The sequence below is a fragment of the Triticum urartu genome, chromosome 2A, assembly GCF_056163025.1.
Source record: "Triticum urartu cultivar PI428250 chromosome 2A, HENAU_Tu73, whole genome shotgun sequence".
Taxonomy (NCBI): Eukaryota; Viridiplantae; Streptophyta; class Magnoliopsida; order Poales; family Poaceae; genus Triticum; species Triticum urartu.
Genome location: NC_141874.1, coordinates 307583358 through 307655446, shown reverse-complemented (window position 1 = coordinate 307655446; position 72089 = coordinate 307583358). Strand labels below are relative to the sequence as shown.

The 72089-nt window shown below is 48.1% G+C and overlaps 1 protein-coding gene across 1 annotated transcript; it reads right to left on the bottom strand.

The window, feature by feature from the left end:
* Positions 1–29342: 29342 nt before the first annotated feature.
* LOC147984924 (uncharacterized) lies at positions 29343–60428 on the bottom strand. The gene is made up of 2 exons (XM_087541320.1): positions 59461–60428; positions 29343–29661 (listed from the first exon to the last, which is right to left on the bottom strand). Exons 1-2 carry the CDS (start codon positions 60426–60428, stop codon positions 29343–29345), a joined length of 1287 nt encoding a protein of 428 aa, XP_087397446.1.
* Positions 60429–72089: the final 11661 nt, after the last annotated feature.

Genomic DNA, 72089 nt, shown 5'->3' with positions numbered 1-72089 from the left:
GTAGGGGGTCCCGAACTATGCGTCTAGGCGGATGGTAACAGGAGACAAGGGACACAATGTTTTACCCAGGTTCGGGCCCTGTTGATGGAGGTAAAACCCTACGTCCTGCTCGATTAATATTGATGATATGGGTAGTACAAGAGTAGATCTACCACGAGATCAAGGAGGCTAAACCCTAGAAGCTAGCCTATGGTATGATTATATGTATATATGATATATCGACTAGCCTGGCCCTGGTTTATATAGTGCACCAGAGGCCTAGGTTAACAAGAGTCCTAGCTGAATACGCCGGTGAGGAGAAGTCCTTGTCTTGATCGCCAAGTCTTGTGGAATCTTCCTTGTATGCGGCAACTGTCCGAACGGGCCCATGATTATACGGTCACGGGGGTCCTCGGCCCAATCTATCAGATCGGGAGATGACGTGTTCAGTACCCCCTAGTCCAGGACACCGTCAATATGCTAGGGTGATGGTGGATGAAATAACGGAGGGATTTGAGGACCTCCAGCTTGACCACCCTACCGGTGAAGGGGACACTCGGTGGGTTCTGCTCTAAAGACTCCATGCCTATGGCGGAAGGAGCTCATCAACCTTCCGAACTGGACGCCTCCACCTCCTCCTCCTCCTCCTCCGGTGAGTCAGGGCACTCCGCCTCCCCCACCGCCTCCTCCTCCGGCGAGTGACGATTAGGGCACTCGGCCGGCTCCTTCTCCGGCGCGTGGCGGCACTCTGCCTCCTTCTCCGCTTGCGCCAGCGCGCCCGAGCAGCCAGGCTCCTCCTTCTCCGCCTCGTCAGCAAGGGCGGAAGAGACCTGTCGCTGCTTCGGCTGCTCCGGCGCGTCGTAGTCCTTCTCCTCCGCCTCGTAAGCAAGTAAAGAAGACAACCGCTCTGTATGCTCTGCCGGCGTCTAGCATTACAGCCAGAGGCGGGAGGACATACAGATTCGGTCCTTTTCTGAAGACTCCAGAGAAGTTACCATATGAGAGGACCCCGGAGGAGAACGCCGAGATCGTATGAGAAGAAGTGAGGAACTTCTTTGAAGGGGTGAATGCAAAGAAACATCCACCTCCGGAGGAGAAGGTAGATCCAGTGAAAGCGAAGCGCACTCTGGCTGCCCTGACAAAACCACCCAAATCTCCGCCAAAAGGAAACTATGAGCGCATTATTGGAAAGGAATTTCCCGAAGCAGAGCGGTCGGGAAGTACTGTCAGTGATAAAAGGCTGAAAGAACGACGAGCTGGGAAACAAATTGCCCAGCTCGGTGAACAAGCGAAGCAATCGTGCCCCCCGCTCAAGGTGCCTAGTAACATCGTCGCTAATGATCCGAGGATGGTGCCCGATTATAGCAATCTTGGAGATTACCTGCCCGACGATGTACATTATGATTTCATGGAGGTGCGGATACAAAGATACGAGTACAGGAAGCCTCTCGTCAAAGATGAAAGATCTCTATCAACGATGATGCGAAGATTGCATGATTGGTACTTGAAATTCTGCAGAGAGTCTGGGGGGAGGAGTACTTTGTATGTGAGAGTTAAAAAGGAGCATGACCTCGTTGGAATTGATCTGTTGCATGTTCCAGTTGAGGAGTTCTTTCAGTTTTTCAATCAATTGGCCCTCGATAAAGCAACGGTCACCTGCTACTATCTGTAAGTAGTACTACTTCTGTCATTAAGTCTCTCTATATAGCTCAGCTCTTTCATTGCATGTATTTATAATTATCCTCACTATATTATGTAGATTGAAGATCGTCGAATTGAAGAAACGACAAATCGGTGATATTGGGTTCATTAACACAAATAGCATAGATGCAACTCAGGTTAAATTTCATGCCGCAGATACCGAGGCCAACTTGCTACGATCATTGGTAATAAATGAAAACAAAGATATAATACTCTTTCCTTACAACTTCAAGTGAGTGTTATTGTCTTGTGCGTATTCGGTTTCCCTTATATATTAGTCAAGGTTATAGTAATGTAATTGATGAGTTATGCATGCGTGTGCAGTTTCCACTTTATTCTCCTAGAGATTAAGCTTGAGCAGGGACTAGTAACCGTCTTAGACTAAAGACGAAAAGATCCCCAGGACTATGCGGACATGACTCAAATGATTGAGAAGTAAGTTAAATCGATCATTATCCACCATATCAGCAACTTTGTTCATTTCCTGATATATCAAGTAATTGTTTTCTTTGTCTGGCAGGGTTTGGAAAAAATTCACCAAAATAGCTCCGGGACTCCCGAAGAAGCTGCAATTTAGACACCCGAAAGTAAGTACTATAGTAGCATGTTCCGCGCATATCCTATTGATTCAAGCGCTAGTTTCATCAATACCATTTGGCATTCTTGCTTATCAGTTTGACTGACCTCTATTCTTGTAAAGTGGTTTTGGCAGGAACAAGTGAATGACTTCTGTGGATACTACGTGTGCGAGTCCATCCGCCACATGAGCTGTGAGCGGGGCTACTCTGACGAACAATATGAAGTGCGTAAATAACAACATTCACAATTTTATTTTATTACCATCATTTGTGTTGAGTTTCATTCATTCACATATATATATATATGTATTGACCCCCTTCTTCAAATTAGATGTTTCGGAAGCGGGATGAACTCCTAGCACCAGCTCGCATGCGAGCAATTCAAGAGGAATTGGCGGCATTCTTTCTTGACCACGTGATCGCTGAAGACGGAGAATACTATGTGGACCATGAGTCCGTATGTTAGGAGATTATATTTTTAAGAGATAATTATTGTATATATGTAGCCGGTAGTGTCGGATAGATATACGAGAACTTGTTGTTCGACCAATCTCTCGGAGAAGGAGAGGTGGTCGATATCACTTCTCTCTGTATGCATATATGTTCATGACGATCTTCTATTTCCTTTGTTTGCTTACTAGCTAGCTAGCGTGTCTAGTCCTCTCTATACGTATGTATAGTATGTAGCGTCGACCAAGCACGGACATAGGAGAGGACACTTCTCTCTATTAATTATAGCTAGCTAACACAATATATGAAACACCTAAATTTACCCCCCAAACCCCCTCCTTTCAAAAAAAACAAAAACCCCAGCCACAAAAATGCTGACGCATGGATTCCTATTGGTCCCGGTTGGTGCCACCAACCGGGACCAAAGGCCCTCCTGCGTGGGCTCCGCGCACAGGCCACGTGGAGGCCCATCTGTCCCGGTTCTGGATTGAACCGGGACTAAAGGAACAGGGCACTAGTACCGACCCTTTAGTCCCAGTTCAGGAACCGGGACAAAAGGCCCTTACGAACCCGGACAACATGCCCTTTTTCTACTAGTGTCAGACCACCTAGTATGACTACTAGGACTAGAGCAAGCCAAAAAGCGCGCCGCCGTCACCCCCTCCTTGTCGGCGACGGGAAAATCTTCGTTTTACAGAGTCGAGAAGTCATTGTGCTAAGGCCCCACATGTCGATGCGTTGAATAGAATGTAGATGCTAGTTTACGGAAGCAAGTATCGATAATACGTTTGTATCTCCATACTTATATTTCTTATCTTATAAAAAACTGAGTTGGTGATGATGGTACGTGTGCCATCTTGCAATATAGACCGTCCGATCTATATCTGACGGATGGAAATTGAACTAAAAGATACCCGCACCCCTCTCCACATTTGCAGACAAGGCCTTCGCTCGTTCATCCTTATCTCCAACAAACCTCATTGTTGAGCAATTAATAAAGGAAGCCTCTGGAACAAACTGGCCTGGTGGCCGCTGCCGGCGTCATCAATCCCCATGCCTCCGCTTAGTCCGACCACCAACCACCACCACACCCCACTACTCTTCACCTTATCTCATATTTCTCGAGATATCATTAGTTTTTACACATGGGATTACTCCCGCAAGGGTCAATCACAACAAGTGTTTTATAAAAAAATTCATCTTGATGTTACGTACAATGCACGGATCTTGCTAGTACTCCTACACAAGACTAAGTTGGTGATGCTGGTGTGTCTGCCATCCGTCGTTTCTGACCATTAGATCTACATCTAACGATTGTGAGGTAAGTTGTTGCCTTTTCTCACCAACATCCCACTTGTCTACCAATTTGCAGAAAAACTGATAATTAGTATCTTAAAACCAACCACATCCCTCCCTGACCTCACCAAAACAGCCCAAGGAATATATTCTAATTAAAACATAATATATCTCTAGTGACATATCTATATCAAAATTAGAGTGTTTTGTACCAAGTTTGTGAATAAGTATTATTCTAATTGTGATTCGTTGCAACGGACATGAACACTGCTAGTATTTCCAACCATGCATTTCTTTTCCTAGTATTCCATAGTTTCGAGTTTTCCATCAAGATATTAGTCACTCATGGTTGATATTTACTTTCAATCATGTACACATATGCACTATGTAACTAGCTTTGCTTATTGGCTTCCACAGCTTAACTTTCACTCCTACTTACAATATGTAGAGTATTTAACAAAAAACTACCACTTTCAACCAACCCTAGGAGGAATCTATTGTACAAAAAATAGCAAAAACATACCCAAAATTTCTTAATCCACGCCAAAAACTACCTAGTACTCCTACCGATTAGGTTTGTTTTAACCCATTTATGACAGGGTTGGCCCACATGTCCGTGCTGACGAGGCAGCTTAAACCAACACATTTTGTTTGACCATTGACACGAGGGACCCACATCTGACCTTCTATCCTGTTATTCCCCCTCAAATCATTATTTTTCCTGAACATTACTTCAAACAGTACTGATGCATGTTCGTCGGTGGAGCCGGTGATGAGCGAGTTGGTCGCCGCTCCACCGGACGGGATGGACGCCGCGCTGGCCTCCGCACGGGTTGGCAGGATGGCCCGAGTGTGACTCATGAGCGAGCAAGCCACCGCGCTGGCCTTCGCTTGAGCCAGATGGCTGGCCTTAGCACAGCGCGCGCGAGCAAGCCACCGCGCTGCCGTGCCAATCTAGATAGCAAACCTTGTAGACAAGTAGCTGGACGGAGGTATCTTGGCTAGCTAGTGGCCGCGAGCGCCGGACGGAGCTGGCATCCGGGCTGCCGCAACATGGGCTCCGCACCGCCGGCGTTTTTGACCTCGCCTTCTGCCGGCGGCGGTAGCTGCGTCCCATGGCCGAGGATGACTAGGTGGACAGGCCGGAGGTAGGAGTTCACTCGAGGATTTTTGTTGGTAAGAGGAGTACAATGGTTGATAAGGTAGTCTTATCTTAAGTCTGCCACATATGCAAGTGGTAGTAGTTTCTTGGCATTTTAGTGGTTTCTTGCATTATTAGAGCAAGTACAATAGAGTTGAGTCAGCGGGCTATAAGAAATAAACTACTACTACATGTTGGCTATAAGATGGGCTGTAGATGACATGGCACTGGCTTATAGCCAGCAGCTGGCTATACTATTAACCATGCTCTTAGGGGTTTCTTGTAAGGAACAATGTACATACTACTAACGACAAAAGGCGGTTCTAGGTTGCATTGTACTCCAACAAGTACTACTAGTGGTCGCGGGAGTGTATACCTCGTTTTGTGGGTTCGATCCCGGCCGAACGCATGGCGGCCTTTTTTTTAAAATAGTATACTATCTAGATACATCGCAAAAATGGATGTATCTAGAACTAAAATACATCTAGATACATCCATACCTGCGACAACTAATTCGGAACGGAGGGAGTACTACACTTCGCTGCGAGCCAATATTTTACACGGGTAGTTTGAGTTTTGAAGTCAAACGGACGTGCGACCCCACAATCTGGGTGCACTGGAGTCTGGAGAGCCTAGCCACGTGAACGGGTTTTCCTTCCGAGCATCTCATGGCTCGCGTGCTCGCCCTAGCCGCACCTCACTTGCAGCTTCTAGCTAGTAGCATATTTAAACTAGCGCCTCCCAATTAAGCCCGAGGAGCCAGAAAAGCCTGGAGGGGCATTGGGAACTGTGCAATATGGCTCTGTACGTAAAAGTCTCTACTACTACTCTGTAGCTTGTGGCGTTGCATGCATGGACTTCACTCCATTATTGGCTCTACTATAAAAGAAATTCCTCTTGACATGTGTTTTTTTGAAACGGAGGCAAAAGCTTTGCTTCATCTCATTCATAAAGAAGGAACTACTAACAAAGTTCGACGAGATCCATTACACCTCCACAAATGGAAGAGAAAAGCCTAGTCTCGCTGTATCAAATAACTCAAATGTTCTACCCCCGCAGTAACTGTCGCTAATAAACAGGCTGCTAGTGTGTGCGTGAGAGGAGCGGCTGAGTAGGCCAGCTACGTGAGAGAAGCGACTGAATAGAGCACCGAGAGTACCCACTAGGCCACTACGCGGGTGTACTGGTGTAGGGTAGAGACCCTAATCGCCCGATCTTTCACGAAAGGAGCGGATCCCGGGGAAAACACGAAGAACACAAGGATGAACGGAAGGAAAACACAAGAGGAAATCACTAAACCCACACGAATAAGTCACACATGGGCTAGATCCTTGAGCACATAGAACGATACACGAATCCACGGACAACTAGGGATGATACACGGTAACCGGTTCTTCTCCGTGAGGAGGTCTTGAACCACAAGGGGATCTTCCCGTAGCGGGGTCTTGAATCCAAGGTGGATCTTCTCCGAAGAGGGGCCGCGGTCTCTCTCGTGGAGTAGATCCGATATGGATGAGCAATGCTCTATCTCTCAAATGAGCTAAACCAATGCTAACCCTAGCTAGGATGAATGGGGGGTCTATTTATAGCCTCCGGTCGTCCGCTGGTTCCGCTCTGTGATGGGGGTGCCAGACGTCCGGAGGCTCCGGACTTCCGCTGACTTCGGCTCGGGTGCGGTCGCGCCAGTCATCCGGTCGGGGCCGGACGTCCGCTCATTGGCCTCGGGTGCAGGGGCACCGGTCATCCGGTCTGGACCGTACGTCCGCTGGCTGGGGCTCGGCTGACGCTTCAGGTGCCGGACGTCCGGTCCCGGTCGGTCGTCCGGTGGCTGGGACTTTTCCTGTAGCTCTTCTTCTTCTTCGTCTTCTCGTCCATCTTCCTCTTCTTCTTGTCCTTGCTCCTTAGCTTCTCCATTGTACATGAGTATGCACAAGGTATCCATATGAGGTAGTAGCCATGCTTCATGTGCATCAAAGTGGAATTGTGAGAGGAGAGATGTCACCTCGGTTTCAAGGGCTCTTGCACATGATCGAGTCATAGGTCTAGTAGGCACTTGATGAGACGATTTTAGGTCCATGGGGATGACCTTGGGATGCTCCGCATCATCTCCCCTCCCTTGGGGAAGATCCGTCCTCGGATCAAAATCTTCATCACCATGGAAGGGAGAGAGATCTTTGACGTTGAAGATGTTGCTCTCGTTGTACTTGTCGCGCGGGAGGTCGATCTTGTAAGCGTTGTCGTTGTAGCGTGCAAGCACCTTGAAGGATCCATCCGCTCGTGGTCGAAGCTTGGATTTGCGTTCTTGTGGGAAGCGGTCCTTACGAAGGTGTAGCCACACTCGATCACCAATGTTGAAGACCATAGGTTGCTTGTTGAATTTGAGCTTGGTCGCAAGGCGTTGAACTTGGCGCTCGATGGTGTTTCTTGTATCTTCATGCATCTTCTTGAGATGTGTCACACGCGCACTTGCGTCCAAATTGATGCGCTCTTGGAGTGGTAGAGGAAGAATGTCCAATGGTGACAATGGTTGGAATCCGTAAACGACCTCTAAAGGTGACTTGCCGGTTGTTGAGTGTCTTGCTCGGTTGTAGGCGAACTCGGCGATAGGTAGGCACTCCTCCCACTCCTTGATGTTCTTCTTGATTAGTACTCGAAGTAGAGCGGAGAGTGTGCGGTTTGTCACCTCCGTTTGGCCGTCGGTTTGTGGATGGTACGTCGTGGAGAAGAGTAGCTTGATTCCGAGCTTGGCGCATAAGGTCTTCCAAAAGTAACTCAAGAACTTGACGTCACGGTCCGAGATGATAGTCTTTGGCACACCATGTAGACGCAATATTTCCCTACAAAAGAGATAAGCAACATGTGAAGCATTGTCTATCTTGTTACAAGGAATAAAATGTGCCATTTTTGAGAAACGGTCCACAACGACAAATATAGAATCTTTCCCATTGCGAGTCCTAGGAAAACCAAGTACGAAGTCCATGCTAATGTCTTCCCATGGTTGGTATGGAATCGGTAGAGGCATATGGAGACCATGAGATTGAGCTTTGGACTTAGCTTTGCGGCATGTCGAACATCGGTTGGTGAAGCGATTGACGTCCCGAAACATCTTTGGCCAAAAGTAGCTCTTCGAGAGCGTGGCGAACGTCTTGTGGCATCCGAAATGTCCCATTAAGCCTCCTCCATGTGATTCCTGCAAAAGCAACAAACAAAGTGACGACTTGGGGATGCAAAGTTTGTTAGCTCGCATAAGATAGCCATCTTTGATGTAATAGCGTTCCCATGATGTATTCGATAAACACTTGGCATAAAGAGTGGCAAAAGTGTCATCATGCTCATACAATTCTTTGATATGCTCGAAGCCAATGACATCTAACTCAACTTGCGTGACTAGCATGCATATGCGGGAAAGAGCATCCGCGACGATGTTTTCTTTACCCTTGATGTACTTGATGACATAGGGAAAAGACTCAATGAATTCACTAAATTTAGCATGACGCTTGTTCAACTTAGTTTGACCCTTGAGATACTTGAGAGTCTCATGATCGGTATGAATGATAAACTCATGGGGACGAAGGTAATGTTCCCATTCATGTAAAACACGGACTAATGCATATAGCTCTTTGTCATAGATGGGATAGTTGAGTTGCGCTCCGGAAAGTTTCTCACTAAAATAAGCTATGGGGCGCTTCTCTTGTGTTATGACACCTCCTATGCCATTACCTCTAGCATCGCAATGAATCTCAAAAGGTTGTCGAAGTTGGGTAAAGCAAGCACGGGAGCATGAGTAAGCAAATTCTTAAGCTCATTGAATGTGGTATCTTGGGATGGTCCCCAAATAAAGGGCGCATTCTTCTTGCTCAAAGCATGCAAAGGCGAAGCAATGGTGCTAAAATCCTTCACAAAGCGACGATAGAAACCCGCAAGACCAAGAAAACTACGCACTTGATGCAAGTTGGTTGGTTGCGGCCAAGTCTTAATAGCATTGATCTTGGACTCATCTACATGAACACCCTTAGAAGAGACCACAAAACCCAAGAAAACGAGCTTGTCAACACCAAAAAGGCATTTCTCCATATTAGCATAGAGACGCTCTTTCCTAAGAGTTTGCAAAACGGTACGGACATGGGTGACATGCTCTTGGATAGATTTGCTAAACACAAGAATGTCATCGAAGTAAACCACAACAAATATACCAATGTAAGGGCGAAAGACATGATTCATAAGGCGCATAAAAGTGCCCGGTGCTTCCGAGAGACCCATAGGCATGACTAACCACTCATACAAACCAAACTTGGTTTTGAAGGCGATTTTCCATTCATCGCCCTCTTAAATGCGGATTTGATAGTAACCACTCTTAAGATGAATTTTGGAAAAGATACTGGCACCACTAAGCTCATCTAGCATATCATCTAGGTGTGGAATGGGATACCTATAACGAACGGTGATAGCATTGATAGGTCTACAATCGGAGCACATGCGAAAGCTATCGTCATGTTTTGGCACAAGAATGACCGGTACGGCACAAGGGCTCAAACTTTCACGCACATGACCATGGTCTATGAGATGCTTTACTTGCCTTTGAATTTCTTTGGTTTCTTCAGGGTTGACGCGGTAGGGAGCTTTGTTCGGAAGCGGTGCTCCAGGGATGAGGTCGATGCAGTGCTCAATGCCTCGTAGTGGAGGTAGTCCTAGAGGTAGCTCATCGGGGAAAACATCTTGAAATTCCTGCAAAAGAGAAGACAACACTAGAGGAAGAGTGTGAGAAGTGTTAGTTTGTGGTGTATTGTCCTTGCACACGAGGACGTAGTGTAGGACACTAGATGGGTTCTCACACACTTCTCTCATCTCACGTTTGGTGGCAAATAGAACTAGGTTCTTGTTTTCGCTCATTGTGGAGGCACTCAATTTGGGCTTGTGGCGCTCACTCTCTTTTTGGTGGCTCACTCTATCACCATTCTCTCCACGATGGGTGGCTTGCTTATCGGCGATCACTTGGCTTGGAGACATAGGTCATAACACAAACTCCTTTCCTTGCATCTTGAAGCTATAGTGGTTGGTACGCCCATTGTGGACGAATCCTCTAACGAATTGCCATGGTTGTCCAAGGAGAAGATGGCAAACGGTCATTGGGATGACGTCGCACTCCAAGGTGTCTTCGTAGGCGCCGATTTTGAAGGAGACTTGTACTCGGTGCTCGACTTGGATGGTACCGGAGTCACTAAGCCATTGCATTTTGTATGGATGTGGATGCTTCGTCTTGGGCAATTGGAGCTTGGAGCAAAGTTCTTCACTTGCGAGATTGTGACAACTCCCTCCATCGATGATGACCTTGACGGATCATCCATTGATGCCGGCCTTGGTGTGGAATATGGTGCATCTTTGGTCTTCTTCTTGGTGATGTTGGAGAGTCAAGACTTTGGAGACAACAAGTGCGGGACTTGAGTCTTCATCACAAAAGACTTGTTCTTATTCATTGTTCACTTGGCGGTGCATGGCGACTTGCTCAAGGGCTTCCATTTCTCCTTCGCTCATGGAATCATAAGTGCCATCGTCGTTGAAGATCATGGTGCGCTTGTTGGTGCACTCATAGGACTTGTGGCCTCGGCCTCCGCAAGTGAAACACTTGAGGGAACTTGTCTTGACGGTCTCATCGGTAGGGGTTGATGATGATGAAGCTCTCGTCTTGAAGTTGCTTGCAGTAGGCGAAGCTTTCTTGGTAGTCGACTTGTCGAGGTTGGAAGTAGACGGTCTTGTAGTAGGTGTTGGAGTCGTGGAAGCTTGGTTATTGGAGAAGCCGTAGGACTTGGATGAGAACTTGGCATACTTGAAATCATCTTGCACTTGGCGTTCCGCTTTGGTAGCTTGGTGCATGAGCTCGATGAGATTTGAGTATGGTTGGAAGTCGGCGATCTTCATGATAGGATGCTTGAGTCCATTCAAGAAACGTGCCATAGTTTGCTCATCATCTTCCGTCACATTGGCTCTTATCATTGCAATCTCGATCTCCTTGTAGTATTCTTCAACGCTCTTGGTTCCTTGCTTGAGTTGTTGGAGTTTCCTGAAGAGGTCATGGTTGTAGTAGGTAGGCACGAAGCATGCTCTCATGACATCCTTCATTTGTGCCCAAGTAGTGATGGCTGGATCACCTCTTGCCTCGCGGCGCTCAATGACTTGTTCCCACCAAATGAGGACATAGTCTTGGAACTCAAGGGATGCCATCGCGATCTTCTTCTCTTCTTCATAATTATGCAAACGAAAGATCTTGTCAACTTTCAATGCCCATGAAAGGTATTCTTCGGGGTCGTTGCTCCCGTTGAACTTGGGCATGGTGAACTTGAGCTTGCCGTAGCGTTGCTCTTCATTGTGTTGGGGTCGGGGATGATGACGCCCATGTTGTAGATGATTGTCCAATTCATGGTGATCTTGACGCGGAGGGTTGTCAACCTCGTGTTGCTCTTGTCGCGGAGGATTCCCATTGTTTTCATGCTCTTGATGAACTTGATGGTCTTGGCGAGCTTGTGGAGGAGCGTGTCGAGCTCAAGGGGGAACTAGACGTTGCATGCGAGCTTGAAATCGTCGTTCATGAAGTTCTTCGCGAAGTGCTTCCTCTTGTTCACGTGCTTGTCGGCCTCGGTCGGCAACGGCTCGACTCGCATCACGTAGAGCTTGTTGCGCCTCAAGTGCTTGAGCGTCACGGAGTTGTTGTTCTTGACGTTGAGCCTTGGCATTTTCTGCATTTTGGTGTAGACACGCGCGTTCTTCCTCTTCATTTTGGCGTTGTTGTTGCCGTTCTCAAGCTAGCACAAAGGCTTCTTCGGCTTGACGTCGTCGGTGCTCTTGAGAGTCAGTGTCCTGAAGCGGATTGAGGTTTGCATGACGGTCGGTGCGCGCGGCTCGACGAAGAGTGTTTGATGTCGGTGTACTTGAGTCGGAATGGCGACTTGAATGGCTCCTTCTTGAAGTGGAAGAAGAGCGGTTGAGCAACAAAGCGTGAATCTCATCCATCCTTGCGTCATTCTCTTGCTTGTGATCGTCGAGCTTGTGGTCGAAGTAGTCCCTGGTACGTTGCTCGGAAAGTCGCAATTCGGCGGCAAGGTTGTCGATGCGTTCACTCATAGCTTGTAGCTCTTGATGCAAAGCACATTGTGCACCTAAGAGATGACTCTTGGTGACGAAGGAGTTCATGTCGTCGTCTTGCCCCATGAAGAGTGGGTTGGTAGAAGTACTCGGCCTATCCATCATTCCAAGACAAGTGTGAGTGGTAGAAAGAGAAGAACGAGTACCAAATGTACCTTGACCGAAGTTGAAAGTGAATCGATGATCACTCCAATGTAGGACAAGGAAATAGCCCAATTGGTACGAATTCTCATCGGTTTCTCACACCTACACAAGTAAAAGCTTATGGTGGAGCTTGGTTATGATGGTGGCACAATTTTTAATGTGAATGTAACCAAGATTCAATAATGTTGGAGAAGATTCACAAGATGCAATGTAACAAGTAGACCAAGAATATACAGTACACAGAAAAACACGCGCAAAAAGATAAGTGGGGTTGTGCAACCAAGGATGAGCCAAAATGTGGTATCCACAAAAATGCTCTTGTTGCACAACACTAGAGAGACGCTAGCACGATTGCACGATAGGCGGATACAAGAACTTGTGCACAACCTACTTAGCAAAAATGCAACGACTTCTATCCCAAATATGTTTTATGCAAGGTGTTGCTATGATATGATCCAAGATGATCGAGTATGACAATCTTAATGTTGTATGATGCTATGGTTCTTGCTTAAAAGCTCTTTGCTTATATTTCCTCTTTGCTTAAAAGCTTGGTTGGCTCTTTGATGTTTGAGCTCTTTTCTCATGCAATGCTTGACGAACCAAGATAGCAAGTGAGTATGCGATGACAACTTTGTGACACAAGAGATGATACCAATATGGGCAACAATGATGTATGTATGTATGCTATGGGAAGTATGATCACTAAAGTGCACAAGTCTCGTTGCCGGCAATACTCAATGGCCAGTCTCGATGGGTAAGCAACGCAAAGGAGTAAGGCGATGATGGCTATCAACGTAATGGCAAGAGTGATATGTCCAATACCAAGATGAGGTTACCGGTCTTGCTTCCGTTATGGTGTCAAAGTGGAGGCAAGAATACCAAGTCGTAGTCGAGGTGATCGTTGTTGATGATGCGTCCGTGGCGAAGATGAGCGGCGGTGATGTCGATGTCGAACCATACCTAGATTACCGAAACACAAAAGGATACGGTACCGCAACTCAAATTCTCAAAAGCAAAGGCGACCAAAATCATCGGAGTAGGTAGCGGTTAAGTGGTGGTGTGGGTTGGGATATTGGGAAGGTTTGCGGAAGTTGGACGTGGTGTAGCGGATGATGTGGTGGAAGTAGCGGTCGTCCAGAAGTGGATGGATGTCTGGTCGCCGGTCGTCCGGTAACGTCGGACGTCTGGTGCTTCCTGGGTCGCCGGACGTCCGGTGAAGTGACGGTCGTCCGGTGGTCGGGGTCAACGCGAAATTTCAGATCCGGGATGCGATTTTGGGCGGAAAATGGAGATTTTGGGGTCAAAATTGATGGGATTTCGAGGTGAAAATGGTGGGGGAAGGCGAGATCCACTTGCAACACAACAAATTCACGGATCAAAACCAACAAAAGATCATCAAAACTCACAAAACACAAGGAAAATTTTTGTGGCTATTTTTGTGGGGATTTTCGGATTAGGACGAAAAACAACAAAATCAAGCTAGTAAACGAAGAGGGGGGCTCCGAAATCGTGATCAACCTTGCTTTAGATACCAAGATGATGTAGGGTAGAGACCCTAATCGCCCGATCTTTCATGAAAGGAGCGGATCCTGGGGAAAACACAAAGAACACAAGGATGAACGGAAGGAAAACACAAGAGGAAATCACTAAACCGACACGAATAGGTCACACATGGGCAAGATCCTCGAGCACATAGAACGATACACGAATCCACGGACAACTAGGGACGATACATGGTAACCGGTTCTTCTCCGTGAGGAGGTCTTGAATCCACAAGGGATCTTCCCGTAGCGGGGTCTTGAATCCAAGGTGGATCTTCTCTGAAGAGGGTCCGCGGTCTCTCTCGTGGAGTAGATCTAATATGGATGAGCAATGCTCTATCTCTCAAATGAGCTAAAGCAATGCTAACCCTAGCTAGGATGAATGGGGGGGTCTATTTATAGTCAAAGTGCAAATGGGGGCGAAGTGAAGGGGTACATGGGCCTCGGGCCCGAACACTGTGCGCAGACAGGTACCGGACGTCCGCTGGGGACCGGTCGTCCGGTGTCTCAGGAGCTGCCAGACGTCCAGTGTCCTCTGGTCATCCGCTGGTTCCTCTCTGTGATGGGGGTGCCGGACGTCTGGAGGCTCCGGACTTCCCCTGACTTCGGCTCGGGTGCGGTCGCGCCGGTTGTCCGGTCGGGGCCGGACGTCCGCTCATTGGCCTCGGGTGCAGGGGCACCGGTCGTCCGGTCTGGACCGGACGTCCGCTGGCTAGGGCTCGGCTGACGCTTCAGGCGCCGGACGTCCGGTCCCGGCTGGTCGTCCGGTGGCTGGGACTTTTCCTGCAGCTCTTCTTCTTCTCCGTCTTCTCGTCCATCTTCCTCTTCTTCTTGTCCTTGCTCCTTAGCTTCTCCATTGTACCTGAGTATGCACAAGCTATCCATATGAAGTAGTAGCCATGCTTCATGTGCATCGAAGTGGAATTGTGAGAGGAGAGATGTCACCTCGGTTTCAAGGGCTCTTGCACGTGATCGAGTCATGGGTCCGGTAGGCACTTGATGAGACGATGGTAGGTCCATGGGGATGACCTTGGGATGCTCCGCATCATGTACTTCCCCTGCATTGATAGTACAGTGATGGTTGTAGAGAACAATAGTACCCTCCACTTCCAACTGTAGCTCCTTGGCCCTGAGATTCAAGAGTTCAAAACTGGTGCACTATACAAGACTAGACTAGAAGTACAGTACTCCCACCTTTCCGGTTTATACGGCTCATCTCAAAATTTTAGTTTTTCCATTTTATAAGGCTCAATTTGGTTGTTTCCCATCACATGTTCAGCTTCCAAGGTGCATTAAATCATTGCATGCAAGTATTAAGAGAAAATTGACCAACGAATGTAATTTATGCATGCATGCAGTGCAATTAATGCATTGGTAAACATACTTTTTTTAGGAAAACAAGAGCATTAATTGGATGCTTTTTTTGAGGAGTAGTTGAGAAAAGTAGTACTAGTACTGCTACAGTACGAGTACGTACTCCTCCGTCACATAATGTACGACGTTTTTTGACACTAGTTGGCGTGTACAAAAAATGGCAAAAACATACCCAAAATTTCTTAATCCACGCCAAAAACTACTACCTAGTGCCAAAAATTTCTTACTAGTGCTATTATTTACAGTATAATGCAACCCCATAACGTTCCATAATGCTAGTACTAGTACTCCATGGTACCAAAAACTACTACCTAGTGCCAAAAATTTCTTACTAGTGCTATTATTTACTAGTGCTATTATTTAGAGTAGTAAATAATAGCCTCACCCCTTCGCTGAGGAACGATCTACAGTTGGAAGGGACGAGGCCCTGCGGTTACTATGCTCTTATCTCCTCCTCGCCAGTTCCCCTCCCCTCGGAGAGAAGGCAGTTCGTCGCTGCTGCCATGGATTCGCCAGGCGGTTCTCCTCCTCGTCGGGGCTGGGAGACCTTGGACGATGATTCTCTGGGAGAAATCGCATGCCGCTCCGACGTCCTCACCGCCGCAAGACTCAGTGCTTCCTGCACCAACTTTTTCAAGATGCTTCTTAAACAGGCTTGGGAAAAGGCCATGCTTGTTGGTCTTCCATGCGTCCTCGAGGAGAAGGTTCTTCTATGGGACAATTCTTCGAACAGTCCACCGCTCCCTGGCCATGGTTGCACATTGACTCTGCTAGAGTTGACGACGTTGAGAGGTAGTCAGATTTTGTCCGATGAGCAGGTCAGTAATGGAGTTTGATCATGTAGTACTTAGTTATTCCATTTCCATCCCGTAATTTCTTCGCTGCCCACCGTCTTATATATAGGTATGGGTCGGTGCCAACGAAGATTGGCTTGCATACCTCCGGCTGGATACCACCATGATTTTGCACAACATCCACAGCAGTGCGGCCGTTCCGGTAGACCCCTTCTCCACCATTGGGATCGGCCTTCTAGACTGGCTGGGCAAGAATACGTATGATGATGCCTACATGAGATTGAAGAAGATAGCAATTGCGGACCCACCGACAAAGCGACGCGGCTACGACGATTACTATCTCATTGTAACACCCTCGATGTGACTATATCTCCCACGTGTCGAGGCACGACTTAGAGACATAATCGCATTGAAGGCATATGTCACAAGTTAGGCAATCTTCACAACATCCCATGTAATATAGGTAATAAAAGGGGAGATAACATAGTTGGCTTACACTCGCCACGTCAATCAAGTACATAAACAACATTACATCATCCAAACACTCATGGCCCGACTACGGCGCCAAAATAAAAGATAACCCAACATGCGACACGGTCCCGATCACTCCCAACTGGGCACCACTACTGATCATCAGGAAAGGAAACATAGTAACATTGAGAGTCCTCGTCGAACTCCCACTTGAGCTCGAGCGCGTCACCTGGAGCAGAATCATCAGGCCCTGCATCTGGTGTAATAGTAATCTATGAGCCACAGGGACTCAGTAATCTCGCACCCTCGTGATCAAGACTATTTAAGCTTATAGGTAAGGCAAGGTAAATATGTGGAGCTGCAGCAAGCGACTAGCATATATGGTGGCTATCCTGTTCGCAAAAGAGAGCGAGAAGAGGAGGCAAAGCGTGAGCGAGAAACTAGAGAGCAACCTGCGCAAACATTACTCCAACATCGTGTCCACTTCTCGGACTCCGCCGAGAAGAGGCCATCACGGTAACACACTCAGTTGATTCATTTTAGTTAAGTTAAGGTTCAAGTTATCTACAACCGGACATTAACAAATTCCCATCTGCCCATAACCGCGGGCACGGCTTTTGAAATTTCAAATCCCTGCAGGGGAGTCCCAACTTAGCCCATGACAAGCTCTCACGGTCAACGAAGGAATAGACCTCCTCCCAAGACGTTCTGATCAGACTCGGTATCTCGGTTCTTCAAGACACTTCGACAGGTTAAAACAAATCCAACAACACCGCCCGAATGTGCCGACAAATCCCGATAGGAGCTGCACATATCTCGTTCTCAGGGCACACTCAGATGAACACTACGTACAACTAAAACTAACCCTCGAGTTGCCCCGAGGTGGCGCTGCAAGTGGCTCTATTTGGACCAACACTCAGGGGAGCACTGGCCCGGGGGGGTTTAAATAAGATGACCCTCGGGCTCCAGAAACCCAAGGGAAAAAAGAGGCTAGGTGGAAAATGGTAAAAACCAAGGTTGGGCATTGCTGGAAAAGCTTTAATCAAGGCGAACTATCAAGGGGTTCCATTATAACCCAACCGCGTAAGGAACGCAAAATCCGGGAGCATAACACCGATATAACGGAAACTAGGGCGACAAGAGTGGAACAAAACACTAGGCGAGAGTCCGAGCCTTCCACCCTTTACCAAGTATATATATGCATTAAGATAACATGGCAACATAATGATATCCCAACAAGTAAATAAATGTTCCAACAAGGAACGGTCTACAATCTTCACCTGCAACTAGTAACGCTATAAGAGGGGCTGAGCAAAGCGGTAACATAGCCAATCAACGGTTTTCTAGGACATGGTGGGTTAGAGGTTTGACATGGCAATTTGGGAGGCTTGAAAGCAAGTGGTAGGCATCGTAGCATTGGCATAGCAAAAGAGCGAGCATCTAGCAAAGCAAAGATAGTAGTGATTTCGAGGGTATGATCATCTTGCCTGCAAAGTGGTCAGAGTTGACTAGATCCTCGAAAGCACACTCAACGGGCTCCTCGTTAGCGAACTCGTCTCCTGGCTCTACCCAAACAAGACAAACAAGCAACAAGGACACGATCAACCACGTGCAAGGATCAAACAATATGATGCAAAGATGATATGCTATGCGGGATGCGATGCGGGATGCATATGCAAGATTTGACAGGGGATGCATGAACCTGGCCTCAACTTGGGAATCCAAGTGTGCCACTAGAAATATGAGATGAAATCGCTTGAAAACGATATAAAGAACGTCGGAATCGGAGTTACGGTTTGGAAATGGCAAGCAAATCAAATATGACGCCGGTCTGCGATTTACAGCAAGTAGCCATCTAAATGCAAAGAGATGAACAAGCTACAGCACCCAAACATGGCATCAAAATACATGGCAGGGATGCATTCAAGATGCTTAACAAAAGTCTAGCACTGATCTACGGCCAATTCATCCATTAGCAGGTTCAAACAAGCATGGCAAAAATGCATATGGTAAACAGATCTCAGACTTAGTGAAATTAACACTTGTCTGGAATTTCAGATCAGATAGCACTCTTCGGAGCATCCAAACTACATGCTACAGGACCTGAGCATGGAAAAGTAAAGCATGACATGGAGCTACTCAAAGAGCTTAACAAAAGTACCTTAGTGACCTTGAGCCAAAAGGGATCAGAAAATACAATTACAAGCATGTGAACTTGGCAAAAACATAATCAGTTCTCAGACTTAGTGAAAACTGGAGCATGCTGAAAACAGATATCAAGTAGGCATGTTTACGAGCTTGATGCACTCACTACAGAGCAAGTCATGACAAACTAAGCATACACCCATCAAGAATACACAAAATACAAGCTAGACATGGCAAGAACAATAACATAGCATGCACGGATCAACTACAACATCATCGGCAAAATCGCTAACAAGTAGACAATCTGCCCAGATTCACGAAATAGCAAAAGTAGAGCTCGATTGACTCAAGCTAGGGTGCTCCATAATTGCAAACAAAGACATGGATGGATAGAGCAATACAAGATTAACAAAACACCCTTACTGATCATCCTCAAAAGAGGCACGGATCACTAGGAAACAACATGAACATAAGGCCATATGAGATAAACAGATCAAGGACTTAGTGGAAATGCTAAGTCCCTGAAATCAGCATTACCAAGTGCCTCACTTTGCAAGCTTGTGCTAGTCACCACACACATCACAAAAATACATGGGTTGCACCTCTGGAATGATGGCAAAATCCTTAACAAAACATATGTAGAGCTCATGGGCATATCATGCACACAATAATCATGGCAAAAATGACAAATATCTAAATAGAGCAGCAGATCTGGCAATTATCTCAAGTAGCACTCTTCTAACAGCATTTCGGGCATCAAGATGAACTCAAATGAAAATGATGCAATGGAATGAAATTATGTACTCTCTAAGTTGAACATTTTGATATGCTATATGCCAAAAACGAAGCTACGGGTGCGGAGTTATAGCATGATGAACATGAGCACATGAACTAGGGTTTCGGGCAAAAAGTCAACCCGATCCGGATCTAGATCCAGCCGGCACGGATCCCGAGGATCGTCGGAGTTCCTGTTCGCCGGAGTTGACGATCTCGTCGGAGACGTAGGAGGCCGCCGGAGGAGGGGGAGAAGGCCGGGCGGCGGTGGTGATGGCGGTGGCCGGCGATGGCGATGGCGGTGGAGGCCGGGCGGCGAGGCACGACCGGGGGCGGCGGCTCGGCTTGGCGGCGGAGCGGACCGGGAGGCGGCGTTGCGGTCCACAGCGGCGCGGCGGCGCCGGTCGGCGAGGGGAGCGGCGCGGACGAGGAGAAGGGCGGCGGTGGTGATGGGCTCGCGGGGGCCCGACTTGGGCCTCCCGGGCCGGAGCGGTGGGGGGCGGCGCAGGGGGCCACGTGGCAGCTCCTGAGTGGTGGCGGCGATGTGTCCGGCGGCCGGCGGACATGTTCGGCCGCGCGGAGAGGAGCGGGGCTAGGGTTAGGGGTGGAATGACCCGAAAATTTCAGGGGAGATGCTATTTTATAGGTAGAGGGAGCTAGGAGAGACCAAATGAGGTGCGGTTTTCGGCCACGCGATCGTGATCGAACTCTCTAGATGATGGAGAGGGTTTAGGTGGGTTTTGGGCCAACTTGGAGGGGTGTTGGGCTGCAACACACACGAGGCCTTTTCGGTCCCTCGGTTAACCGTAGGAGTATCAAACGAAGTCCAAATGGTACGAAACTTGACAGGCGGTCTACCGGTAGTAAACCAAGGCCGCTTGGCAAGTCTCGGTCCAATCTGGAAATGTTTAATCCCACACACGAAAGAAAGGTAGAAATGACCACCGGAGGAGAACGAAGCGCCGGAATGCAAAACGGACAACGGGGAAACTGCTTGAATGCATGAGATGAACACGTATGCAAATGCAATGCACATGATCATATGATATGAGATGCATGATAGCGATAACAACACATGGAGACAAAAACCCGAACCTGAGAAAATAAAATAACTTAACGCCGGAAACGGCAACAGTTGGAGTACAAATTGGGAAAGTTACATCCGGGGTTTTACAACACTCCACCACTACGAAAGGATCTTGTCCCGAGATCTAGGACTGAAAGAACACCGGGTACTCAGAACGGAGGTGATCCTTGCGTTCCCAGGTAGCTTCATGGTCGGAATGGTGTGACCACTTGACTTTGAGAAATTTGATTGACTTGTTGCGAGTCTTGCGTTTAGTCTCTTCGAGAATAGCAACTAGGTGCTCACAATAGGAGAGATCTTCTTGGAGCTCAATGTCCTCAAAGTTGACGGTGCGGTCAGGCGTCTTGAAGCACTTTCAAAGCTGAGAGACATGGAACACGTCATGAACATTTGCAAAGTTTGAAGGAAGCTCGAGTTGATAGGCGAGATCGCCTCTCTTGCTGACAATCTTGAAAGGTCCCACGTATCTGGGGGCAAGCTTCCCTTTGATACCGAAACGACGAGTACCTTTCATTGGAGAGACGCGGAGGTAAACATGATCTCCGATCTCGAAAGCCAAATCACAGTGCTTACTGTCATAGTAGCTCTTCTGGCGGGATTGGGCTGCTTTGAGGTTATCTTGAATGACTTTGCACATTTCCTCTGCCTCTGTGATTAAGTCATTTCCGAGAAGCTGACGTTCACCGGTTCCGGACCAGTTGAGAGGGGTACGGCACTTCCTGCCATACAGAATTTCAAATGGGGCCTTGCCCAAACTTGCTTGAAAACTGTTGTTGTAGGAGAATTCAGCATAAGGAAGACAATCCTCCCACTTCATGCCGAAGGAGATCACACAAGCCCTGAGCATATCTTCAAGAATCTGGTTGATACGCTTGACTTGACCGCTAGTTTGAGGATGGAAAGCTGTGCTGAAGCGGATGTTGGTGCCCATGGCCTTCTGAAAAGAATCCCAAAAATTGGAGGTAAAGATGCTGCCACGGTCTGAAGAGATCACTTGTGGAATACCGTGCAGACAGACAATTTGAGAGGTATAGAGCTCCGCCAATTGAGCTGCAGTGATCGACTCTTTGATAGGCAGAAAATGAGCCACTTTGGTGAGTTTGTCGATGACAACGAATATAGCGTCATTGCCACGCTTGGACTTTGGAATCCCAGTCACGAAGTCCATTTCAATGTGGTCAAACTTCCATTCTGGAATGGCAAGAGGTTGGAGGAGACCCGCTGGCCTTTGGTGTTCTGCCTTCACTCTTCTGCAGACATCACACTCATTCACGAATTGAGCAATCTCGCGCTTCATTCAAGTCCACTAATAAGCCTGCTTGAGGTCCTGATACATCTTCGTGCTCCGAGGGTGGATGGAGAGGAGAGAATTGTGAGCCTCGTTCCTGATCACTTTGCGAAGGTCACCTTTGGGTACAACAATACGATCCTCGAAGAAGAGAGTATCCTTGTCGTCAAGGCGGTAGCACTTGTACTTGGGTTGACTCTTGGCAATCCCAATCTTCAGCTTTTCACCATAGCATCAAGAAGCTGGGCTTGGCGAATCTGGTCTTCCAAGGTAGGAGAGACTTGAAGGTTGGCGAGGAAACCTTGAAGAACAACTTGCAGATTAAGCTTGCGGAAAGCTTCACAAAGCTCGAGTTGATAAGGCTTGAGAATAAGACTGTTGCAATAAGCCTTCCTGCTCAATGCGTCAGCAATCACATTGGCCTTGCCTGGAGTATACTCGATACTCGGATTATACTCTTGAATCATTTCGACCCATCGAGTTTGCCTGAGGTTGAGATTAGGCTGAGTGAAGATGTACTTGAGACTCTTGTGGTCAGTGAAAATGTCCACTTTTCTTCCCAATAAGAGATGTCTCCAAGTCAAAAGAGCATGCACAACTGCCGCCCACTCGAGACCATGAGTGGGGTAGTTCTTCTCATTGGGCTTCAACTGGCGAGAGGTATAAGCAACAACTTTCTTATCTTGCATCAACACTGCGCCAAGACCTTGGAGAGAGGCATCACAAAAGACCTCGTACGGCTTGGATTCATCAGGCGGAGTCAGAACTGGAGCAGTGATCAGTTTCTCTTTCAAAGTGTTGAAAGCAATGTCACACTCCGGAGACCAAACGTACTTGACGTGCTTCTGGAGAAGATTAGAGAGAGGCTTCGCGATCTTAGAAAAGTTTTCAATGAATCTTTGACAATAGCTTGCGAGACCGAGGAAGCTATGGAGTTGCTTCACGTTCTGAGGAGGTTCCCAATTCACAATTGCAGACACCTTCTCAGGATTCACGGCAATGCCCTTGGCAGAGATGATATGACCAAGATAAAGAACCTCATCGAGCCAAAATTCACACTTGGAGAACTTGACGTAGAACTGATGTTCCCTCAGCTTATCGAGTACCAAACGCAAGTGCTTGTCATGATCTTCCTTGTTCTTCGAGAAAACCAGAATGTCGTCGAGATAGACCAAAACGAAGTCATTGGTGTAGGCGTTGAAGATGAAGTTCATCATGCGAGAGAACGTCGGAGGAGCGTTGACGAGGCCAAAAGACATGACAGTGTATTCATATGAACCATAGCTTGTCTTGAAAGCCGTCTTGGGAATATCTTGCTCACGGATTCGAATCTGATGATAACCCATATGGAGATCAAGCTTGGAGAATAGTTGGGCACCTTTGAGTTGTTCGAATAGCTCATTGATGTTGGGAAGTGGGTATTTGTTCTTGATGGTCTTCTTGTTCAATGGACAGTAATCAACACAAAGTCGGTTCGTTCCATCCTTCTTCTTCACAAAAAGAACACCACAACCCCACGGAGAAGAACTAGGCCGGATGAGACCCATTCTCTCTTGAATATCGAGTTGCTTCTTGAGCTCCTTCAATTCTTCAGGTCCGAGCTTGTAAGGACGCATGCACACAGGTTCCGTGCCAGGCTCAAGATCAATAACGAATTCAACTGGACGGTGTGGAGGCATTCCTGGAAGCTCTTCTGGAAAGACGTCTTGATATTCGCAAACGACTGGAATTTGCAAGATAGCATCGAGTTCACCCTTCTCATTGAGAGAAAACAGACGAATGGTTTCATCACGAGCGGCAAAGACAATTACATCTTCAGACGAATGAGTCAATTGAATCTGCCTGGCTGCACAATCAAGATGCGCCTTGTGCTTAGAAAGCCAATCCATTCCGAGAATAAGATCAATATCCGAGTTGCCAAGAACCACCGGAGAAGAGAGAAACTTGTAATCGCCCAACGTGATAGAGACGTCCGGGACGCAATTGTTAGAAGTCATTTGCTTGCCCGAAGACACAATCTTCAACGGAACAGGAATCCTTTCAGTCACAAAATCATGCTTGGCCACAAATGGAGTTGAAATAAAAGAAAGTGATGCACCAGTGTCAAAAAGAACTTTTGCAGGAACATCGTTAACAGGAAGGTTATCCATAATCACATCTGGCGAGTCCTCTGCCTGAGCTGCATTCAGCAAATTGACCTTGGCGTGCTTGGGGTTATGCTTGACCACAGCTATACTTGCCGATCTGACAGGAGGAGGAGGAGGGAGACGCCTCTGGTTGAAACACTTGTTGGCATAGTGACCCTTCTGTTGGCACTTGTTACACGTGACCTCTGAAAGCGGACGGTGATACGGAGCACTCGATCTTGGAGCTTGAGACGAAGTCTTGTTCTGAAAGCCAGGGTTGGGTGGGTGGGAAGATCCACTGCCACCTTTGCTCTTCTGCTGATACGGCTGACAGAACGGAGGAGGAGGAAGCCAATACTTCTGCTGCTTGGCCACTTGAGTAGAGGAAGAAGGAGTAACATCTCTGACTCACTTCTTGGAAGCATCACACCTCAATTGAGCAGCCTCTTGCTTCAACGCCATGTTGTAGAACTCATCGTATCTCAAGGGCTCAAAGAGAACAAGAGCTAGCTGAATTTCTTCTTTGAGACCACCCCTGAACTGGTATATCATGCTCTTCTCATCAGGGACGTCCTGCTTAGCAAAGTGGGCGAGCTTCTGAAACAACTTGTTGTAGTCATAGACAGACAAAGAGCCTTGCTTCAGGTTGCGGAATTCCTCACGCTTGCTGTCAACCAGGCTCTGAGGGATATGATGAGCTCTGAAATCTTGAAGGAATTCATCCCAAGTGATAACACGTCCACCTCTGGAATCCTTGTACTGCTGGAACCATTCTGCAGCTTGATCTTTGAGTTGGAAGGAAGCGAACTTGACAAAGTCCTCAGGCCTGACATTACTGCACTCGAAATGCTTGCACAGATCCACAAGCCAATCGTCAGCATCGGTTGCCTCATCACAATTGCTGAAAGTCTTTGGCCCGTTAGCAAGGAACCGGTTGAGTGTAGCAAAGTGATTCTGATTGTTGCCTTGGTTCCCTTGGTTGCCTTGATTACGCTCTTAAAGAATTTGCATGATCAACTGTGTGTTTGCATTGGTTGCGGCCATCACAACTTGCCATGCCTCCGGAGGAGGTGGAGGTGGTGGCGGATCAGGATTCGGAGTCGTGCGCGTTGGAGGAGCTATCCTGAAGAGGTTGACATCCATTAGCACATTGATAGACAAATATTGAAGCTGAATCCACCGGAATGAAAATTGCAACAAATAGCCTTCACATCCGAACAAAATGAACGAATGCATTCCTCTTGAAATGGTCACAAATCCATAAATTGAGAAGCCACTTAGAATTTAGGTAGAGAAATAAATCAACAAGGTACGGATCAAGAATGAATAATCGGTAAGAAATCCCAATCTCAAACCAACTATCCGTGGAAGAAGAACTAGATCTACTAGAATTCCCACCTATGAAACTCCCGAACCTTTCCGGTTATGCAATCAGGTGTTGTGGATACAGGGGAAGCATAATATCTCACCCAAATCTAACAAATCCTACATCCAGCTGTATCCATCCTTCAACACATAACCGAGAAAAACTTCGGAAACCATCTACCTCAACCTTCGAAAAGCATCCGTTATACAAGTTATGGCGATACTCCCGAACTCCCGCCCCAGTACTGGGTGGCATCGAGGTTATCTCACCAACGAACTGCATAAAAGAGATTTTCAATATCGGCGTACTAAACTCAGGTATTCCAGAATTGCAACGATAAAATTATGACGACAACACCTCAGAGCTCAACTCCCCGGGACACTTCCACAAAACCCCTGACAGGAGGCACCAAGACAATGTTCTCATCATAAAACCATCGGAACGATTCCAAGATACCCGCGTGATCCTAAATTTTTTTTTTGTGAAATTTGAGAAGAGAAGAGTCAAAACTCTACGTCAGGATGCCTTACCAGAGCGATGAGGAGAATGGGAAGTAAAAAGAATTCCTAAACTCTCCGATATCTAATTCCTAAATGACTCAAAACATTTTTCTAGACACAACTCGGCCGCTTATAACGATCAAGCAATGGGGCTCCTAAGGTCGGGGAAGGCTCTGAATACCAACTTGTAACACCCTCGATGCGACTATATCTCCCACGTGTCGAGGCACGACTTAGAGGCATAATCGCATTGAAGGCATATGTCGCAAGTTAGGCAATCTTCACAACATCCCATGTAATATAGGTAATAAAAGGGGAGATAACATAGTTGGCTTACACTCGCCATGTCAATCAAGTACATAAACAACATTACATCATCCAAACACTCATGGCCCGACTACGGCGCCAAAATAAAAGATAACCCAACATGCGACACGGTCCCGATCACTCCCAACTGGGCACCACTACTGATCATTAGGAAAGGAAACATAGTAACGTTGAGAGTCCTCGTCGAACTCCCACTTGAGCTCGAGCGTGTCACCTGGAGCGGAATCATCAGGCCCTGCATCTGGTGTAATAGTAATCTGTGAGCCACAGGGACTCAGCAATCTCGCACCCTCGCGATCAAGACTATTTAAGCTTACAGGTAAGGCAAGGTAAATATGTGGAGCTGCAGCAAGCGACTAGCATATATGGTGGCTATCCTGTTCGCAAAAGAGAGCGAGAAGAGGAGGCAAAGCGCGAGCGAGAAACTAGAGAGCAACCTGCGCAAACATTACTCCAACACCGTGTCCACTTCCCGGACTCCGCCGAGAAGAGGCCATCACGGTAACACACTCAGTTGATTCATTTTAGTTAAGTTAAGGTTCAAGTTATCTACAACCGAACATTAACAAATTCCCATCTGCCCATAACCGCGGGCACGGCTTTCGAAATTTCAAATCCCTGCAGGGGAGTCCCAACTTAGCACATGACAAGCTCTCACGGTCAACGAAGGAATAGACCTCCTCCCAAGACGTTCCAATTAGACTCGGTATCTCGGTTCTTCAAGACACTTCGACAGGTTAAAACAAATCCAGCAACACTGCCCGAATGTGCCGACAAATCCCGATAGGAGATGCACATATCTCGTTCTCAGGGCACACTCAGATGAACACTACGTACAACTAAAACCAACCCTCGAGTTGCCCTGAGGTGGCGCTGCAAGTGGCTCTATTTGGACCAACACTCAGAGGAGCACTGGCCCGGGGGGGTTTAAATAAGATGACCCTTGGGCTCCGGAAACCCAAGGGAAAAAAGAGGCTAGGTGGCAAATGGTAAAAACCAAGGTTGGGCATTGCTAGAAAAGCTTTAATCAAGGCGAACTATCAAGGGGTTCCCATTATAACCCAACCGCGTAAGGAACGCAAAATCCGGGAGCATAACACCGATATAACGGAAACTAGGGCGGCAAGAGTGGAACAAAACACTAGGCGAGAGGCCGAGCCTTCCACCCTTTACCAAGTATATAGATGCATTAAGATAACATGGCAATATAATGATATCCCAACAAGTAAATAAATGTTCCAACAAGGAACGGTCTGCAATCTTCACCTGCAACTAGTAACGCTATAAGAGGGGCTGAGCAAAGCGGTAACATAGCCAATCAACGGTTTGCTAGGACATGGTGGGTTAGAGGTTTGACATGGCAATTTGGGAGGCTTGAAAGCAAGTGGTAGGCATCGTAGCATTGGCATAGCAAAAGAGCGAGCATCTAGCAAAGCAAAGATAGTAGTGATTTCGAGGGTATGATCATCTTGCTTGCAAAGTGGTCAGAGTTGACTGGATCCTCGAAAGCAAACTCAACGGGCTCCTCGTTAGCGAACTCGTCTCCCGGCTCTACCCAAACAAGACAAACAAGCAACAAGGACACAATCAACCACGTGTAAGGATCAAACAATATGATGCAAAGATGATATGCTATGCGGGATGCGATGCGGGATGCATATGCATGATTTGACAGGGGATGCATGAACCTGGCCTCAACTTGGGAATCCAATTGTGCCACTGGAAAGATGAGATGAAATCGCTTGAAAACGATATAAATAACGTGGGAATCGGAGTTACGGTTTGGAAATGGCAAGCAAATCAAATACGACACCGGTCTGCGATTTACAGCAAGTAGCCATCTAAATGCAAAGAGATGAACAAGCTACAACACCCAAACATGGCATCAAAATACATGGCAGGGATGCATTCAAGATGCTTAACAAAAGTCTAGCACTGAGCTACGGCCAATTCATCCATTAACAGGTTCAAACAAGCATGGCAAAAATGCATATGGTAAACAGATCTCAGACTTTGTGAAATTAACACTTGTCTGGAATTTCAGATCAGATAGCACTCTTCGGAGCATCAAAACTACATGCCACAGGACATGAGCATGGCAAAGTAAAGCATGGCATGGAGCTACTCAAAGAGATTAACAAAAGTCCCTTAGTGACCTTGAGCCAAAATGGATCAGAAAATACAATTGCAAGCATGTGAACATGGCAAAAACATAATCAGTTCTCAGACTTGGTGAAAACTGGAGCATGCTGAAAACAGATATCAAGTAGGCATGTTTACGTGCTCGATGCACTCACTACGGAGCAAGTCATGCCAAACTAAGCATACACCCATCAAGAATACACAAAATACAAGCTAGACATGGCAAGAACAATAACATAGCATGCACAGATCAACTACAACATCATCGGCAAAATCGCTAACAAGTAGACAATCTGCCCAGATTCACGAAGTAGCAAAAGTAGAGATTGATTGACTCAATCTAGGGTGCTCCATAATTGCAAACAAAGACATGGATGGATAGAGCACTACAAGATTAACAAAACACCCTTACTGATCATCCTCAAAAGAGGCACGGATCACTAGGAAACAACATGAACATAAGGCCATATGAGATAAACAGATCAAGACTTAGTGGAAATGCTAAGTCCTTGAAATCAGCATTACCAAGTGCCTCACTTTGCAAGCTTGTGCTAGTCACCACACACATCACAAAAATACATAGGTTGCACCTCTGGAAAGATGGCAAAACCCTTAAGAAAACATATGTAGAGCTCATGGGCATATCGTGCACACAATAATCATGGCAAAAATGACAAATATCTAAATAGAGCAGCAGATCTGGCAATTATCTCAAGTAGCACTCTTCTAACAGCATTCCAGGCATCAAGATGAACTCAAATGAAAATAATGCAGTGGAATGGAATGATGTAATCTCTGAGATGAACATTTTGATATGCTATATGCCAAAAACGGAGCTACGGGTGCGGAGTTATAGCATGATGAACATGAGCACATGAACTAGGGTTTCGGGCAAAAAGTCAACCCGATCCGGATCTAGATCCAGCCGGCACAGATCCCGAGGATCGTCGGAGTTCCTGTTCGCCGGAGTGGACAAGCTCTCTAGAGACGTAGGAGGCCGCCGGAGGAGGGGGAGACGGCCGGGCGGCGGTGGTGATGGCGGTGGCCGGCGATGGCGATGGCGGTGCAGGCCGGGCGGCGAGGCGCGACCGGGGGCGGCGGCTCGGCTTGCCGGCGGAGCGGACTAGGAGGCGGCGCGGCGGCCGGCGTTGCGGTCCACGGCGGCGCGGCGGCGCTGGCCGGCGAGGGGAGCGGCGCGGACGAGGAGAAGGGCGGCGGTGGTGATGGGCTCGCGGGGGCCCGACTTGGGCCTCCCGGGCCGGAGCGGTGGGGGGCGGTGCAGGGGGCCACGTGGCAGCTCCTGAGTGGTGGCGGTGATGTGTCCGGTGGCCGGCGGACGTGTCCGGCCGCGCGGAGAGGAGCGGGGCTAGGGTTAGGGGTGGAATGACCCGAAAATTTCAGGGGAGATGCTATTTTATAGGTAGAGGGAGCTAGGAGAGACCAAATGAGGTGCGTTTTTCGGCCACGCGATCGTGATCGAATGCTCTATATGATGGAGAGGGTTTAGGTGGATTTTGGGCCAACTTGGAGGGGTGTTGGGCTGCAACACACACGAGGCCTTTTCGGTCCCTCGGTTAACCATTGGAGTATCAAACGAAGTCCAAATGGTACGAAACTTGACAGGCGGTCTACCGGTAGTAAACCAAGTCCGCTTGGCAAGTCTCGGTCCAATCCGGAAATGTTTTATACCCACACATGAAAGAAAGGTAGAAATGACCACCGGAGGAGAACGAAGCGCCGGAATGCAAAACGGACAACGGGGAAACTGCTCGAATGCATGAGATGAACACGTATGCAAATGCAATGCACATGATGATATGGTATGAGATGCATGACAACGATAACAACACACGGAGACAAAAACCCGAACCCGAGAAAATAAAATAACTTAACGCCGGCAATGGCAAGAGTTGGAGTACAAATTGGGAAAGTTACATCCGGGGTGTTACACTCATCGCGGTGTTCGACATAAGGATTGCCATCAATGCAGGAAGCAGTAACGGCAGACGCTGGCGCATGTTGGCGGCGGCAGATTTGTACCCCTACACGTTTGAAGACGCCGTGCACCATCTAGGCCGCATCTTCGCGGTGACAAGCCAGGGGACTTGTTTCTTCTGGTTGACATCCTACGGTACGGGAGATTACAAACAGAATGCACAAACCATCATTTGCATCCCTAACGGTACTCCATTATTTTTGCATGGACCAGTCATCCCCCAATCAAAATAAGATCGCCGATCCTGGATGTGCATTTGCATCCGCGATTTGGTCTAACCTAGAACCTTGTAGCTGACTTTGGCATATTGGGATGAACTATCTTAGCAGTCGTTACCCATGGTACCACTGATGTGCAACATGGTCACATAATCTACCACGATCGGACCGTCACCATCTACCCAGGTATTCCATTTTTTTAACCCTCTCGCCTTCTCTTTCATTGTTGTACTAGTTGTATACTTTGTAGTACTAGTAGGAGTACTTTTTACCTTGGAGGACGCGTATAGCTAGCTAGGCCCTTGAAGACTTGAACCCACTAGCTGCCACTATTTTTGTTTTTCCATGTCTTACTATCTCATCCATGTAGCCAAGAGTGGCTATATATAATAAGCTGGTTATTTTACTTCCTCTATACCGGAGTAGTACTATTTTCTGCACAGTATTACTGACCACCACATTTGAGCACAACATTATTATGCATGGACCTTGACTATGTACGTCACCATGTGTCCAGATCTGGGATGCCGCGTGTACCAGATGAACGGCGCCGAGTTCGACCCCCGTGATGCTACGTGGGTGCCGAGGAACACTCTTGGAGAGTACTCGCTTTTCATCGGGGACAACTACCCCATTGTGAAGCAGATGCCACCTTCCGTGCACGACACGGAAGGCCTGCCGTTCATGAAGCATGGTTGTGTCTTCAGTGCGCACCGCCGGATGAACGACATACTGGGACACGTTATCCCTGATTTATGCCGCCTCAGCTTGGATGAGTCTCCATCGTGTGGAACTGGACTAGAAAGCTGCGACAATGATTCCCGTTGCCCACCGCTATGGATCGTGCCATCCATGAAGAACACCTGGGACTGGAACCTGGAGGAGGACATGTAGCCCATCTATAACGTGTAAGTGGAGTACGGTAATTGTGAACGGTAGCGCTGTGAATATATGTAGACTAGTCGTGCACAAATTTATCACATGAGTTGGAGATGAACTTGTGTGGCATACTTGCATTTGTCCTTTAGAATTTATTACTAGTAAATGTGTTATGTCTACGTGCAACTTGTGTGGTTGTTGCACGGGCTCCAACATGCTCTTTGAGAAAAAAAAAGGTGGCACAACTTTGGATATACGTACGTGGCGGCATCATACAGTAGCATCTTTCGCTATAGTTGTACTAGTACACTCCTACTAGGACGACAACTCCTATAAAACCTTGCGCTTGGCTCTTTGCCTCTTCAGGAGGTTCAACAGTTCGTACTCGTGTGAACCTTACACTTGGCTCTTCGCCTCTTTGGAAGGTCCAACAATGATGATACTACAGTACAATATGCTTCTGGCAATCCGACACCGATTGAACTGCTGCACGTCCACCGCAAGGGCGAGGGCGGGGGAGAGGGAGAGGGCACTGTAGTCAAAACCCTCTCCTCGTCCTGCGAACCACCGCGCGTGTGGGCGAGGGAGAGGCGTAGTAAGCAAGCTTCTCCTCATTCGGCGAGTTGACGGGACACATCAAAGCAGTACTAGTACTAGTAGTAGTAGTAGTCGATATTGTGTCCTTTCCAATTAATATGGCTTAATTTGAAACAAGAAAAATACACTGGCGGTCAACGTATGTAACAGTACGCTCTTTACGGTCACTATATATAGTTTTGCGGCGATTATGAGATCACTAGCTCATCGTAGAGCACCGTATTGCACCCTACTGACCGGCCACATAGTCGACGTGGCACTTTGTTGACTGGTTAAATTGTCACCTGGTTTCTGGGTCCCACCTGTCAGTTGGCAGAGCAAAGAAATCAGTTAAACAAAACTTTATGCAGGCGCGACACGAGTCCAACCCTTGCGTGCGAACCGCCCTGGCTGTGTATGTGGGTGCATGCACGTGTCCTCCCTCGGTCTTCCAACAAAGAGTGTACTACATGATGTACATCTACACTTCCAATGCATTTAGCATTTAATCTACTAAATTGATATTGATTGACTAAAGCACCAACTTGTGCTGTAGGTATAGGCTACATGTCTATCCTTAATTACAGCATGCAACGGCCTTCATTTAATCTTCTTATCTCAATGGTCGCATGCACACATAAGTCTGCTACTTTTGGGCGTTAATTATGCCCTGGTCAATGTGTAAATCTCTAAATGTACAGTCTTTCATGGAAGTAGGGAGTAGGTTGAGCACTTGAGCGTGAGAGTGTGTGTTGCGTCATGTGTTGTGTGCCGCATGGGTGCGTGAGTGTTGCGTCCGTCCATGTGTACATGTGAGTGTTGCATGTTGCATGCATGGGGCTTACTCCCTCCCATTGACATGTTAATATTTCAAGCTTATGGTGATACTCCCTCTGTTCCCAAATATAGTACAAAGTTGAGTCATCTATTTTGGAACGGAGGGAGTAGTACGGAGTAAAAGCCTCCCTCTGTTCTCAAATATGGAGTATTTGTCTTTCTACAGATTTCAACAAGTGACTAGGTACGGAGAAAATGAGTCAAGTGAGCATAGAGGCATAGGGATACTGTAGAAAGGAAGTCCTCGCTATCCATTTATTCCCCATCTCGGTCAGAGAGAACTATTCAACTAGTCTTCGCAGTGAAGTGACAATACACGCTGCAGCAGATGGGACACGTAATTAATAAGCTGAACCAGCGTGTTGGTGTTACTAAATCAGCCTTACCCAGTACTGCCATCATGTTTGCCAGTAGAGCACGCTTCCGCAAATACGCCTACGCACCTCTGTCCTCCATTAACTGACATATGGGCCCTATTGTGGTAGACCCACATGTCATCGATGTAACTATTTACACTCCGAAGGACGGTATATCCTGGTAGTAGTACTAGTAGAATTGAGATTGAATGCACTTTCTTCCCCGTCTTCCACTCTTCTTCCTCCTCTCTTCCACATCGTCGGCCACAGACCATTTACCCCCGCTCACTGCTCGCCCGCCCGCGCCATCTTCCTTGGTAGCTCGCGCATACCATATCCCCCCGCTCACTGCTCGGCCATACGAGGAGAAGCTTCTTCGCTTGCCCGCCCGAATCCACTTCCCCGCTAGCTCGCAGGCACCGAAAACCCCAATGGCAAAACCGACTGACACGCAGAGCCACGGTTGGAATTCCCTCCCCGATGTTCTCTTGGAGCAGATATGTAGTCGTATGGACCTACTCAGCACCGTCTGTTTGGCCGCATGCTCGGTGTCTTTGCACCGTCTACTCGTCTGCAACCGGCCGGCTCTTTTCAAGACACCCTGCTTGCTGATGCCCGATCCTCGCAGGTGGCCCAGACACCGACTTGACGATCCTACGGAGGTTGTCGTAGTGCCCCTCGACATGCTACCACTACCCGTCCACCTGCCCTTCATGCGCGGCCACTACTGGGCGGGCATGAAGGCCAACTGGGTCGTCCTCATCCACCAATCTGGTAGTCCATGGCGTCTCGTGGATATCTACACCTAGCGAGAGATCACCCTTCCATCTTTGGATACCGCCGCCATCGAGCCTCGCGGCCCGCCGGGCACTCCTGCCTACTACGCATGAGACACGTCAAGCTTTTGGCTCGACCTCTGCTTGCACAAAGTTGTAATCTACGAAGTGCCCACACCATCAGAATACTACTTGGATTACAAGCTCATTGCCTTGTTCAACAAGGGATTAGTCTATCTGGAATCCGGTCGCCATACATGGTTATGGATCAACATCAATCCTATTGAGGAAACATTTTTGTCTGATGCTATAGTGCATGATGGCATCGTTTACGCGGTCGACGCACAGATTGGCTACCTATACTAGTGGAATCTATCATTGTCTAATTGTTCTATCTCATCTCATCTTTACCTTATGAATACGACTGCCTGTTCATTTGTTACAAATTTAGAATGCATAGCATGTCTATAACCAGATCATTGCTATATGTTCCTCTCATTTCCTAGATTTTTATGACCACACATGTTATTGTTAGAGTTGATATGAAAACAATTGGCATCTAATGATTGTTAGAATACATATTATGAGCATAACATCATGATTGCTATATGTTACTCTCGTTTACAAGATTTTTATAACAACGCATGTTATTGCTTAGAGTTGATATGAGAACAGTAGTAGTAAGTGCTATGGTAGAATATGAGTAGGCGCTGTCATAGCTGTTTTCCTCTCATTGTTACATGATGTTTGAACCATGACATATTGCTACAATATGAAAGCCATTGGCTTATTTTTTTAACTTGGGGTATGATTATGACCACGACATTGCAATTCTCTGTCTATGATATGTGTCACTGTTATAATAATCTTAATTCCACACATACTCTGAACATGATTGTTTATTTTTGTCCTTTTGATCTCCAATTTGAATTGTTGCAGCAGACGCAAATGCGCTGGCCTTCATGCTTCCAGGACCTGGAATCATACCAGCCGATGGGTGGTGGTTTATCGCTCGTTCAGCTGATGGCGGTCATTTGATGCTCATTCACACGTACCAAATTGACCAAACCATTACATCAAACCACATGCAGTACAATGCGTGGGGCGTTCATGACATTTATGGATATGGCTGCTTCGTGTTTGAGAAAGATCCCAGCTCCGTTGGGCCAGGCGTATTCAACTGGATGCGGGTTTATAGCCTCGGCAACCACTCCTTGTTCCTCGGGCTCAATTATCCGATCATCCAACCAATCATCGATCATATCACCGGCGATGATTACTGTGCTATGCAACTTCCATTCGCGAGGGGGGGTTGTGTTTACACATCATACCATGGGTTTTATGAATCACCATATCCAGAGATTCGTCGACACAGCTTGTTGCCAGATAATCTTCAGTGTGTGAAAGGCATCAAGCTTCCATCCGATGGATGGCTTTTGCAAACCCGACATGCAGCGATGTGGTTCATGCCAACAGCAAATATGCACAACTTGGTTCGTGTTGATATCTAGACTGAGCCATGTATTCTGCTGCTGTAGCACGACCCTCTTTTGTTGGATATTATGTATTGTTGTTAGTTTGAAGCACTCCTCTGGTTTGAAGGATAGATACCTTCCTGGGATCAAGTGCATCCTAACTCACCTGCGTAGGATGTACTGATAATGATGATGGAGATGTTGTGTAGAAGCCATATATATATATACATATATCAGTTAGGCTTCAAGTGCGTACTTGTTAGTTAAACCTATGTATAAATTGTGACACTAAATACGACTAGTAAGTAGGATAGTAGCAGTACTAGTATATGTCGGTCAAATTATTCATCATGTCCACACATTGAATTGACGTGACAACACGCTGCGCGTGAGGTGACACAAGAATCCCGGCGGCGTGTTCGGGTATTCTGGAATTACCGATGCAAGTCGAAGAAGGATTGGCCCAACCTGAGAAACTTGAGGCCAAAGTGAGTGCTGACAGCGCGAGATTTCAGTCTCTCATCGATTTGTTCATACCAACCATCGACAGCGAGCACGGCATATGTTACACCCAACCTGAGAAACTTCTAGGTAAGAGACTGATCGGCCGTCTACTTGCACAAACATATTCCTTTGTTTATAGCTCTATTTTTATTTTTACACGCAGACCTGGTGAAGCAATTACAATTTGACAGTTAATAAAAAGTGAAACAAGTGACTACAACATGCCAAAGATGTTATGAAAATGCCAACTAGGTACACTAAAACCTGTATTCCACAATACTGCAGGTATCACACTGAGTGGCCTAAGGAAGCATTTCTTCCAGCGCAATTCCAGGGAGTTCAGAAGGGGCGCGTGGACGCGTCGCAAGATACAGTCGGAGTGCGGCATGCACGCGATGTGGCACAAGACTGGCAATACCTTGCCAATGATGGTCAACGGCCGGCAGACGGGAAGCAAAAAAGGTTTGGGTGATGCACACCAACAAGAACTTCGACTAGCAGAGGACCAACTGGGTGATGCACCAGTACCACCTCGGGGCCCTGGAGCAAGAGAAGGAGCGGGAGCTGGTCCTCTGCAAGATTTTCTGCCAGACGAACACTAGGGCAGGAGTAAAAAGATTATAAGTTAGTTTGGTATTGGTAGTTGTACTACCTTGTCGTCCGCAAGTTGGTATTCTTGTTAACGATCTTTTGGTATGAACTTGCATTTGCTTCCAACCATCATGCCGAGGGTCGACGTGGATATAAAGCTGAATCATTTTTTTCGAAACGAATTTTTAGGCACCTGATTTTTATTTGATAGGTAGCATAAGCACCCGCCGTTCGAATTCCCAGTTCTCCAATTTTTTCGAAACAAGTGCATGCACTTATTATCACGATAAAAAACAATATCCGTGCTGCATCCCAGTTATCAGTTTGTACTTGCAGAATTCTCTTGTTTATTGAGCACGTATATTGTTTTTTCAAGTCGAGCAAGTTTCAACTGGGTTGTAGATTGCCAGGGTTGTTTTGTTTTGAACAGGCCCAGCCCATGATGACAACGGGGCACAAAGATCCAGCAGGTATCTACTGGCCTCTAGCCCGCCAGCATTAGTTATATTTTGTCTTACAACATCTGCAGGCAGTTTTTTTACTGAATCAAACACATAGCCCAGTTATATTTTCCTCTTGAAACGCATGTCCTACATCTGTTTTCTAAGCTCTACCTATAGTTTTACTAGTTCGTATACACGTATCATTATATTGAAAACACATAAAATCCCTTTTCATATTTACATCCTTATTTTTGTTGTTTTTTCCCACCCAGCGCTGATTTTTTTTACCACTAGTTTTCCCTTAAACAAACTAAATTTGTCCCACGTCTTATTTGCTTACAAAAACAAAACGATTTTTTGGCAAATCAATAAGTTCTTAAAAAATGTTTATCATTTGGGGATTACAACAGTTCGGACTCCACCGAAATATGCAAAATAAGGTTGGACTTTTTGACCGTGGTCCTAGGCAGAAAATGGGTTGTAATAAATTACTTAAGAATTAGGAAATGGGCTGCAAATTATAAAAAATAGCAAATGGGCTTTATGTTGTCTGCCACAGATTTGGAGGCTGACTTGTGGGCCTACTAAGTTCATGCGTACACAAGGTTTGTCAAAAAAGAAACTTAGTCAACAATCGACTCTACCAGCGTCAGACCGTTAGATGTCAATCTAACGGCAATCGTGCTTCTTCAGTCTCTGATCCTCCTGCCCCAACCGCCCAAACCAGCGCCGTCGGAACCGCCTGCTCCCGCCTCCCATGGCCGGCAGTGCTGCCGAGAAGGCCTCATGGCCCCATCATACTCGCATCCCTGGCCTGTCTATCCCTCTACTCACCCACACCTCCTGTTATTTTCCGGCGACGGCAGCCGAACCAGTCAACCCTCGTACTCTCCACCACGTGGGCAGCCACTGCCATGTCTTCCCCGGCTCCGTGTCATTCCCTTCGTAGGCCTCGCCATCGTCCACCGCCCTGGTGCTCTCGGCGCGACATGGTCAACGATGTCCATCCAACGGCTGTAGTGCTTCTTCAACCTCTGGTCTTCTTGCCCCAGCCGCCCAAAGCAGCGCCGGTCGTGCCGCATGCTCCTGCCACCCGTGGCCGGCTGTGCTGCCGCGAAGGCCTCACCGCTCCCTACTATTCCCACCGCTGGAGAGGCCCTACGGCGACGGCAGCCTCACACCGCAGCCGAACCAGTGAACCCTCGTACTCCTCTCCGCGCGGGCTTCCACTGCCGCTCATCCCCTTCCTATGCCTCGCTGTCGTCCACCGCCGTGGTACTCTCCACGCGGCGTGGTCAACGTGGTCAAGGAACGACTTCCATCAGAAGAGTACTGTACGTGCAGAGGCTGACAGCTGGGTCCACGGCCACACCCCAGTTTTTTTTGTGATTTGCCAAGCAAGTCGCTTTGTCAGGCCTGTTGGACTGCAAATCTTTCCAAGACGAGGAGAGCTTTCATTCGGCTGGCCGAGAAAATGGCCCATCAGTAATGAGAAATGGGATGTACATTTTTAAAACACATCAAACCGGCAATTAGTTTCAAATATCATTTTTTTCATTTTGAGATTTTAAATTACATTAATTTTTACGCGTTGAGAATTTGTTGGATTTTATATTGATATACATTTATTTTTAAAATCAGTTTGAATGTGAGTCAAAATTTCGGGATTAAAAACAGTTCGGACCGCACCGAAATATGCAAAATTTCGTATAATTTTTTAACCGTGGCCACAATATGGGCTGTAATGCTAACAAAAAGAATATGGGCTCCAAAAAAACCTTAATAATTAGCAAATGGGCTGTAAATTATTAGAAATAATGGCAGATGGGCTGTATGCTGTTTCCCACAGATTTGAGGCTTTCCTAAAAAAAGGTTGACGCACAAGCAGTGACTATTGGATGGCCATCCAACGGCCGTCGTGCTTCTTCAATCTCTGCTCTTCCTGCTCCAGCCGCTCAAACAGGCGCCGGCGGGACTGCCTGCTCCCTCCTCCCCGCGGCCGGCTCTGTTGCCGTGTAGGCCTCACCGCCCCACTGTACTCCCATCGCTGGCCTAGCCATCCCTCTACTCACCCACACCTGATGTTATTCTCCGACGACGGCAGACGGACCAGTAAACCCTTGTACAGTCGTACTCCCCTCCGTGTGGGAAACAACTGCCGAGTCTTCCCTACCTCCGTGTCGTTCCCTTCCTAGGCCTCGTCGTTGTTCACCGCCCTAGAGCTCTCGGCGCGGCCTGGTCAACGTGGTTAACGACCGACATACATCTGAAGTGGACTTTAGGTGGAGAGGCCGACAGCTGGGTCCACGGCCGCACAGAAGGAAATGCCTCCTTATTACGCGCAAAATAATGATTCCTCCACCTGACATCTGGGACTCACCGAAAGGGCCTCTGTATTTCGCGAAAAAAACGTTACCGCCGCTGACATCTCGGACCCACCAGCTATATCTTCGCACGCAAGGAAGTGCCTCCTTATTACGCACAAAAAATGGATACTCCCCCTATTAGCTGGGACCCAGTATAGTGGCAGGCTGACTTGTGGGCCTACTAAGTTGACGGGGACGGAGGGATTTGTCAACTTACTCAATATGCACGATTCTAGCTCCAGTGACCGTACGATGTCCATCCAACGGCCGTAGTGCTTCTTCAACCTCTGGTCTTCTTGCTCTAGCCGCCAAACCAGCGCCGGTCATGCCTCGTGCTCTTGCCTCCCATGGCCGGCTGCGATGCGGCGGAGGCCTCACCGCCCCCTACTACTCCCACTGCTGGCCAGGCCATCCCTCTACTCACCCACACCCCCTGTTATTCTGCGGCGACGGCAGCCTCACACCGCAGCCGAACCAGTGAACCCTCGTACTCCTCTCCGCGCGGGCTTCCACTGTTGCATCTTCCCCGGCTCCGTGCCGTCCCCTTCCTAGGCCTCGCTGAGGGAGTCCGGGATTAGGGGGTGTTCGGTTAGCCGGACTATACCTTCAGCCGGACTCCAGGACTATGAAGATACAAGATTGAAGACTTTGTCCCATGTCCGGATGGGACTTTCCTTGGCGTGGAAGGCAAGCTTGGCAATGCGGATATTCAAGATCTCCTACCATTGCAACTGACTCTGTGTAACCCTAACCCTATCCGGTGTCTATATAAACCGGAGGGTTGTAGTCCGTAGGACATCAACTCCATATACAACAATCATACCATAGGCTAGCTTCTAGGGTTTAGCCTCCTTGATCTCGTGGTAGATCTACTCTTGTACTACCCATATCATCAATATTAATCAAGAAGGAGTAGGGTATTACCTCCATCGAGAGGGCCCGAACCTGGGTAAAAACATCGTGTCCCTTGTCTCCTGTTACCATCCGGCCTTGACGCACAGTTCGGGACCCCCTACCCGAGATCCGCCGGTTTTGACACCGACATTGGTGCTTTCATTGAGAGTTCCTCTGTGTCGTTGCCTTTAGGCCCGATGGCTCCCTTGATCATCAACAACGATGAGGTCCAGGGTGAGACTTTTCTCCCCGGACAGATCTTCGTCTTCGGCGGCTTCGCACTGTGGGCCAATTCGCTTGGCCACCTGGAGCAGATCGGAAGCTACGCCCCTAGCCATCAAGTCAGGTTTGGAAGCTTAAACTACACGGCTGACATCCGCGGAGACTTGATCTTCAACGGGTTTGAGCCACGGCCAAGCGCGCCGCACTATCTCGAGGGGCATGATCTAGCTCTGCCTCCAGATAGTGTCCTGGAGGCCGCACACGCACTGGTTCCGACCCCTAACTCAGAGCCTATTGCGCCAATCGAGGATGAGTGGTTGGACGTCACCTCGGGGGCTGCGATCTCAAAGGCGATCGAGCCGAACGCCAGCCCCGTACTCTGCATGACCCGTGACTCCGAGGATCCTGACTCCTCCCAGGACTCCGAAGCCCCCGCGCCCCGGCCAATCGAATCCGATTGGGCGCCGATAATGGAGTTCACCGCCGCGGACATCTTTCAGCACTCGCCTTTTGTCGACATCCTGAATTCTCTCAAGTCTCTCTCTTTATCAGGAGAGCCCTGGCCGGATTACGGTCAGCGAGGATGGGATACGGACGATGAAGAAGTTCAAAGCCCACCCACCACCCACTTTGTAGCCACTGTCGACGATTTAACCGACATGCTTGACTTCGGCTCCGAAGACATCGACGGGATGGACGACGATGTAGGAGACGAACAGGAACCAACACCTGTAGGGCGCTGGAAGGCCACCTCGTCATATGACATATATATGGTGGATACTCCAAAAGATGGAGATGGCGATGGAATAGCGGGGGATGACACCTCCAAGAAACAGCCAAAGCGCCGGCGTCAGCGGGGCCGCTCTAAATCCCGCCAAAGCAAAAACGGCGATTCCGGCATGGGAGATAATACTACCCCGGATAGCACCGAAGAATACCCACCCCAGCAAGATTCGGCACAGGAAGATGGAGAAGCCAGCCCTCATGAGAGAGCGGCAGACCGAGAGGTCGAGGATGATAACTATATGCCTCCCTCCGAAGACGAGGCAAGCCTCGATGACGACGAATTCGTCGTACCATCAGACCCCGCTGAACAAGAGCGTTTCAAACGCAGGCTTTTAGCCACGGCAAGCAGCCTCGAGAAAAAGCAGCAATAGCTTAGAGCTGCACAAGATTTGCTAGCTGATAGATGGACTGAAGTCCTTGCGGCCGAAGAGTATGAACTCGAACGCCCCTCCAAGAGTTACCCAAAGCGCAGGCCGCTACCCCGATAAGAGGAGGAAGCACCTACATCACCAGCGCACGACATGGCAGACCGGCCACCTCGCGGCCGCGACAGAGAAGCCTCTCGGCCCTCCACCCAAGCCATGCCCCGACGCCGCTCAACTAAGGCACGGGAAAATGCACCAGACCTACGAGACGTACTGGAGGATAAGGCAAGACAAACAAGATCGATCTACGGATCGCGCAGGTGCCCTACGGCACGTGACGATGATCTTCACTCCGGATACAACAAATCCGGTCGGGCCGAACACAACAGACATAGCTCTTCGAGCTGCATCGTGATATAGCCCAGTACAGAGGCGCCGCACACCCGCTATGCTTCACGGATGAAGTAATGGATCATAAAATCCCAGAGGGTTTCAAACCCGTAAACATCGAATCATACGATGGCACAACAGATCCGGCGGTATGGATCGAGGATTATCTCCTTCACATCCACATGGCACGCGGCGATGATCTACACGCCATCAAATACCTCCCGCTCAAACTTAAAGGACCGGCCCGGCATTGGCTTAACAGCTTGCCAACAGACTCAATCGGTTCTTGGGAGGACCTGGAAGCCGCATTCCTCGACAACTACCAGGGCACTTACGTGCAACCACCGGATGCCGACGACTTAAGCCACATAATTCAGCAGCCAGAGGAATCGGCCAGGCAATTCTGGACATGGTTTCTATCAAAAAAACCAGATAGTCGACTGTCTGGACGCAGAGGCCCTGGGAGCCTTCAAGCATAACATCCGCGATGAGTGGCTTGCCCGGCACCTGGGACAGGAAAAGCCGAAATCTATGGCAGCCCTCACGACACTCATGACCCGCTTTTGCGCGGGAGAAGACAGCTGGCTAGCTCGCAGTAACAACTTATCAAAGAACCCTGGTAATTCGGATACCAAGGACAAAAGTGGCAGGACATGTCGGAATAGGCAAAAACGCCGCGTTAGCAGCGACAACAATGAAGACACGGCAGTCAATGTCGGATTCAGAGGCTATAAATCAGCGGGAAAAGCCATTCAAAAAGAATACTCAGGGCCCGTCCAGTTTGGACTGAATACTCGACCGCTTGTGCCAGATACATGGCACCCCCGAAAGGCCAGACAATCACACTAACAGGGATTGTTGGGTGTTCAAGCAGGCAGGCAAGTTAAGAGCCAAAAACAAAGACAAGGGGCTGCACAGCAAAGACGAGGAGGAGCCCAGGCCGCCGAACAACAATGGACAGAAGGGCTTTCCCCCACAAGTGCGGACGGTGAACATGATATACGCAACCCACATTCCCAAGAGGGAGCGGAAGCGTGCGCTACGGGACGTATACGCGATGGAGCCAGTCGCCCCAAAGTTCAACCCATGGTCCTCCTGCCCGATCACTTTTGATCGAAGGGACCATCCCACTAGCATCTGTCATGGCGGCTTCGCCGCATTGATTCTCGACCCAATCATCGACGGATTTCATCTCACAAGAGTCCTCATGGACGGCGGCAGTAGCCTGAACCTGCTTTACCAGGATACAGTGCGGAAAATGGGCATAGATCCCTCAAGGGTTACGCCCACAAAAACGACCTTTAAAGGCGTTATACCAGGTGTAGAAGCCAACTGTACAGGCTCAGTAACACTTGACGTGGTCTTCGGATCCCCGGACAATTTCCGAAGCGAAGAGTTAATCTTCGATATAGTCCCGTTTCGCGGTGGCTATCACGCCCTGCTCGGACGAACCGCATTCGCAAAGTTCAATGCGGTGCCGCACTACGCATATCTCAAGCTCAAGATGCCAGGCCCTCGAGGAGTAATCATGGTCAATGGAAACACCGAACGCTCCCTCCATACGGAGGAGCACACGGCGGCTCTCGCAGCGGAAGTACAAAGTAGCCTTCTTAGGCAATTCTCCAGTCCGGCCGTTAAAAAGCCAGACACTGCCAAGCGCGCCCGGAGTAACCCACAGCAGGACCACCTGGCATGCTCTGAGCAAGCGTAGCAATGCGGCCCCAACCCCAACTCTTGCGACATAGCGAAACCAGTGCCTCACGTACATAATTACGCCGTTGAAATACCATGGGCACAGGGGAAGGGCCACAATAACGGCACGCCCAAAATACGGCTTAAAACATACTAGGGGCTGCCGGATTCTTTTTTTTATTTTTTCTTACTTTCAGGACTCCATACTTCGGACAACCTGTTCGGCAATTCGACTGCCGCACAAACGAAGCAAGATCCAGGGAGGCAGACAAGCCATGCCGCATTATGGAACTCCCAGGTGGTCTCTGTTACGAGCAGTATACCTGTTTTGAATACAATTCCGCGGCCTGCCCCTGGTCAGGACGTGTTAAATAGTCCAATATCCTTTTGCTTAACGCACTATTTGTATCATTTGGCTTTGATAAATAGCCTCTCTATAAACAATGCATAGCTTTTTGTCTATTTTTTGCATTATCCTCTTTTCACATATATGTTTATCAAATGACATGATTGCACCTGTACACCATGGTACGGCAAACACGCCAGGGGCTTCAGTACCCCTCATTATGGTGTGAGAAGTCCGTACACTTTCACAAGTGCGGCACCCCGAACTTATAGCACTATATGCATCGGCTCTGAATCATGATTTGGGTCAATAGTTGGGTTTGCCCGGCTCCTATGTTTTGGTGCCTTACGTTCCGCTATATCGGCTAAGGTAGCACTAGGAGAACCACTGCGATTGTGCCCCGGTTCAGCTGGGTTAAGCACCTCAGTGGAGAAAGCTAAAACTGACTGTCATGATGAGGCGAGAGACCGGTCGCTATTCAAGAGGTTTTTCGAGTCCCTAAAGACTTATGCCGCTTCGAGCGAGGAGCTGGCTTTGTCCGGCCAAGGCGTGGATAGCGCCCCGAACTCGGTCTTCCGAACTAGGGGCTTCGTCAAAATTTAAAATTATAGAGTTCTATGGCTAAGTGAGAGTGTTCAAGCATTATAGTCTGATTGCCTGGTTCGTTGTGCTGAGCGCCTCCCTCGAAGGACCCAACTATCGGAAAAAGAGCACTCAGGTTTATCCCGAACACCCCAGCACTAGTGGCATGGGGGCAGAAGCCAACGACTGGCCATCTCTCAATTTTTTGATAAACGGCCGCACAGAAAGTAATATTTTAAATTCAATAAGAATTGCTTAGCGCATATGAACAAGTTTTCAGCGCATAGGATAAACACGAGCGAGTTCATTCAAAAATCACATCCTTGGTACATTCATCTGCCACAAGGCGGGCACCTGCAAGAACATCCTTGTAGTAGCTGTCGGGCTTGCGATGCTCCTTCCCTGGCGGCGGCCCTTCCTTCACAAGCTTCTCACCGTCCAGCTTCCCCAGTGCACCTTTGCACGGGCAAGGGCCCGACGGGCACCTTCGATGCAGACGGAGCGCTTGATGACCTCGAGCCTCGGACAGGCCTCCACCAGCCGCCGCACCAGCCCGAAATAGCTCCCAGGCAGGGCCTCTCCGGGCCACAGCCGAACTATGAAGCCCTTCATGGCCTGTTTGGCCGCCTTGTGGAGCTCGACTAGCTGTTTCAGCTGGTCGCTCAAGGGCACAGGGTGTCCGGCCTCAGAATACTGAGACCAGAACAACTTCTCTGTCGAGCTGCCCTCTTCAGCTCGGTAGAATGCGGCGGCGGCGGATACGCTGCGGGGAAGATCCGCGAATGCCCCTGGAGAGCTCCGGATTCGGGTAAGTAACAAGTAGTTTACTTTTATATTTCTGCTTTGCATAAAGAATGACTTACCCGCTGCTATCTTCCTCATCTCCTCCAACTCTTGGAGGGCCTTTTGGGCTTCATCCTTGGCAGACTTGGCAGTCTCAAGGGCCGTCGCGAGCTCGGATGCTTGCGCCTTTGACTCAAGCTCCAAACTCTCATGTTTTTTCATGAGAGCCTGAAGCTCTTGCTGCACCTCGCCGACCTGAGTCCCAAGTCTGTCTCGCTCGGTACGCTCCGCGGCCATTTTCTTTTCGGCCTCAGACAGCGCCTGCTTAAGGGTCGCCACCTCAGTCGTGGCCCCTACAATAAGCAGTACAATCCTGTTATTTTTTTGCAATCACGCCTTTTTATAGGCACTTTCTCTGTAAGGTATTTCTTACCTTCTTTCTCCTCGAGCCGCCGCTTGGCAAGGCCGAGCTCTTGCTCGGTCCGCTCGACGTCCTGCTTCAGGACACCCACCTCCGCAGTCAGTGCGCGGTGGATAGCAGCGAAGCCTGCATACGCATATTGACTCTTTTTTTGTTAGACTCCTGCGATATTTAATAGATCCTCTATTCGGCTTTTCTTTCCGAACGCCAAACAGAGCATCGGGGGCTACTGTCTATGTGGTAATATTTTTACATATTTTTACTTACCTCGAAGCCTGTTAGAAGGCTAGCGCAAGCTTCAGTCAGTCCGCTCTTGGCAGACCGAACCTTCTGGATCACCGTACTCATAATAGTACGGTGCCCCTCGTCGATGGAGGCGCCGTCAAGCACCTCCAGCAGATTGTCCGGCACCTCCGGTTGGACGGAGGCCGCCGGCTCAGAAGGCTTGCTCCTCTTGGAAGGAGTTCGCCTACCGCGGTCCGGAACTATGGAAGATTCCGGCGCGGTGTCTGGCACGAAGCCGGACTTGGAGCCCTGGGGGGCCTTATCCCCTTCACTACCGGAGTCCGGGAGGTTGCCTTGCGGCTCCTCCGGGACCACCTCCTCCTGCCCCGGAGCTTGTCGCAACACCACTTCGGCGTCGTCTGCAGTGCAGGGGGGACAGCGGGCGGAACTGAGTTCACGTCCGATGAGTCCAGGGAGCCGCCCGACGATTCGTTGAATTCGGCCCGGGGCGGGCTGCATAATTACGTTCGACATTAGGGAAAGCTGTGCAACAAAGGAACATCATGAGTTACTCTGATATCCAAACTTACGATTTCGCCGGACGCTTGGCCCTGTTTGGCCACTCCTCTTCGCCCTCTTCGGCGTCGGGGGAGTAGTCCGGCGGAGGGGTCTTCCTTTTCCTAGACCCCTCGGCCTCCCCCGTTGGGGCGGCCTTCCTCTTCTCTCCTCCCTCCGCTGGGGGGGAGAGTTTTCTTCTTCCTCCTCCTTGTTTTCACGGGAAGAGGGCGTCTTGGACTCGTCAGATGACGAGTCCGACACCACCACGTTAAGGGCACTCTTTCGAGTCCCTGTGGTCTTTTTCTTCTTGGCCTTCTTCTCCAGCACCACATAAGGCGCCGGAACCAGCAGCTTCACTAGTAGAGCTGGGGCTGGGTCTTCGGGCAGCGGAGCCGGACAGTTAATCGGTCCGGATATTGCCCGCCAAGCCTATCAAAGGTAAGGGAGTTTAGATCCCGCATAGAGTCAAACTATGAAAAAAGCTCAACATCCTGTAAAAGGTGAAGGTAGCTTACCTCGCTAGCGTGACGCTGCGAGCTGTATCCGCGGTCCTCGAAAGCGGATGCGGGAGCCTCGGCGCCCTTGAATAGCACCTTCCAGGCATCTTCGTACGTCGTGTCGAAGAGCCTGCTAAGGGTTTGGTGCTGCGCCGGGTCGAACTCCCATAGATTAAAATCCCGTTGTTGGCACGGGAGGATCCGGCGGACGAGCATAACCTGGATTACATTAATAAGCCGGATTGGCTTGTTCACCAGGGACTGGATGCATGTTTGCAATCCGGTCACCTCTTTTTCGTCACCCCATGACAGGCCCGTCTCTTTCCAGGACATAAGCCACGTGGGGGGTCTGGATCGGAACTCGGGGGCTGCGATCCATTTCGGATCGCGTGGCTCGGTGATGTAAAACCACCCGGATTGCCACCCCTTTAGGGTCTCCACAAAAGAGCCCTCGAACCATAGGACGTTGGCCATCTTGCCCGCCATGGTGCCTCCGCACTCTGCCTGGCTGCCACGCACCACCTTGGGCTTGACGTTGAAGGTCTTGAGCCAGAGGCCGAAATGAGGGCGGACACGGAGGAAAGCCTCGCACACGACGATAAACACCGAGATGTTGAGGATGAAGTTCGGGGCCAGATCGTGGAAATCCAGGCCGTAGTAGAACATGAGCCCCCGGACAAATGGGTGGAGTGGAAAACCCAGTCCGCGGAGGAAGTGGGGAAGAAATACTACCCTCTCATGGGGCCTTGGGGTGGGGAGAAGCTGCCCCTTTTCGGGAAGCTGGTGCGCGATGTCCTTAGACAGGTATCCGGCCTTCCTTAGCTTCTTGACTTGGCCCTCCGTGGCGGAGGAGACCATCCACTTGCCTCCCGCTCCGGACATTGCTGGAGAAGGTTGAGGTGTGAAGTGCGGGCTTGGGCGCTGGAGCTCGAGTGCGCAGGAGATGGATAGGCAAAGGAGGAAGAAGGCGCAGGTAAAAAGGTGGGTCCTTATCCCCTTATATGGGAGGATGCGGTTGTGCGTCCCCACCAGCCTAGTAAAACTCGCTTGCCTCCCAAGCGCCGTGATAAATGGCGCGGTTGGGTTACCCACGTCCGTATTGATGAGAATCCCGTGAAAGGGGTACACGATCTCTGCTTTGACAAGACGTGCCAAGGAAACCGCCTCGCAAAACGTGCTGAGGTGGAAAAGTAAAAACGATTCGAGTAAAGGACTTGGCCGTAGTGTGATGACACACTACGGAATATGTCAGCAGATTTGATTTGTGTTAATATTATTCTCTCTATGGCAATATGTGGAAACTTATTTTGCAGAGCCGGACACTACTCTTGGTGTTTACGATCTTCTATGAAGGACTTGGAGGAGGAACCCGCCTTGCAATGCCGAAGACAATCTGCGCGCCGGACTCGTCGTCATTGAAGCCTGGTTCAGGGGCTACTGAGGGAGTCCTGGATTAGGGGGCGTTCGGGTAGCCAGACTATACCTTCAGCCGGACTCCGGGACTATGAAGATACAAGATTGAAGACTTCGTCCCATGTCCGGATGGGACTTTCCTTGGCGTGGAAGGCAAGCTTGGCGATGCGGATATTCAAGATCTCCTACCATTGCAACCGACTCTGTGTAACCCTAACCCTATCCGGTGTCTATATAAACCGGAGGGTTGTAGTCCGTAGGACATCAACTCCATATACAACAATCATACCATAGGCTAGCTTCTAGGGTTTAGCCTCCTTGATCTCGTGGTAGATCTACTCTTGTACTACCCATATCATCAATGTTAATCAAGCAGGAGTAGGGTATTACCTCCATCGAGAGGGCCCGAACCTGGGTAAAAACATCGTGTCCCTTGTCTCCTGTTACCATCCGGCCTTGACGCACACTTCGGGACCCCCTACCCGAGATCCGCCGGTTTTGACACCGACACTCGTCGTTGTCCAGACCACCGCCCTGGTGCTCTCGGGGCGGCGTGCTCAACATGGTCAACGACCGACTTTCATCGGAAGAGTACTGTACGTGGAGAGGTTGACAGCTGGGTCCAGGTGGCCGCAAGGAAGTGCCTCCTTATTACGCTCAAAATAATTATTCCTCCACCTTACAGCAAGGACCCACCGGACGGGCCACCTTATTTCGCGAAAAAAACGTTTCCCCCTGACTGCTCGGACCCACCGGACGGGCCAGCGTATTTCGCAAAAAAACGTTCCCCCCGCTCTCAGCTCGGACCCACCGGAAGTGCCTCCTTATTACGCACAAAAAAAGAATACTTCCCCTGCTAGCCGGGACCCACCATGGTGGGAGGCTGACTTGTGGGCCTACTAAGTTGACTGGGACGGGGGCCTTTGTCAACTTTAGTCCATATGAACGATTCTAGCTCCACTGACCGTACGATGTCCATCCAACGGCCGTAGTGCTTCTTCAACCTCTGGTCTTCTTACTCCAGCCGCCCAAAGCAGCGCCGGTCGTGCCGCATGCTCCTGCCTCCCGTGGTCGGCTGTGCTGCCACGGAGGCCTCACCGCCCCCTACTATTCCCACCGCTGGTCAGGCCCTGCGGCGACAGCAGCCTCACGCCCCAGCCGAACCAGTAAACCCTCGTACTCCTCTCCGCGCGCGCGGGGGGGGGGGGGGGCTTCCACTGCCGCGTCTTCCCCGGCTCCCCATCGTCCCCTTCCTAGGCCTCGCCGTCGTCCACCGCCCTGGTGCTCTCGGCACGGCGTGGTCAATGTGGTCAAGGAACGACTTCCATCGGACGTGGACTGTATGTGGAGAGGCTGACAGCTGGGTCCACGGCGGCACCAAGGAAGTGCCTCCTTATTACGCGAAAAATAATGATTCCTCCACCTGACAGCAGGGACCCACCGGACGGGCCACCGTATTTCACGAAAAAAACGTTTCCCCCTGACTACTGGGACCCACCAGCTACACCTTCGCACGCAGGGAAGTGGGTCCGGGCAAAAAAAATGATTCGCCCCCTGACTGCTGGAACCCACCAGCTACATCTTCGCACGCAAGGAAGTGCGTCTGGGCAAAAAAAAAGAAAACCAAAATGATTCGCCCCCCTGACTGCTAGGACCCACCGGCCCCCCGACTGCTGGGACCCACCAGCTACATCTTCGCAGCAAGGAAGTGCGTCCGGGCAAAAAATCGATTCGCCCCCTGACTGCTGGGACCCACCAGCTACATCTTCGCATTAAGGAAGTGCCTGACAGTCGGGACCCACCTGGTCGAAGCGTATGTAGTGTTGTCATTTTGGTCGCGAACGTGTACGTACATACTGGTCGATGTAGAGGCACGCACGTAGCATGTACACATACGTACAGCGGCCAGGGTGCAAGAAAGAAAATACGGCCACGTATGTGTACATACGGGCGGGGTCTCGAACGCCTAGTCGCACATACGTACGGCGAGGGCTGTGTACATGGCTGGGTCGGAACGGAGAAACAACGTCGTCGTCGTGTTCATGGGTCGGAACGGAATGCGTGGTCTTGTTCATCGGGAGGGCTTGGACGGAAGAGGTGATGGAAACGAGGCCTGGCGTACCGCACAACGGAGGAAACGGACCTCCTACGGTCGAAACGGGGGTCCTGTTGATCGGGAGGGGTGTGGCGTACCGCAAAACGGAGGAAACGGACCTCCTATGGTCGAAACGGGGGTCCTGTTGATCGGGAGGGGTGTGGTGTACCGCAAAACGGAGGAAACGGACTAGTGTTGGAGCGCTACGGTCGAAACGGGGGTCCTGTTCATCGGGACGGGTGTGGCATACCGCAAAACGGGACTCCACGGGATACTGTTCATCTCCACCGTCGACCCCCTCCAGCCTCCACGAGCTACTGTTCATCCACCGTCGACCTCCTCCAGCCTCCACGGGCTCCTATTCATCCAGCCTCCACCCAGCGCTACTCCACCGGCTACTGTTCAACCACCCCTCCATCGTCTACTGTTCATCCAGCCCTCCACACCACGGGGTCCTGTTAAACCACCCCTCCACGGGCACCCCTCCATGGGCACCCCTCCATTGTCTACTATTCATCCAGCCCTCCACCACACCACGGGGTCCTGTTCATCCAGAGACAACGCCACCGCTCACTGTTCATCCAACCCCCCCCCCCCCCCCCGCAACGCTCACTCTTCATCCCATCGATCGGCTTCAGTTAGCAGCAGTAGCCAAGGAATCGCTCGATCCGGTTCAGTTAACAGCCATCGATCGATCGCTCGGGTTTAGTAATGCGTAGCCTGCAGTGCAATCGCTCGGGTTCAGTTAGAGCCCAACGCCTCGCTCGGGTTTAGTTAGAGCCCAACGCCTCGCTCGGGTTCAGTTAGAGCCAACGCCTCGCACACACGCGCGTACGTGTATGAGAGAAATGCGCATCGCTCGGCCCCCGACCTCCCACCGTAACCGGGAACTCCCCGAAATCCCCCCCCCCTTGCTTCTACCACGGTTTTTTCCGTCATGGACGGCCCAAAGAATGTCATGCAGCTGCGTCTCCGGCCCACCCAAGACGAAAAGCCCATTTTCTGTCATGATTTTTTGTCATAGAAGTAGGAGCCCACCACATCTATGATGATACCTGGTTTTGTCACAATTATCGTCATAGAAGTGTCATATGTATGACAGAAAAAAAATTCATTCGGCCCAAAATGTCACATATGTGTCTTTTTATTGTAGTGACCCTTCTCGGTAATTTCTGGTCAAGATCACCTTCAAAAGTGGTCCTACCATGGGTCCCATCCATTTCCGATGATAAGCTAAAAATCATCCATTGCGTTGTCTTCAACAAGGTAGTCCACATCATCCATTCTAGTCTGGGTATGCCATCCTTTCGAACTCCTTCAAACGATCGTTTGTGCATTTCCTTAGGCTGGTATAGAGAGTTTCAATGATCTCTGTATCAAAAGTAATTCTTTTTGCCACTTAAGGGAATAGCTCTACGAGTCACCTCCAATAAGGTGCCTCGTTATGGTATTATGGGCAACATAACTCCTCGCTACTTTGAAACACCCCCTCACCATCTAATTAAGCATGGAATTGTTGCCTACCTATTGAACCTTCATCATCAGTTCCTTGCCATTCCCCCCTGAGGTGTGTTTGTGTCTCAGCTCAAGAGATGTTTCAACGTCTCACTCCATGAGTTGATCCTGAGTATTCGATCTTCGAGGACATCGATTCCTGTAGAGTTTCTTTCTGCCATCATCGTGTTGGATGGAGATCTCGAAAGCAAAGACATCAAAATCAAATTGAAGCAAGGAATCAACATCTTCAAGAAGGGCAGTTGGATCGAGAAGATCGTGTTAGCTTTGTGTTCTCTCCGTCTTCTTACCTCACGTCTTGAATCTCGGGACGAGATTCCTGTTTAGTGGGGGCGAGTTGTCACATCCCTCGCTTTTGGTGATGCCTAGTGTTTGCATCATGTTTAACTTTCATGGAAATTTGAAATGGGGGTGATCAAACCCTAGCACTTTGAAATCCAAATAGGCCCAGCTTAAAAAAATGCTTTCAATGAACCAAAGTACCCTTCATAAATGTTTGCTAATTTTGGCAAGGCTTTGGATCCAAACCGAAAATATTGAACATTTTTAAGGAATATTTTGGGCACTAAAATTAAATCATATTGTATTTAAATTTGAATTTATATTCCTAATATATAGAATATATTTTCAAATGTATCAGAAATATTTGTGTGCACTTGGAAAAGTCCATATAAGCCACATAGGTATTTACAGAAAGTTCTGGCACTAATTTGAATTTGTTTTGAGTTTAAACAGTGGCAAAACAAAACAGAAAAACAGAATAGAAAAACAGAAACAAAAGGAAAACGAAAGGCCACCGGGCCTCTTACCCGCACCCACCTAGCGGCCCACCTACCTGGTCCAGCCCACCTACCCCCACCGCGCCGTCTTCCACCTCACGCCAGTAGGCGAGGCGCGTGCCCGATGCGCGCACACTGCCGTGCGGCCACCTCCTCCCTGCCTAGCTGGCCCCCTCCTCCCTCTGGACGCCCTGGAACATCGACACGCACCCCCCGATCCCTCTCACTCTTCCCCTGGACCTCTTCCCCTCCTCTGCTCTCTCCGCGCGGCACCACCGAACGCAGCCGTCGCCACCGACGAACACCACCGTGGCCACAGCCACTGCCTCGCCTCGCCGATGCTCTCAGAGGCTCCGCCGCAACCTCTTCTCCCTCCTCGCCGAGCTACACGAGCCAGGACGGCCCCAAGATGACGCCTGTGGCCTTCTTCCCCGACCACGGCCGCCGGATGCCGCCGTCTGATTCACCGTCTCCAATGCCTCCCCGAGCCCGCTGATCTACTCTACGTGTCCACTGTGAGCCCCTGCGTCGAACCCCTCTCTTCGCTCGCTCATTTGCTTCCTGCAACCGCAACGGCCATCATGGCCGAGAGCTTGGCTCCGCCGGCCATGCCGCCGCCGTGACCACGGCCACGCAAGCTTGCAGCCGAGCACCCTAACGTGCTCAGGGCGACCCTAGGATCCTAACTCGGCCAACCGCTGCTCCATCCGTCCACCGTAGCGCCGATCTCGTCGTTGTATGAACTCCGGCCACCGCACTAGTCGTCACCGCTGCCGTTTTGGTCCACGCCGGCTCGAACCGATGGCACCGCTGGACGCGGGCGAGTGCCCGCATCACATAGATGCCCTCCGCCGGCCATTTGGTCACCGGAGGAGGAAACCCGCACCCCTCCACCGTCCCTGGCCTTGCCGGCGACGATCCATTGACCTGGTCCAGCGGGTTTGACCCCACTTGATCGGGGTTTGACTTCCCCCCTGACTCACTGACGTGTGGGCCCCAGGCCACTAACTAAACTAGGTTAGTATAAGTTTAACGCTAACTAAACTTAGTTAGTTTAATTGACATTGACAGACGGGACCCACAGGTCAGGGTTGACCTGGACCATCTCAGTTGACCGCTGACGTCACACTAACGCCAGGCTGACGCAGTAAATCATTTTCTGGATTTAAGTTTATTCAGGAAGTTTCAGAAAATGCCCAAAACTTCAAAAAATCATAGAAATTAATCTATAGCTCAAAATGAAATAATTTATATATGAAAAATTATCAAAAAAATGCAATCTATCCATTTATGCTACTTTCATGCATGTTAAACCAACTTATACCCACTGGATAAGTGAAAACATGATAATGGCATTTTAAATGCTAAATATGGAGTTTGCATATGAACCCTTGGTCCATATGGACTTCATTTAAATTGTTGCTAGATGCATTAGTGCAAATCATAAAATTATTGCCATGGCATGATCATGCATCATATTGAGCATTGCATTGATCGTGTTTCTTCTCTGTTTGCCGGTGTTGTTCCCCCCTCGGTAGACATTGTTCCGACGTTGTGATCGTTGACACTGATGAAGACTCAATGTTATCTTCAGAAGTGCCAGGCAAGCAAAACCCCCTTGTTCATTCTGATACAATCCCACTCTCTTGCTCCTGCTCTCTTTTACTGCATTAGGACAACACTGTTTCAACTGTTACATGTTGTGATAGCTAAACCCCTTTCCTCTGCATGACCTGTCATTGCCACAGTAAATAGATGAAACCCACTAGCATGAGTAGGAATTGTTTGAGCCCTGATGTGCCTACTCATTCATGCTTGTTTGTCTTGCCTGCTATTGCTTAGGATTGTGTCAGGTCTGATTCATCAGGGATGAATCGGAGGTGTGTGAACATGTCCTACTGTTGAGAGCTAAGTGTGTGAACACAATTTGGTAAAGGTATCGGTGAGAGGCCATGTAGGAGTACATGGTGGGTTGTCTCATTGAAGCCGTCCTTAGGAACTGAGTTCTGTGTTTGTGATCCATGAAACAGCTACTACCACACATTGGGCCCTGAAATATGACCCCGCTCGACTTATTAACAACCCTTGTCCTCTGTCCAGGAGTTGCAACTAGTTTCTGGTGTTTGTAGGATATGTGTTGGCGGTCGTGCGTAGCGCTGACCCTAGGGGTGGGCTATGATGCGGTAGATACACCGTGGCACGGTGTACCGGGCGCCCGTTTGGTGTCCTGGGAACCCTGCACACATCGTTTGGGGCTGTGAGCGAAACTCCGGCCGGATCTCCTCGCGGATGGAACCCGAATAGGCGATAAATCTGGACTAGAGACTTGTGTGGTTAGTCAGGTCGTGGTCTACACCCACGTCGGCTTTCGCTTGAAGTCTGCCGAGCACATGTCGTGTGCACACACTAAGTGGTGGAAACATGTGTGAAGAAGTACACCCCTGCAGGGTTATAATATGATCTATTCGAATAGCCGCGTCCACGGTAAAAGACTTCTGGGTTGCCTATAACAGTTCATAGATAACTTGAAGTGGATACTCTAAAATGCACAAGATAAGTGTGAGTGTTATGGATGGCGTTCTCGTAGGGAGACGGGAGCGGATCCATAGTGGGGTATTGATATGGTGAATATGTGGACTCGTGTGCGCCACCTCAAAAGAGTTGCTTGCCGTTGTAGTTCAGGTTAGCCACTGAGTCAAAGCAGGCTTGCTGCAGTTAAACTCCACCACCCCCCTTTGTTGATACCGATGCATATGTAGTTAGTTCTGATGTAAGTCTTGCTGAGTACATTTGAACTCACGTTTTCCTATTTTATGTTTTGCAGAGAGACGTCGGTCTCGCTAGTAGTTCCGTGTGGACTTCGACGTTTTGCTTGATACCTCAGCTACGATCTTGTGCCCTCAGCAGGATCTAGTAGATAGTCAGGCTTCTTAGACTTTTTCATTTGTAGATGTCTGTACTCAGACATGTTAAGCTTCTGCATGTGCTTTGATTTTTATGCTATGATTGTTGGGTCATGAGACCCATGTTTGTAATATCTCGCTCCTCAGAGCCTAATGAATAAATACTTGAGTCGTAGAGTTATGTTGTGATGCCATGTTGTACTTACACATATCGAGCATATTGTGTGTATGATTGAAATGCTTGGTATGTGTGGGCTCCGGCAATCTAGTTGTTTATCCTTGGCAGCCTCTCTTATGGGGAAATGAAGTCTAGTGCTTCCATGAGCCATAGTAGTCCGCTACAGCCCGGTTCACCGGAGTCCTGTTAGCCCAGCACTACTGCTCAGGACACCTGACTGGGCGGCATGTGTTTCACTTTGTTCATGTGTCTGTCCCTTCGGAGAAATGTCACGCGGTGACATCCAGAGTCCTGCCTAGCCTGCTACAGCCCGGGTTCCCGGAGTCCTGTTAGCCCAGTGCTACAGCCCGGATTCACACGCTGCTGACCGACATGCTCGATGTGATTCATGTATGCCTGTCCCCATAGGTTAGTGCCGCTTTGGGTTCACGAATAGCCATGTCAGCCCGGGGTCTCAGTCATATGGATGCTAGCAACACTATCATATACGTGAGCCAAAAGGCGCAAATGGTCCCGGGCCATGGTAAGGCGACACCCGTGGGAATACCGTGTGTGAGGCCGCAAAGTGATATGAGGTGTTACCGGCTAGATCGATGCGACTTGGAATCGGGGGCCTGACAGTTCAAAGCATCGTTGAAGTCCCAGTTCGAAGCCGTAAAGCATGGCACACAGAACTATCGAGTAGTCATGAACACGTGACTGCCAGGCATTCACAATGTCTGGAGTTGCTAGCGCAGGTGGTACACCTAGCGCTGTTTCTAGGACGTAACTCTTTTGTGCAGCAATGAGGATAATCCTCAAGTTACGGACCCAGTTCGTGTAATTTCTACCATCATCTTTCAACTTTGCTTTATCAAGGAACGCATTAAAATTCAACGGAACAACAGCACGGGCCATCTATCTACAATCAACATAGAAAAGCAAGATACTATCAGGTACTAAGTTCATGATAAATTTAAGTTCAATTAATCATATTACTTAAGAACTCCCACTTAGATAGACCTCCCTCTAATCCTCTGAGTGATCACGTGATCCATATCAACTAAACCAAAACCGATCATCACGTGAAATAGAGTAGCTTTCAATGGTGAACATCACTATGTTGATCATATCTACTATATGATTCACGCTCGACCTTTCTGTCTCAGTGTTCCAAGGCCATATCTGCATATGCTAGGCTCGTCAAGTTTAACCTGAGTATTCTGCGTGTGCAAAACTGGCTTGCACCTGTTGTAGATGGACGTAGAGCTTATCACACCCGATCATCACGTGGTGTCTGGGCATGAAAAACTTTGGCAACGGTGCATACTCAGGGAGAACACTTATATCTTGAAATTTAGTGAGAGATCATCTTATAATGCGACCGTCAATCAAAGAAAGATAAGATGCATAAAAGATAAACATCACATGCAATCAATATAAGTGATATGATATGGCCATCATCATCTCATGCTTGTGATCTCCATCTCCGAAGCACCGTCATGATCACCATCGTCACCGGCGCGACACCTTGATCTCCATCATAGCATCACTGTCGTCTCGCCAATCTTACGCTTCTACGACTATCGCTACCGCTTAGTGAGAAAGTAAAGCATTACAGGGCGATTGCATTGCATACAATAAAGTGACAACCATATGGCTCCTGCCAGTTGCCGATAACTCGGTTACAAAACATGATCATCTCATATAATAAAATTTAGCATCATGTCTTGACCATATCACATCACAACATGCCCTGCAAAAACAAGTTAGATGTCCTCTACTTTGTTGTCGCAAGTTTTGCGTGGCTGCTACAGGCTTAGCAAGAACCGTTCTTACCTACGCATCAAAACCACATCGATAGTTTGTCAAGTTGGTGTTGTTCTAACCTTCGCAAGGACCGGGCGTAGCCACACTCGGTTCAACTAAAGTTGGAGAAACTGCCACCCGCCAGCCACCTCTGTGCAAAGCACGTCGGTAGAACCAGTCTCGCGTAAGCGTACGCGTAATGTCGGTCCGGGCCACTTCATCCAACAATACCGCCGAACCAAAGTATAACACGCTGGCAAGCAGTATGACTTATATCGCGCACAACTCACTTGTGTTCTACTCGTGCATATAACATCAACGCATAAAACCTAGCTCGGATGCCACTGTTAGGGAACGTAGTAATTTCAAAAAAATTCCTACGCACACACAAGATCATGGTGATTGATGCAAGGTGGAACCCTAGATGGCCGATCTTTCACGAAAGGAGCGGATCCCTATGAGGAACACGAAGAACACGAGGGGGAAAACGAGGGGAAACACAAGAGAAACACTCAACCAACAAGAAATAGAGCACACATGTGCTAGATCCTCGAAACACAAAGAGAGATACAAGATCCAAAGTCAACAATGGACGATACAAAAGGTAACCGGTCTTCTCCGTGAGGAGGTCTTGAATCCACGGGGGGATCTTCCCTTAGAAAGGGGGCTTGAATCCAAAGGGATCTTCTCCGTAGAGGCCGCGGTCTCTTTCGTGGAGTAGATCCGATATGGATGAGCGTAGCACTATCTCTCAAATGAGCTATCACAACGCTAACCCTAACTAGGAGGAGGTGGAGGATTATATATAGTCTAAGTCCACGAAGGGGTAAGTGGGAGAGGGATACATGGGCCTCATGCCCGATCTCTGTACGCAGACAGGTACCGGACATCCGCTGGGGACCGGTCATCCGATGGCTCGAGGGCTTCCGGACGTCCAGTAGTCGCCGGACTTCCTCTCACTTTGGCTCGGTTGAGGTGGCACCGGACGTCCGGTAGCTGGCGGTCATCCGGTCGCCGGTCGTCCGGTGTCGTCGGTCTTCCGCTGAATGGGCTCGGATGTAGATGTGCCGGTCATCCGGTTGGGGCCAGACGTCCGCTCGCCAGGAGGGGTCGGTCGTCCGGTGTTGTCCGGACGTCCGCTCACTGGAGCTTCTTCGGCAGCTCTTCTTCTTGCGTCTTCGTTTCCACGCTTCCCTCACGGACGGTGTAGTTGTACAATTGCGCTCGCACTCCTCCTCATCGTCCGTAGCGTTCTGACAATACCTATGCATGCAGACGAGTGGAGTGTCAAGTAGTATACCATCCTCGAGGGGGTCAAGTGAACACGCGTAAAGGAGATGATTCACCTTTGTGTATGTGAAGTGGATGTTGAACGTGTCACTTGCCAAACGGACTCTTGACATGGTGATGTCCGTAGGATGCTCCACATCATCTCCCCTCCCTTGGGAAAGATCCGACCTCGGATCAAAAACCAAATCACCATGGGAAAGAGATGGCTTCGCCGTGTAGGAGTGGACGTTCACCAAGTAGTCATCATCTTCAAGCTTGAAGTGGGCACTCTCCAATGTCGCACCATCTTGGGATTCCTTCAAAAGGAGCAAAGACAACAAACACTTGGAAACACAAATGTGGTTAGCGTTAGTGCAAAACCAAGCATTCAAGATTTGATTCACCAAAAAAGTGTCATCATCATGCGAAGCATATGGTTTGACAAAGGATAGCGACATGGCATATAAGCACATAAATTCAGCACAATCAAAGATATCATGGGGACAAGCATGTAAATGTGAGGTAGTGATGCAAATATGTGTAACAAGAGAATAAGCATCTACCTCAAGATCATAGCAAGCATGGGCAAATTTCTCAATGAAAGGTCTATGGTAGGCATAGGAATCATTCACAACACCAAATAAAATGAAGTGTCTAAACACATGGGTCAAGTGCAAGACAATCCAAGCATAATGTGCATTGGGTGTAGTGAATATCGTGTGGCACTCAACACAATGGAAAGAGCAATTGTTCATCATGTGTGAGGCAATCAAGGCAAGCATGTAGCAGTCAATGGGACATGGCATATGTGAAGTGATGACATTGTTGCAACCAAACATGTGATAGGAGCAAGTAATCCAAGAATTGGATGCAACACACAAGGCATATATATCATGATGCATGGAATTGTGAAAATGACAAGTGGAAGCAAGATCTCTAAAATGTGTGCATGAAAGGGGTCCAAGATGACAAATAAGTCGCACGGTGCAAGCAACACAAGTAGTATGATCCACAATATGCATGCTCATGGTTTGGGGGTTCTCAAAAGAGAAGGATATCACCTTGAAAGCATGTTCTTGTGCGTCCTTCACAATGCCGAAGTACAAGCAAGTGCGATGTAGAATCGTCGTGGTAGAAGGTGGTTCGCTCTCAAGAGCTCGGATTGTCAACTCACGTGACGTGGAAGTTGACACGAAGTCCAAGTATCCTACACATGCACACAACAAAAGAAAGAATGTATGTGCATGGTAGATAAACACATCATCCATCATGATGGTTCTCTTCTCTTGCACATAACCATTGGAAGCACAAGTGCGTGAAGAATATGATGCAAAAATGGCAATATTCATGGCACTAGGTATATGGTGCAAAGAGGTAAGACAAACATGCTTCATAAGGAATATGTCAAAATCTCCAAATATATGTGAGAATGCTATGGGGGAAATTCATTATCAAGACTAAATGCATAATTGCACTCAATACATGGCAAATCATCTAGCATGAGAGAGGCAACATATGGAGAGATATGAAAAGAAGCAATAACAATCATGTCGTGCAAACTAGTGGAGCGAAGATGCAACACACTAGAGGAAATCATGGCAATGATGTCATGTGAGTAAATAATAGGCATAGGCAATGCACATGACATATCGCGAGCATGAACACAAAGCAAGATCATAGTATAATCATAGGCATGGGGCACAAAGCAAACATGGCAATGATAAGTGATATCTCCACCAAGCTTTCAAATACACATAGAAGTTCTAGAATCAATCATCATGTGTAATTCAAAGCATGGGTGACAAATGCATGGCAAAGGCATAGGAATGAGCATATCATGCAAAGTGAACATGGCAAGATGGGCATATAATGTGTAATGGACAATAACCCATAGCCAAGTGAGGGCCAAGTATTTGCGCGAAGAGAGCGGTGGGAAAGGCAATCCATGGGATTCCAAGTCATCACTGCTCTCTAGAGCTCGTTTTGTCAACTCGTGGGATTGCGAGGTTGACAAGTATTCATGGGTACCTACACAAAAGAGACACAGACGGAAGAAATTGTGTGTGTGGTAAATGTACACATCATCCATCATGATGTGTATGTGCACATGATAGTTAGTACAAGATAAGCATCGCTCAAAGAAATTTGATGCATGGTATAAGAACATGTCATCCATCATGAAAGAATAGTTATTGTGTATGACACGACGGGGACACAAATTGAGCGTGCAAGTATAAGGCACATCAATAGCATGTTTATTCATGGGGAGCATATTGTGCACATAAGTATGAGTATCATGCAATGGATGGGAGTGATCAAAATCTCCTAAAATGTATGAGGAAACTATGGGGGTCTCCTCATGAGCAATATTGGAAACATCATATGGAGAAAAAGGACAACATCCAAAGCAATACATATCCGAAGTTAGGTGGTCATGGCATGGCATATGAGATAAATGATGCAAAGGAAGCATATCAATATCATCACAAGAAAAACAAATGCCGATAACCATGGGCTTGTCATCTATGCCATATGTGCAAATTGGGTTCATTTTTATAGCATATGCATAGTCACTATGAAGAGATTGCAAATATGACATATGATTGATCTCATGCATAGCATATGACAAGTCAAGCGGATTGGCAAACATGATGTGACCTAAGGAATTGTCACAAGAGATCCTATGCAACATGGCATCACAACTAATAGACTCCACATGGCAATCATCATACTCGTCATAAATGGGTAAATCATCGCATGGGGAAATCATACTAGCATGAAGCATGTCAATAGGGGGATCAACATCATGCAAGCAATCAATGTCATGAATGTCCATTAGTGGGACTAGAGCATCACCTTCACCTATGTTACCTTGTTCATTCCACTCAAGTGGTGTAGGTGAGGTGGGAAAGACCAAATGGTGGTCAAGATCATCATTGGGATGGAACCATGTGGGGGGTGCATCATATTCCACCATGGCCATCGTCTTGTCCAAAGGTAGGATGAAGTCGTCGAGAATCGGCGCATCATCATATAAGGGACCTAGCACCAAATGAGAAGACACAATAGAGGTAGACATCAAGTCGTTAGTGTTAAAAGTGGCCTCACATGACCTATCAACTATCTCACTCTCTCTATGTGGTGGTTCACTCACTCCCACAAAATAGGTGCACTCAATCTCACGTAAGGTGGAGTCACTCATCTCACTCAAGTGGTGGGGGTTGTGGCTCTCCTCACATGGGAATTGGGGTAACACATCAATGGGGCTAGTCGTGAAGTCACTCTCACTCTCAATATGGTGGCACAAGTCACTCAAGTCATCATACGTCGCCGTGGTCGAAGGGAAAATCCCATGCTCACCCATCTCGCTGTTGTCGCCATGGATGAAGGCCGAAGATGGCATATCATCACTCTCGCCTCCTAAGATGGAAGCATCATCCTTGCTCGCCACCGTGTCGCTCGCCTCCAAAGCTTGGTCCTTGAGGGTCTCCGTAGTCGTACTCGGCGCCGCACCATCTTGAAAAAGAGTCATGGAGGAATCGGCATCGTCAATGCCACAAAGAGGGATGGTGTCAAACTTGGGAGTATCGTCTTGGAGCTCGTCGGGCTTGGACATCGTGGTGGTACTAGTCTCATGCTCGTTCTCATGGAGCTTGGTCGTCGCGAAGTGAGCTTGGGGTGCAAAAAGTTTGGTCTTCATGAGTTCTTGTTCTGCCTTGAGAGCACCAATGTAGTTGTCGTCGAGGGACTTGTAATTCTCGAGGAAGATCATCTTGGAGATGTCGTTGTGCAATCCCATCATGAAGTGGAACTTCATCGAAATGGGGTCGTCCATGCCGGCTCGTCGCAAGGCAATCTTCATCTCCTTGAAGTACTCGTCGATGGACTTGGATTCTTGGATGGTGTTCTCCAATTCGCGTTGAAGTTGTTCCGTGTAGGTTGGAGGCACAAACTCTCGCCGCAAAGCTCTCTTCATCTTGGGCCAACTCATGTCGTAGCTCTCCAAAGGTGTCTGAAGCCACCATGTGGACGCGTAGTCGTGGAAGTTCCTTGTGGCGCACTTCACTTGATCTTCGGGAGGGACTTGATGTAGCTTGAGGTAGTCGTCCATCAAACGCTCCCACTCGAGATACTCCTCGGGTTCTTGAGTCCCATAGAAAGGAATCGTGTGGTCGATGTCGAGGTGGTAGTAGCTCGTGGAAGTCACGGACTTGAGCTTGGGGAGCTTCTCTTGAGCGTAGTCTTGAGGTGCTTGTTGGCAAAGATGCCATATATCCGAAGGTGAAGATGCCTTGAAGTCACTTGGCGAAGATGCCAAAGTGGTTGGTGTAGCCGTAGCTCCGTCTTGGTGGTGCTTGTCTCGCGGTCTTCTCTTGTGGTCATGAAGTTTGGACTTGGCGTGAAGTAGGGCTTGTTGCGACTTGTAGGTAGGTACATCTCGAGCATCTTCATGATGATGTTGTCGTTGTCGTGCTTGAGCTCGATGTAGATGTCGTTCGTCGTCGTCGTGCACATGTTGCTTGGAGGTGACTTGCCCTTCATGACGAGGTGGATCACAAACGTGATGGTGGCCGCCATGGAGATGTGGACGAGGATGACTTGCGCTTGCATCATTTTTGCGCTCCGAAGACTTGTGACTTGAACGTCGCCGCCTTGAGGATGATGAAGGGGAAGAACGGTTGATCAACAAGGTCCGAATCTCCTCCATCCTTGCATCTTGCTCCTCCTTTTGTGCGGAAAGCTTGTTGTAGATGTAGTTTTACACGCCGTCGTTGTTGTGGAAAACCGTAGATGAAATGCCTTGCCTATCCATCACAAGATTCGAGCCAATATGAGTGGAGAAAGAGAAGAACGAATAACAAATGTACCTTGACCGAAGTTGAAAGTGGATCAATGATCACTCCAATGTGGAACAAGGAAATAGCACAATTGGTACCAATTCTTGTTGGTTTCTCACACCTACACAAGTAAGGCTTATGGTGGAGCTCGGTGAGGATAGTGGCACAAAAATTTGATGTAAAATGTTAGCAAGAGTCAATAATGTTGAAAGAGATTCACAAATTCGCAAGTGTAACAAGTAGACCAATAGCAATATGGGTGGCACACGGAAACGCACACACAGATAGATAAGTGGGGTCGTGCAACCAAGGATGAGCTCAAAATGTGGAATCCACAGAAAATGCTCTTGTTGCACAAGTCTAGAGAGACGCTAGCACGATTGCTCAATAGGCGGATACGACACTTGTGCACAACCTATAGGAGACAAAAATGCAACGACTTCTATCCCAAGTATGCTATGTAGATATGGTTCCCGGTGTTATGATCCAAGAAGATCTTATATGACAATGTGGTATGATGATATGGCACTTGCTTACAAGCTCTTTGTTCACTCTTTTTCTTTGCTTAAAAGCTTATTCTATTTTTTTATGGCCACTTTGCGAAATGCACAAACCAAGGTAGCAATTGTATATATGCGGGAACAAACTTGAGGCAGACGAGATGATATGATACCAATATGATATGGTATGTATGCAATGTATGGTGTAGATCACTAATGTGCACAAGTAACGTTGCCGGCAATACTCAAATGGCTAGTCTCGATAGGCAAGTAACGCAAAATGGGCTAGGGGTTATCAACGCAATGGCAAGGGAATTTACAATGGAGGGATACCACGATACCAAGATGATATGGAGGTTACCGTCCGCGGTGATGATGAGTGGCGGTGATCTTGATGGAGATACCAAGATGATGGTGACTCGTCCCTAAGTAGCCGAAACACCTTAGGAAACGGAAAAACCGCGAACTCAAAATCTCAAATGTCAAATGGTGGTAGCGGGATGTGGTGGTGGTTGCGGAAATGCAATGATGGGTTTTGCGAGTAGGCAATGCGGAAATGAAGGGTAAGGTGGTGTACTATACACGGTGTAGGAGTTGGAAGCACGGTCCCTAAGTAGCCGAAACACCTTAGGAGACACAACTCACAACACAAACAAAATTGGGTTAAGTTGGGGTGGCGGAAGTGTATAGTGGTCAAGCCTATGCGGAAGTTATGGTGGTGGTGGTGGTTGATGAAGAAGCAACCGTCCCTAAGTAGCCTAGACACCTTAGGAGACTCAAATCACTCCTCAAGCAACCACTAATGTGATGGGGAACAAAATTGGTTAGGTTGCGGAAGTCGGAGATGGTGTAGCGGATGATGTGGTGGAAGCCCTATGCAAAGATGCCAAAATTGTCAAAATTTGATGGAGTCAAAAGATGTTGGTGGTATTTTTGTGGGAAGGAGGATGTCAAGAGCTTCAAAATGAGCTAAAGAACATCAAAATCAGAGGTCGGATGAATTAGTTATGGCCGAAACAAAAATCAGCCGAAGTCAGTTTTTACAGGTAGCGGACGTCCGGAAATGGACGGATGACCGGTCGCCGGACGACCGATCGGGTCGGAAATCCGGTGATTCTGCTCGGGTTAGGGGTTCCGGTCGTCCGGTGGATGACGGACGTCCGGTCGTTCCAGGGGCTCCGGACGTCCGGTAAAGTGACGGTCGTCCGGTGGTCGGGGTCAACGCGAGATTTCAGATCCGGGACGCGATGTTGGGCGGAATTTGGGGATTTTGGGGTCAAAATTGATGAGATTTCGTGGATGGAAAGTGGGGAAAATTGGGGAAATGCTAGATCCACTCGAAACCAAGCAAATCTATAGATCAAAATCAACAAAACATCATCAAACCAACAAATCACAAAAAAAAATTGGGGCTATTTTAGGTGGGGATTTTCAAATTTAGGACGAAATCAAGCAAAAGAAGGCTAGAAAACGATGGGGGAGGCTCCGAAATCGTGATCAATGTGGCTCATGATACCAAGATGATGGTATCAAGAGACAAGCTGGCTCTGATCCAAGATGATGTAGGGTGGAACCCTAGATGGCCGATATTTCACGAAAGGAGCGGATCCCTACGAGGAACACGAAGAACACGAGGGGGAAAACGAGGGGAAACACAAGAGAAACACTCAACCAACAAGAAATAGATCACACATGTGCTAGATCCTCGAAACACAAAGAGAGATACAAGATCCAAAGTCAACAACGGACGATACAAAAGGTAACCGTTCTTCTCCGTGAGGAGGTCTTGAATCCATGGGGGGATCTTCCCTTAGAAAGGGGGCTTGAATCCAAAGGGATCTTCTCCGTAGAGGCCGCGGTCTCTCTCGTGGAGTAGATCCGATATGGATGACCGTAGCTCTATCTCTCAAATGAGCTATCACAACGCTAACCCTAACTAGGAGGAGGTGGAGTAGTATATATAGTCTAGGTCCACGAAGGGGTAAGTGGGAGAGGTATATATGGGCCTCGTGCCCGATCTCTGTACGCAGACAGGTACCGGACGTCTGCTGGGGACCGGTCGTCCGGTGGCTCGAGGGCTTCCGGACGTCCGGTAGTCGCCGGACTTCCGCTCACTTTGGCTCGGTTGAGGTGGCACCGGACGTCCGGTAGCTGGCGGTCGTCTGGTCTCCGGTCGTCCGGTGTCGTCGGTCTTCCGCTGAATGGGCTCGGATGTAGATGTGCCGGTCGTCCGGTGGGGGCCGGACGTCTGCTCGCCGGGAGGGGCCGGTCGTCCGGTGTTGTCTGGATGTCCGCTCACTGGAGCTTCTTCGGCAGCTCTTCTTCTTGCGTCTTCGTTTCCACGCTTCCCTCATGGACGGTGTAGTTGTACACTTGCGCTCGCACTCCTCCTCATCATCCGTAGCGTTCCGACAATACCTATGCATGCAGACGAGTGGAGTGTCAAGTAGTATACCATCCTCGAAGGGGTCAAGTGAACACGCGTAAAGGAGATGATTCACCTTTGTGTATGTGAAGTGGATGTTGAATGTGTCACTTGGCAAACGGACTCTTGACATGGTGATGTCCGTAGGATGCTCCGCATCAGTGATGCATAGCAACGAGAGGGGAGAGTGTTTTCCACGTACCCTCGTAGACCAAAAGCGGAAGCATTAGCACAACGCGGTTGATGTAGTTGTATGTCTTCATGATCCGACCGATCAAGTACCGAACGTACGGCACCTCCGAGTTCAGCACACGTTGAGCCCGATCACGTCCCTCGAACTCTGATCCAGCCGAGTGTGGAGGGAGAGTTCCGTCAGCACGACGGTGTGGTGACGATGATGATGTTCTACCAACGCAGGGCTTTGCCTAAGCACCGCTACAGTATTATCGAGGTGGACTATGGTGGAGGGGGGCACCGCACACGGCTAAAAGATCAAATGATCAATTGTTGTGTCTCTTGGGTGCCCCCTGCCCCCGTATATAAAGGAGCAAGGGGGGAGGTGCGGCCGGCCAGGAGGGGCACACCAGGAGGAGTCCTACTCCCATCGGGAGTAGGACTCCCTCCCTTTTCCTTGTTGGATTAGGAGCGGAGGGGGAAAGAGGAGGGAGAGAGGAAGGAAAGGGGGGCGCCCCCCTCTCCTTGTCCTATTCGGACTAGGGGGAGGGGCGCGTGGCCCTGCCCTGGCCACCTCTCCTCTTCTCCACAAAGGCCCACTATGGCCCATTAAGCCCCCGGGTGGTTCCGGTAACCCCTCGGTACTCCGGTAAAATCCCGATTTCACCCGGAACACTTCCAATATCCAAATATAGTCTTCCAATATATCAAACTTCATGTCTCGACCATTTCGAGACTCCTCGTAATGTCCGTGATCACATTCGGGACTCCGAACAACCTTCGATACATCAAAAACCATAAATTCATAATATAACCGTTATCGAAACTTTAAGCGTGCGGACCCTACGGGTTCAAGAACTATGTAGACATGACCGAGACACGTCTCTGGTCAATAACCAATAGCGGAACCTGGATGCTCATATTGGCTCCCACATATTCTACGAAGATCTTTATCGGTCAGACCGCATAACTACATACGTTGTTCCCTTTGTCATCAGTATGTTACTTGCCCGAGATTCGATCGTTGGTATCTCAATACCTAGTTCAATCTCGTTACCGGCAAGTCTCTTTACTCGTTCTGTAATACATCATCCCGCAACCAACTCATTAGTTGCAATGCTTGCAAGGCTTAAGTGATGTGCATTACCGAGAGGGCCCAGAGATTCCTCTCCGACAATCGGAGTGACAAATCCTAATCTCGAAATATGCCAACCCAACAAGTACCTTCAGAGACACCTGTAGAGCACCTTTATAATCACCCAGTTACGTTGTGACGTTCGGTAGCACACAAAGCGTTCCTCCGGTAAACGGGAGTTGCATAATATCATAGTCATAGGAACATGTATAAGTCATGAAGAAAGCAATAGCAACATACTAAATGATCGAGTGCTAAGCTAACGGAATGGGTCAAGTCAATCACATCATTCTCCTAATGATGTGATCCCGTTAATCAAATGACAACTCATGTCAATGGCTAGGAAACATAACCATCTTTGATCAACGAGCTAGTCAAGTAGAGGCATACTGGTGACACTTTGTTTGTCTATGTATTCACACAAGTATTATGTTTTCGGTTAATTCAATTCTAGCATGAATAATAAACATTTATCATGATATAAGGAAATAAATAATAACTTTATTATTGCCTCTAGGGCATATGTCCTTCAATTACCTCTCGTTATGTTGGGATTGATATTGTTTCTTTCTTCTTCCTTGCACATGGTAATCTTTGCTTGCCTTTATTAAATGTTTTCCTATAAAATTCCTATGCATAGGAAGTATGTTAGACTTAAACTTTTTTTTTACATGCTACATGATGCCCTCTTCATGTTTCAATTTCTATCTTTCATGTCAGCATCAATGAAATATCATGCCTAGCTAAGGGCGTAAAACTATAGCGCTTGTTGGGAGGCAACCCAATGAATAAAATTTATTTTTACCTTTTGCTTTCTGTTCTTGAGTGTTTGCACAACTATGCTACTGTTATGATTGTTTTTTTGTGTTTTAATTAGTGTTTGTGCCAATTAATTCCTTTAGGATCTTCTTGGGTGATAGTTGTTTGATCTTGCTGAAAAAACAGAAACTTTTGCGCTCACGAAAATAATTCTCGTTTCTTACCACAGAGCGATAAAATACCCATTCCACTTGCAGTAGATCAATATACAAATATATCAGGTCATCCTAATTTTTAAAAAAAATTGGAGTTACAGAAGTATTCGAAATAGTCAGATTGCTACAGACTATTCTGTTTTGACAGATTCTATTTTCTTTGTGTTGTGTGCTTATTTTGATGGCTCTATGGTTTTCTTTGATGAGTTTTTGCCATAGAAAAGTTGGAATACAATAGATATAATGCAAGAACAAAATATGAATTGGTTTGATACAACACTTATAGTAGTTATTTATTATTTTCTTATACTAACGGATCTCACGAAGGTTTTGTTGAGTTTTGTGTGATTGAAGTTTTCAAGCTTTGGGTTATCTTACGATGGATGAAGGAATAAGGAGTAGAAGAGCCTAAGCTTGGGGATGCCCCGGAATCCCAAGCTATTATCCAAAAATAAGCAACCAACTAAGATTGGGGATGCCCCCTGAGTGGCATCCCCTCTTTCTTCTAACAACCATCGGTATTTTATTCGAAGCTATATTTTTATTCATCACATACGATGTGTTTTGCTTGGAGGGTCTTGTATGATATGATTATTTGCTTGTTTTATTTTGTGTTTTAAGTCTTGATCCCTTTCTGAACACAACTATTTGAGACATCCAAAATTATGTCATGACTTGTTTGAATTGCTCTCTTTGCATCACTTTTAATTTTTATGAGCTATGGACTTGCTCTAGTGCTTCACTTATATCTTTTTGAGCACGGTCTTTAGTATTTTCGAAGAAATGCTCTCTTGCTTCACTTAGATTTATTTGAGAGTTAGTAAAATTTTCAAGAAATTTTCTCATGCTTCACTTAAATTAATTTGAGAGAAAGAAAAATTATGCTCATGATTTTCACTTATAATTGTTTGAGCTTTTGAAAAGCAACACGTGAAAATTAGTCCCAAAGTGATAGATATCCAAGAAGGATATAATAAAAACTTTCATGAAGATCATTGGACAAAATAAACTTTATTCTTAGTAATAGTTTTGAGATATGATGATGTGATATGTGAGTCATCTTGATGAGTAATTATGCTTTAGTAAGAATATTGGTGTTAAGGTTTGTGATTCCCTATGCAAGAACGAAAGTCAATAGTCATGCAATGAAATTATATCCTACTTGTGGTGCATTATTCGGTGTTAGTTATGCTTAGTGCTCGCTTATGAGATTATTCGTTTCTTGGTTGGTCGCTTCTCAATATTTTGCTAGCCTTCATTTTGCACTAAGTATGATTACAACTTGTGCATCCAAAAACCTTTAACCTAGTTTTGCCACATGAGTCCACTATATCTACCTATATGCGGTATTCTTTTGCCGTTCTAAGAAAATTTGCATGTGCCATCTCTAATTTTCAAAAATAATCTTCTCTTTTGTGTGTTTGTTTCGCTCGTGGAGCGGTGAGGGGTGGCTAATATTTTCCATGCCAGATGTGTTATTCTCACGATGAGTGTTTATTCACTTGTCATTGCACGAAAGTAAGGCAAAGGTATTAGGGATGTCCAGTCCCAAAATGAAAAAAAAATGAATTTACTTTATGTTGTCAAATAATAAATTTATTGGAAAGTGTTGGTATGGAGGTCAACCATGGAAAGTGTTGGAAAGTGAAAGTATGGTGGAAAAAGGAATAAACTTTATTTTCTGTTTGGGAACTGCCTATGATATATCTAGCATGGAAAGTGTTGGGAACTCTAAGTCGTTTTTGTTGGTGGGATGGATACACCTCCCAAAATGTTTTTATCTCTAAGTTTTTTGCTTTGAGCTCTGGCACCTCTACAAATCCCTACTTCCCTATGCGAAGGGCCTTTCTTTTACTTTATGCAATTTTTAGTTTGAATTTGAGTCTCCATATTCTCTTATAAAAGCATCAACAAGGAGGAAATATGATCGTACTTGAGTATTGGATGTAGCTAATATGTGAGTGTGTTTCATGAATGGATCAATGATTAAGCATGATGGGCTAGGGATAGCTAATTTCAGCGTTGATATTTTGAAAGACATGGCTACTTGTTGATATGCTTGAGTATTTAAATTATCATGTCAAAACTACACTATTGCTTTGAACAATATAATAGTCCAAATGTCCATGCTATAAAGAAAAGAATATGATATGACATGTTAGGCAGAATTCCACATCAAAAATTGTGTTTTTATCACTTCCCTACTCGAGGATGAGTAGGAGTTAAGCTTGGGGATGCTGATACGTCTGCAACATATCTATAATTTTTGATTGTTCCACGCTGTTATATTATCAATCTTGGATGTTTTATATTCATTTTATAAAGGCTCGTGCGTTGCAATGGGAGGAAAAAATCCTCTCATATCTCTAGCTGGGTCAGTTGGACAAATTGTGTGTGGACGGTTGGGAGGTTATGAGATCGAACCCTCCCATTGGCAACTTTATTTTTTTACCACCTCTCCAGACCTGGGCCACAGTGCGCCACCAGGTGGCCTTCCTCCGTTGGGCCAAAACAGGTGGAAAGTAATGAAACCAAATAGCATACGTGAAATTAATTGAAGCAGAACCAAAGGAAGCGGGACGAAACCAAGAATATCACCTCCCTTTAATAGTAGGTATAGATATAGATTTTATATCATTTTTGGTACTAACCTATTGACATAGTGCCAAGTGCCAGTTGATGTTTTTCCATGTTTTTTACATCGCAGAAAATCAATATCAAATGGAGTCCAAATGCCACGAAATTTTACGGAGATTTTTTACGGGCCAGAAGGAACACAACAGGCCCTGGCTATGCCTAGGGGGTGCCCCAAGGGGAGCACAACCCACCAGGGCGCACCAGGAGGCCTAGGCACGCCCAGGTGGGTTGTGCCCACCTCGGGTGCCCCCCGGACCGCCTCTTTGCTGTATAAATACCCCAATATTCCCAAGAACCTAGGGTAGTTGACGAAATATTGATCCAGCC

Coding starts and splice junctions, on each gene's coding strand:
- LOC147984924 (XM_087541320.1), bottom strand. CDS start 60,428: ATGAATATTGCCATTTTTGCATCATATTCTTCACGCACTTGTGCTTCC. Junction 29,662..59,460: donor AATCAAATCTTGAATGCTTG/GTTTTGCACTAA, acceptor GCCACCACTCAG/GAGCTGCCACGTGGCCCCCT.